We start from the raw sequence: 54,975 nt of genomic DNA, 5'->3' as shown, positions 1-54,975 counted from the left end.
TCTAGAATTCTCACACTCAAGCGGTATCATCACCAGGAAGGCTTGTAAACCGCATTGCTGCCCAATCACAGTGTCTTTGCATCTGTAACGAGTTTCTAGGTGTCGGGTGAGGCGGCCATCCGGGGACCGGAGATAACCACTGCCGTAGTAACTGAGTGTGTAGACTCTGGAATTAAATGGGGACTCGCTTCAGATCTCCGCTCTGCTATTTACTGTCTCCGTTTTAAGCCTCTATTAAATTACTAATAGTACTCACTTGTGAGAATTAGATAATACAGATGTGACTGTATTTGTGGATGTCAAAAAACAATAACATAGAATGAAGGCAAACAAGCGAAGAGAAACAGTATTTTCAATAAAATCGTACTCTTTAAAGAAAATCAGTTAGAGAAAGCAAGCTACCCCAATAGAAAAAATGGAAATGTATGAAGGGCATGAACTAGCTAGCATTAAGTCAAAGACTAGAAACGACCAAAAAACATGAAAAGTTCTTCAACATGACTAATAATTAAAGAAATGCAAATGAAACTACCAAACAGTATTGTTTGCCTGTTCAATTAGCCGGAAGGTTTTATGAAATGAAAATCATTCATGCTGAAAGGTTGTGGGGCAATAGGCACTGATGTATACACTTCTGATGTATTTTTTGGTGAGATTTTTATAAATTAGTATGGTCTTTTAAGAGAATAATCTATCAAAAAGCCTTATAGCTTGCATATGCTATCTTTTTTAAAAATTTTTTTTATTTATGTATTTAACAGAGAGACAGTGAGAGAGGAAAAACAAGCAGGGGGAGTGGAAGAGGAAGAAGCAGACTTCCCACCAAGCAGGGATCCCAATTCAGGACTGGATCCCAGGACCCTGAGATCATGACCTGAGCCAATAGCAGTCATTTATTGACTGAGCCACCCAGGCGCCCCTTGTATATGCTCTTTAAACCTAGCAATTCACTTTTAGAATTTAGCTGAAAAAAACATAATAAATATGTTTATAATAGCAAAGAATATAGAAAGGTGTCCAATGATAGATTTATAGTATATTCACATTATAAAGTTCTATATGGTTAAAAAGAATACATGTAGATGTGTGTAATGAATACTTAAGGATGTAGGAAAATAATACTCTGTTGTAAAATTTTTAAAAGCAAGTTGGTCAAAAAACAGTATGTCCACTATGAGCCCATTTTTTATTGCAAAAAAAAATGCCTCATAGACACATGTACACGAATGAGAAGCTCAACTTGAACACGTGCTTCCTTTTTATACACCCTTCCTAAAGACTGCCCTTCCAAACTTTGATTTCTGTGGCACTAATCACTGCAATCAACAATGGGATAGTAGCCAGAATTGTTTCCTGCAGCTGTAGTATAATTGTTAGAATTCCACTATCACCAACACAGTAATGGTGATATTATTAAAAATGGAAGGCAGGGAAACAATGAAGAACTCATCATGGAAATTATCCATGCCTAATCATTTTCAAGGCATTCATTTAATTGCCATCTAATGGCAATGGAACTTTTTGAGACTCTAAATTTGAGACTCTAAACTCTAAATTTCACTGTAGTTTAGAAGTCCTCCAAGCAGGGAAGAATGCATATTGTTTTCACTAGTTCTGCAGTAGGCAAACTGTCAAGGGTCAGAAAGTATCTCCAGTTTTCAGGTCATACAATCTGTTGCAACTGCTCACCAATGAGTGTGAACTGTGTTCCAATAAAACTCTATTTACGGACACTGGAATTTGAATTTTATATAACTTTGATATGTTATGAAACATTTTTCTTTTGGTTTTTAAAAATCATTTAAAACTGTAAAAACTAGGGCACCTGGGTGGCTCAGTCAGTTAGGCATTCGACTCTTGGTTTTGGCTCTGGTCAGGATCTCAAGGTCGTGGGATCAAACCCAAAGTCAGGCTTCACGCTCTGTGCAGTCTGCTTGGGATTCTCTCTCTCCCTCTCCCTCTGCCCTTCCCCCAGCTTGCACACTCTCCTTCTCACTAAATGAATAAAAAATCTTTAAAAACAAACAAAACTGTGAAAACCATCCTTAGCTTGCAGGCCATACAAATCAGGCAGCTGGTTAGTTTGCAGATCCACCGGGCAGTTTATTGAGGGAGGCACAGGTCCTTTGTTGGTAGATGACCTAACAAAATAGATGTTTTTTTGAATGAATAGAAATCACCATGATGCCTCAGATGTAAAAATCATGTAGAACACCCCCAAAGGAACATTTACAATGTACTTCTCACATACTCCTTTCATAAATATACTTAATGTTTTGTAACGTTTATATTTTCATTTATTTTCTAACAGCTTTGGCATTTTTATGAAACAAAATGAATTTCCCAAAATAGAGCTTTAATTTATAAAAATGTACTGACAAGGGTTTAGCCTATAACAGTTTATTTAGCTTATGATTATTTCCTGAGAACCAGTCAAGTCCAGGGTCAGAGAAGGCCTTGCACATGGGGTGACCCTGGGAGGGTGGACAAAAAACCCTAAGCTCATTAACATGAAATTTTATCCTCACAGGTAGAGTTTCTGGTGATTAAAGTACTTTTGGCTTATTTTCTAAATTGCTTATATGAACATACATATCCCTCAATGGCTCTCCATGCATGTAGGATGAAAGCTAAGATTTTCAGCATGATATTAAAGGTTCCCCATGATCTGGCTCCAACTTCTCAAGTACCTCCTATATAGCATCAGTGCTGAACTGACTTACATCTCTCCTATTCGTGTTTTGTCTTCCAGGAAAAAGGGATGATAGGTTTTTATGTTAATTATAGCATTATCTGGGGCACCTCAGGTCATGACCCCAGGGTTCTGGGATTGAGCCCCGCATCGGGCTCCCTGCTCAGCAGAGAGCCTGCCTCTCCCTCTGCCTGCTGCTTCCTGTTTATGCATACCTCCTCTCTCTCTGTGTCAAATAAATAAAAAATAAATTATAGGATTGTGGAAGTATCAAACATGTTAACGTGTACACTCTGGAAACAAAGTGGTACCATCCACAGTGCTGGCAACAACACCTCTGTACTACTTAGCTATTTTCTTGTAATCAATTTTTTTTAAAGATTTTATTTATTTATTTGACACAGACAGAGATCACAAGTAGGCAGAGAGGCAGGCAGAGAGAGGGGGGAAGCAGGCTCCCTGCTGAGCAGAGAGCACAATGTGGGGCTCGATCCCAGGACCTGAGATCATGACCTGAGCCGAAGGCAGAGGCTTAACCCACTCCTGGCGCCCCTTGTAATTAATTTTATCTGCCTTATCTCTCCTTCTAAATAGACTAGAAGCTCCTAGAGGGCAGATAATCATTCTGTCATCAACTCCACAGCACAACTCCTTGTCCAAGGTGGGGGCAGGAGGTGCTTGGTTGCTGCACTGAAGCAACTAAACAGAGTGTTTATGTAGGAGTATTGACAATACTGACTCCATCTTTAGCCCTCCATCTTGTTCATGTTTGCTCTATGACCTCTCTCTGTTCCAGGCCCCTTGAAGATTAATATACATACCTTAGAAATGTCCACCAAGGCTAGGATGTGTGGAGGCTTGCTTTGGCCTCCCACGCATCTGTTAGAGGTAAGAGTCTTAACCCTTCCCGATGCATGGATGGTGCCACAATTATCTAATTAAAAGTTCGCTGTCAGTTAGGTGCATGCAAACCCTTTGATCTCACTATAGTGTCCTCCTACCCATGCATCTCCTTGCTCCATAAAATCTGTAGACCAAGGTCTGGACTTTATGGAGAGTAGCTGTGCAGGTGCCTGGCCGTCGTCCACCCGATCCCCCATCAGCAAGTTACCCTGAATAAAACTCTGTGTAAATTGGATGGAATCACCTGCTTTGTTCTCCAGTCTCTAAGTACCTTCTCGGTTTGGGGGTTAATTTACTGTCCCTCCCCCACCTTCTAACAGTTGGTAAATAGCAAAAAACCTAAAAAAATAAAAGTAAATATGAGGACATTAACAATCAGGTAGGGAGGAAATGAAAGAACTTGTAGTTACTACTTACTTTTCTTTACCATGTTTTAGAAGAAGTGACAGACACAGGTAAGTTCACTATAGTGTTAGAAGAAGTGACAGACACAGATGAAGTTCACTATAAATTTTAATCCAGGATAAAAAATGTTCCCTAAAGACACAATTGAACATCTTGTATTATAAAATAAAATATAATGATCAAATTCAATTTTGTAAATACTTCTATGGCACAAAGAGATTTCCCTCAGATCCAGCCTTGTAATTGTTTTGTCTGCTTTCTGAAAACCACACCATATTAGCAAATTGTATAAAGAATACAAGTAAAGCTTGTTAAAATGATTGTCACAGATGTACTGTTTCCTAATACAAAGAACATGGAGTTCATTTACTCACTGAGTTCATTTTATTCAATAGTAAATTCCCTTATGTAGAATGAATTATAATATGACACGCTTGTCATGAAATAATCAGTGAACTCATCAATACTTAGGACATGGACAAACTTCTATTTTAATTACATCAACATAGTTATTTCTTAAGTTCTGGCATTATCAATGTAAGAAAAAAGCACTTTTTCTTGAGGCAGAGCAAATTAACAGCACTGATTTGAAGTATGGCAAATCTAATAGTTATCAGCATTGCTTTCAGAATTCTGAGGCATTTGAGTGAAACAACTATAGCCATAAATAAAAAGGGTTATTGTCCTTTTTTCAGAAGAGTACAAGTTCTGAGAGTTTCTTGATATTACAGAGAATAGGAAGAACTAAACTTTCTTCAAATGTTTTAAGGTTGAAATTACAGTTATTTATGTTTTTTGCCTCATTGAATGAAATTTCAAAAGTATTTAACTGACAAAACCTAAAATTTGGCTAGAAATTATGAATTTTTAAAAGATAATCTTCAAAATACAGGCCTTCACATAAAAGGCAAGAAAAAGGCATCAAAAAATTCATTTTTACCTCTTGTTAATACCTAGCAGTTCATGCCTGGCTTTCCAAAGTAACAAATGTGTGAATAATTAAAATAGAAGTTTCTATATTCAAAGGATGAGCCTCTTCCCTTTTTAAAACTGATCAGGCTTTCATGTGCTAAAAATACTGAAAACCACACACATCCAAACACAGTCTCCTTCCAGAGGAACACACATTTCTAAGGTCTCATACCCCTGAAGATACAGGAGATGGGGAATATAGATGTTCCTTTCTCTCCATGTGACACTAACTATTCCTGTATGTCTGTATTTCAGGTTCCCTTCAAGAGATTATCAGAATTTTAAAAAGGGAAGATTTCATCTTATAGTAAAATCAGACACAATGCAGGTAAATACTACCAAGAGAATTACAGACTGATTGGCAAATCACCTAAAACAATGTAGGCTTTTTACTTACAACCCCCTTTTAAAAGCTGTCATTTGACAATAACTTCAATCTGTAAGAGCCGGTAAAAAAAAATAAAATGAGGTGCCATGTTATATTAATTAAGGTATTCCAGGATAAAAGAAAGTAAAAAACCTGAAGATAATTTCAGTGCTATAGACATTTAGAAAGTCACAATTATTAAAACTCTGAATAAAAAGGTATTGAGAACAGGTACATCTCAAAACAATATTTTCCCCACCTTGGAAAAAATAGGCATATTTTAAATAACCTGAAGTATGATTTACAGATCAGATACCATCCCTAAGTTTTTTTTTCCTGCAACGATGTTTTGCTCTAAAGTCTCTCATATTCACGTTATCGATCATTGCTCCTTTATGCTGGAACAAGCCTCTGTTTGTTCATTAATTTTCGGTATATCCCATCTGGTTTTGCAAGCAGTTCCTCATGCTTCCCACATTCTGTAATCTTTCCTTGGTCGAGAACAGCCACCATGTTGGCATTCTTAATGGTGGACAGACGGTGGGCAATGATTAACACTGTTCTTCCCGTCATGAGCCGGTCGAGAGCTTCTTGCACTAGGTGCTCATTTTCAGCATCCAGGGCACTTCCAACCGGAAACGGTGTGAGAAAGCAAAGACGTCAGTCCACGCACACTACGCGCTCACGAGCCCCAGACATTTTCACTGTGATCAGAATTACAATGGCTCCTGTCCATACACGTCTACGATCTATTTTTTATATTCCAAAACTACTACGGCAAGGAAACCTGGGACCCTTGATTTCCACTGACCTGCTGTCACAGAAGTAGAAAGCGCTGGGTATGGCTGCTGCTGAGCATGATGGGGGCTCATCACAAACATGACTGAACTGAAACTAGAACCTTCCACCCTGACTGGGCCTGTCCACTGCCTCCCAGCTGTCACTGTGCAGCCAGACCTGGTCACTTTCACATGGAAGGGGGGAAAATAGCATTTTCAGCTGTATCACTTAGAAGCACAGAATAGTAAGTTTTTGGTATGGGAAGAATTGGACTGTACAATCACACATAGTACTAAGATATGCTCACCTGGTTGCTTCATCGAGGAGAAGAATTTTGGGATTCTGAAAAAAGAAAAGCATTATTTTTAATTGTTAATATGTTTTTCATGTTGTTTTCTTCTGAAAGGGAACACAATTACATTATAAAAACACACATTCTCGGGGCACCTGGGTGGCTCAGGTCATGATCCCAGGGTCCTGGGATCGAGCCCAGCATGGGTCGGGGTGGGGGTGGGGGGCTCTCTGCTCAACAGGGATCCTGCTTCTGCCTCACTCTCTCTGCCTGCCTCTCTGCCTACTTGTGATCTCTGTCTGTCAAATCAATAAAATCTTTAAAAACACACACACACACACACACACACACTCTCTCTCTCTCTCTCTCCTCAAGGTGCTTGGGTGGCTGAGTGGGTTAAGCCTCTGCCTTCGGCTTAGGTCATGATCTCAGGGTCCTGGGATCGAGCCCCGCATCAGGCTCTCTGCTCAGTGGGAAGCCTGCTTCCCCCTCTCTCTCTGCCTGCTGCTCTGCCTCCTTGTGATCTCTCTCTCTTTCTGTCAAATAGATAAATAAATATAAAATCTTTAAAGAAATACACATATACACTCTCAGTAATAAAAAGAAATGAATTACTCATACACAATACAGCATAGATGAACCTTGAAAACATTCTGCAAGAGAAAGAAGCCAGACACAAAGGGCCCCACAGTACAGGACTCCATCTGCAGGAAATGTCCAGAACAGGCACGTTACAGAGACAGAGTAGCGAAGTGTTCACCTGGGGCTGAGGTCAACAGAGAAATAAGAGGAGGCCAGGTGTGACTGGCGAAGAATCGAGTGTCTCTTGTTAGATGTTCTCCACGTTAGATGTTCTAACATCAATCAGGGTGACAGATGCACAACTCGGAACACACTGAAACCCACTGAACCTGCTTTAAATGGGAGCACTGTACAGGATGTAAGTTACATCACAATAAAGCTGCTCTGGGAAAGGAAAGCATAGACTCCTAGGTGTGTGAGATAAGCCCACGCATGGAAGAGTTAGAGGGGATGCTGAGCTACCGTCGTGGGCGTCCCTGGGCTGGACGTTGTTTACAGTGCCATTTTACCCCACTGGCCAGTCACCCAGCAGTGTGAGGTGGGATCTAAAGGAGTGAGACAGAGTCTAGACATTCAAGGTCCTGCTTGTAGTTTAGTTAGGAGCATCACATAAGACTGAGAAGACGTAAGAGTCAGGTGATGTCTCGAACACATTAAATTCTAGCTGTGCCTACGCAAGAAATGAAAACAGACGTCCCCACAGACACCTGTCGCTACTTACTCACAGAAGCACTGTTCACAACAGTCCCAGCCTGGAAATTTTCACCCATCCAAGTGCTCACCACTGGTGAATGGATAATCGAGTCGTGCTTTGCCCCCACAACGGGAGACATAGGACAGACATGAACAGACCTCAAACACATGATACTCATGGGGCGGTTAAGCCTCCAGCTCTTGATTTCAGCTCAGGTCATGATCTCAAGGTCGTGAGATTGTGCCCTGCAGCAGGCTCCACACTGGGAGTGAAGCCTACTTAAGATTCTCTCTCTCCCACTCCCTCTGCCCCTCCCCCTTGAAAAAACAAACAAACATTATACTAGTAAAATAGGCAAGATGCAAAGGCCACTTCTTGTCAGACTGCATTTATCTGAGATGTCCAGAAAGGCAAATCAGGACAGAGGGAAAGTACATTGGCAGCAGCCTGGGACTAGAGGTGGGAGGGGGAAGGACTGCAGGTGGGTACCAGGGATCTATCTGGGGTGACAGAAATGTTCCAAAACTGGACTCTGTGACAGTTGAGCAACTGTACACTAACTAAAAATCACTGAAGGGTACACTTAAAACTGGTGAATTTTATGGTATGCTTCAGTAACAGTTTCTTTCTTTCTTTTTTTTTTTTAACATCACCTATAAATCTGAGGAGGGTAGTTATGTAACAAAGCAGAAGGCTATCATGTCCTTAAAAACCACAATGGCTGGGGTCTTCAACTAAAATGGCCTTCCTCTCCTCTTGGGAGTCTTGTGGAAGTATTTCCAGTCTATACTAAGTCTAGCAATTGACTATAGATTATACATGAATCATACTTGCATTGTTTTAATATTTCTATAGAATCACTGCTTTGCTTGTTAGACCACATACTTCTTCACAGAGGTCCATGTGTTAAACTTCTCTCCCTCCAACAACCCTACCACAGTACTGGGCCCCTAACACCCAAGAAATATTTGTTAAATTTGAACAACATATACCGAGTGGAACTCCCAACTCATCTTTCACGGGAACTACCAACCATATACCTACCTTCCCCCTCCAAAACAAAAGGAAGAAGCATAGTAAATTACAAATTATAAGGTCCCTAATTAAAAATGATAATAAAAAAAATTCTGGCCAAGTGGCTTCAAGCTTACCTTAAGCAGAGCACGGGCAATCGCAATCCGTTGTTTCTGCCCACCTGACAATGACAATATATATATTTTTTAAACTTGAAAGACTTAACAAAAAATTCCTGGTGATAGGTTTTTCTGATAAGCTAAGTGGCGATTTGAAGGCAGCGTCTTCCGGTTAGTCACAGCTGAGATGGACAGTATTATAAAAGCCTATTTTTAAAAATTTATTATCTCCTCATCAACCTCAAAAGTAATAACAACAATTATCACATTTATTGAGGAATTCCTATGTACCAGGCTGAAAGCACTACAATGTTATCTCACTCAACCATAAAAAAGAGTCCTATGAAGTACATTCCCTTTTCACACATGAAGAACCAAGGGCACAAAATAACCCGTCCTGGGTGTCACAGTTGGTAAGTGGCAGAGTCAAAGTCTGCGTAAGCCACTCTGATCCACCCTCTTAGAATTCAAATTCTACTAAAAACAAGGGAAGAAACTGGGGGGGGGGGGCAGGAGTGGGTAAATGCAGATGGGACAGAGGCAGGCAGAACATCTCTGAGAATTCCTTTCCTCATCTTCGCCTCACACCACCCTCTCTCCTTTCCTCCAGGGAACGGGACCCTCAAGTTACAACTATAACTTACAAATAGTACTCGGGACTCCTCCCGACTTACTTCATTTTAGAAAACTCACTACATTTTTGGTGATGGAAACAGTCCTTTCTGGTTGATTTTATTGGATGAAATACTTATTAATAGTAACTGCTGGACATTACATGACTTCATCTAAAAGAAGCTCATAAATGATGAACCGAGATCCAATTACATCTGAAATGTGTGGTGCGCCTAAAAGCTGTCCTCAAATAGGCAGCCCCGTGCTCACAAGGGAACCAGGGAAATCCCTTTATTTTTGTGAACCTCTGAAGTTGGCGAGGGTGTCGGAGTGCTGTGAGGTGGGCTGACTGAGCAGTCAGCGGAGGGTTTGGGGTCAGCTCTGAGAAATCCTCAGTGCCAACTGGTGCACTGGGCATCTGTCACTAGTTGTCCTTTCTTCCACCCAGAAAGTGACTAACCAAAGGTTGAAACCTTTGGTTATTTCACTCTGAAATGGGAGTTTGAGAGGCCTGGTAGAGGGAAGACCATGCGGAACCTGTTCCAAGGGAGGAGGTGACATGCTTGTTGGACAAAGTGAGGTAGCTCTCGGCCCGACCCCCTGAGACTCAATAATGTCACCACAAGCAGCTGAAACTGGTTTTCTACCCAAGGACGTGTTTGAGAGATGCCAGAGCAGTGCATTTGTACAAAGCAGTGTGTGATTCTACTGCTGCAATCTTGCAAATCTATCCAAAACATTTCTTCATCCACTGCCTATTGTTTAAAAAAATCATCCACAATAAAAACATGCCTGTATTAAATTTTCTGTGGTCTAACGTGAAACAAAAAGTTTTGTCCAACCTGGCAACCTTCATTCTGACACAGAGGCATCTGTCCTCTGCTCAGACACTCCAGTGACAGAGAGCTCATCGCATGGAAGGGAGCACATGGCAATAATTGTAACGAAGAAATTATCTGGGCTTACCCCCAGATTTCTTTCCCTTTAAGTCTACTCATTGGTCTTACTTCTGTATTCTAAAGCAAACAGAATACAAGTTTTTTCTTTCCTTCCTAAAAATACGGTACCCAGAATGCACTGCGCTGCGATGTGTTCTAAGGTCCCAGGGAAGAGAGACTGAGCCTTGGCCATGAGTCCTGCCTGCTGTGCCAAGGGCCAGGTCCCGACCACTACCTATTTGTATGTAAACCTAAGAGTGGTTTCCGCATTCTTAAAGGGTTGTTTAAAAAAAATCAACAAAGGACATGTAACAGAAACCACCTCATAATATCTCAAATATTTACTCTCTGGCCCTTTACAGGAGAGTCTGGGGACCCCTGGTTTAACATGTAAAGCACAGCGTGGGGAACAGAGAGCTCTTTGGTTTCAGTTCTGCTCCGGCTCACAGCCCCTGCCCCCCTGAACACATCAGCCTGCCACCTGTACCTCTCTTAATTTTGGCCATTTTCAAGGATCTCAAGTTGAAAGGACCTTTTTTTCCTCAGATGAGAGAAAATCTCATCTTATACTCAGTGGGACACTCCGTGGGAACTTGGGAACACCTTTGAGGTAGAAAGTGAAGGAAACTGGGGAGCTGTCAGCATATAAAAGAGATTTTTAGAAAGTAGAAAAGCTAATCTCTTAAACTCTGAGGACAAAAGCCTAATTAGAAATTAATAGTGCTGTATGAAATACGGCAGAGTTCGCTGGAGCAGAGAGTTTTGGGGGCCAAACAGTAACAAAAGGGTACCTGAAAGGAGAACACCCTTTTCTCCGACCACAGTGTTGAATCCCTGGGGGAAGTCTCGGATGAAAGCACCTGCGTTAGCTACATCAGCCACTCTCTCTATCTGCTCGGCCGTCACTGAGGAGGGGTCGTCTGCACCGTAAGCAATGTTCTCAGCAATAGAGCAAGAAAACAAAATTGGTTCCTGTAAATTGGAAACAAAGCATATTTGCTGCAAATTTCAAAACAGACTTCAAACATATCTAGGAAATGCAGTGAAGCTTAATGTAGTCCTTACCTTGAAAAACTATTAAATTGCTCTCAAGGAATACACAGCCAGCTGCTGAATAACACAAATGTTAGGGGTGCTGACCCCCATGCTGTCGAAAATCTGAGTATAATTTTGAACTCTCCCAAAACTTAACCACTAATAGCCTACTGTTGACTGGAAGCCTTACTGATAACATAAACAGTGGATTAACACATATCTTGTGTGTTACACACACATTCTATATGGTATTCCTGCAATAAAGTAAGCTAGAGAAAAGAAGACATTATTAAGAAATCCTAAGGAAGGGCGCCTGGGTGGCTCAGTGGGTCAAAGCCTCTGCCTTCGGCTCAGGTCATGATCCCAGGGTCCTGGGATCGAGCCCCGCATCGGGCTCTCTGCTCTGCAGGGAGCCTGCTTCCCCCCCTCTCTCTGCCTGCCTCTCTGCCTACTTGTGATCTCTGTCTGTCAAATAAATAAATAAAATCTTCAAAAAAAAAATCCTAAGGAAGAGAAAATACATTCATAGTACTGTACTATAAAAAAAAAACATGCATAAGGGGTCCCATGTAGTTCAAATCCATGTTGTTGAAGTGTCAACTTTACACTCTTTGTTTAAAGATTTTTTATTTATTTATTTGAGACAGATAGAGCAAGAGAGTGTGCACATGCACACAAGCGCAGGAGTGGGGCAGGGAGCAAGGAGCAGAGGGACAAGGAGAGGGATAAGCAGACTCCACACTGAGCCCGGAGCCTGACAGGCTCAATCCCAATACTGGAGCTGGAACCAAGAGTCAGACGCCAACCAACGGGGCCAGCCAGGAGTCCAGCTGCATACTATTTTGATTCTACTTCCTCGTTCTCCATAAATCCACCCAGCTGACTTCTAAAAAATTCATGTTCTTCCATGAACAGGATTGATTTCATCGAGATACTGCAGGAAATGAGATCCCATGGCAGGTGCCTGGCGGCCAGCAGATACTTCATAAATGTAAGCTCCTGCCCTTGGGAATTGTGAGGTACGGAAGACGCCGGCTCCATCTGTATTTTCCAGCTGCGGGCTTCCCACTAAGGATCGAGGGGGGAATCCCCATCTCTATTCGTTACTTTTTGAAATATACACAAACCAGGTGGGAACAGGACATTTTAACAGAACCCTGTGGAATGGTCCTAAAACAGCAAATAAGCCTCCAGCTTCTTTTCTCCATCCCTAAACAATACACCCTGCTGCTATCCTTATACTGCCGAGCCACCCCATCACTGCCCGTCCTGCTCCGTAGCCGGTGGAGTGGGGTGAGGGGAAGTTCATTAGAGGGAGAGGCTCAGAAATGAGGGAAGCCTCAGGTCTGCCTGTGGTGCACATAGCCTGATAATAAAGTATCAGCAGCTGTGTCAGAACTTCCCTGCACCAAATGGTCTCATGAAAACAGCCTCATTAAAGTGACCATATCACAGACATTCTGCCTTGAAACCAGCAACCTCTCTGCAAGGAGACCCTGGCTCTCGCCATCATCTTTGCTTGCTTATCGCTGAAACCCATCATGTAAAACAGCAGACACTGCCAGTGACGAGAATAGGGATTATGGAAGAGTCCGTAAAAGCTAGAAAGTTCTAGGGACGCCTGGGTGGCTCAGTTCGTTGAGCGGCTGCCTTCGGCTCAGGTCATGATCCTAGCATCCTGGGATCGAGTCCCACATTGGGCTCCTTGTTCTGTAGGGAGCCTGCTTCTCCCTCTGCCACTCTGTCTGCCTGTGCGCTCAGGCTCTCTCTCTCTCTCTCTCTCTCTGACAAAAAAAATAAATAAATAAAATCTTTAAAAAAAAAAAAAAAAAGCAAGCTAGAAAGTTCTATCACTTCCACCCATCCTCTCTGAACCACCTGCATTACAAGGCTATACTAGTCCCCGGCTTTGGATAAAAAGTCGGTTTCAACTGGTTCAAGTCTTTAAGGTGGTCAAGATAAAGCACTATTTACAAACCTAAAAAACATGCCAGGGCAGATTAGTTTAGCATATCTGGAGAAAATCGATTCCTCCTTCTCTTTTGAGAGGTTGAAGTCTAAAGAAAACATAAATAATAAAAGCAAACTTAAAAGACAGTGTAACAAAAATGGAACCTCTCTTCTTACCTGACTCACTGTCCCAATCTTGGATCTCAGCCAGACTGGATTTAGCTGACGGATATCATGGCCATCGAGACTGATAGTTCCTTGGAGAGAGGAGAGGAAAGTCATGGAGTGTCACGGGGCCAACGACTAATGTAAACACTGAAAGGATCTGGTGGAAAAATTCCACATTCAGTTCTTTTAAAGATGAAAAGTATGTTCAAAATCTCCAAACAGAATCTAAAATCAACATATTTCATGGAATTTCCCTGTCTACTGTCTCCCTGCAGTGGTTAGCTGACTAGGCCATTGCTAGTTCATCCATCCAACTCGCCTCACAGCAGTGACTAACTTCCTCTGGACTGATTCAGGGCTCCCCCAGAAGATTCTAACTCTGGAGCTTCCTGACCACGTCGGTATCAGCAACCACTTTGAAGGTCTGGTTTTGTGGTGACATTTTGAAGAGGTGTCCTGGAAACTCAACCCTGGCAGTGATTTTTTTTTTTTTAAGCTCTTTTATTACTCCTTAAAATAGTCCTTCCTACACAAATATGGTCAGAGGAGAATCATCCATAACCACAAATCTGATATCAGAGCAGAGCTTTTCAATAATCAGATGTGACTCTGTGACCCTAGCTAACAGAATTAATTCTACACCACAGAAGGAACTCAATAATGTTTGGGGACGGCAATGATGGTGACTAAAACACACTCTTTGTCTGTGGTGTGGAATTACACCAGCCAGCTGTAAACTTTCACAAACTAGCAAAAACCTGAGGTCTTTGACTTAAATAGTACAAGTATTCTATAGACTATGCAAGGCTGGAATTTACAAGTCGTTTCTCTTCTCCTTGACCTGTTCACCATGATAAAGAAACTAGGGGCTTCATATTTCTGACTTGTTTGCATTCACCTGACTAGGGTTTTTCTAAATTCAGAATTTTATAGCAAGGAGAGTGAATCAAAACAGGGATTCCAGAGGCAACAGTACAGTTAACACCTATTTTAACACAGATGGTGATTCCGTGGGTCGCGATCTGCGAGTCGAATACTTATCTGGCACATGACCATGGTCTTAACCAAATGGCACCGATACAAAGATCATAAGACAGATTAATTTTAAACGAGTGATATAATTTTTACTAAGAGCTGTCTTCTTGCTGAGAAACATCACTGTTTTCTCAGTTCCAAATCAAACCCACTAATACGGACTATCTACTCCAGGCTCAGCTACGAAGAAGGATACAAACTTTATGTGCAGTGAGGGATGTTGGACATTTCACAATATACACTCACTGAATCATGCTGCATACCTGGAACTAATAACGTTATACACCAATTATGTTGTAATTAACAAAGGATATAAAGAAATAAAAGAACATGTTCTCTGCTCTAAAGATGATATAATCCAGTTAAAAATAAAAACCAGAATAAGAAAAATCCATTACGAAAATCCGTACTACCTTAAAATAGTTTCCATAATGCAGTCACACAGAAGGGACCCCCGGGTGCCAAGTCACCTGTCAGCATGCTAGCCACAGGGCAGTTTGCGGGTAGATGCAGCCTGAAGGCTTCCAGAGAAGCTCTACAAGCTGAACGGCCAGCACAGAGTGGTACTTAATCCTCGGTGCTGCTCAGCCCCATGGGGGGTACCTTGTTGGAGCTGTGGAGCAGCCTTGCCCATCCTCTCCCAGGAGGGAATACCAGCATGGGAGACGAGGAGGTAGAATTCAGGAAGTCACTCAGGACTTGAGGAGGTCAGACACGAACCATACACACTGCCTGCCAGGCCTTTTGCGACTTCTTAAAAGGGACACTTTATGTAAGGGACTTCTTTCCTGGGAACCAGTCCTCTGGGATTTCACAACTCTCGCACTACAGGTCTTTGCACAATTTCGTCCTCCCCCAGAACACGGGAGTACAAGGGCTCTGGAGGATCCTGCCACCTAGCATAGGATGAAGCACTCACCAGAAACGGGGTCATACAACCTCAGCAGAAGGGACACCACTGTTGATTTGCCAGAACCACTTGGGCCAACCAGCGCCGTGACCGATGCTGATGGGATGGAGAGGCTGAAATCCTGGAATATGGGCACCTCCGGGCGAGCTGGATAGCTGAAGTGCACATTCCTAAACTCCAAAGTGCCCTGGAAGCTCTCCTGGTTTAAAACGACCCCTTCTGCAATGGGATGGAATGAGAGTCACTTCACAGGAAGATCAGACCACAGCAGATCTCCGTCCTCCCACTGGTCAGACCACACACAGATGGCGCCAGCGGCAGTAGGAGGCCTTGAGCCTGCTCTGCACCCACTCCGTACAAGGCACGATGTGCATGCGCTCGTCTGATTCTCACAGCCTTGAGCGGCACAGATGACAGGACACTGCCCCTCCGAGACAAGCACCTGCCCAAGCTGACTGGTGGTGGAGCGAGCTTTCACCTGGGGTGCAGTCTGGTTTCAAAGCCCATTGCCTTTCCTCTGTGCCACTGCCTCTGGTGCTCCCCAGGTCCAGAGTTCATCTTATCTACTCTAAATATTCAAGACAAGGATGGTAAATGGGTAGGCCTTGCACAAGAGCTGCAGAGCCTGGTACCACCTTGCTAATGACTTGGGAAAAGCTGTTCAGCCCCTTTCAGCTGCATTTATTTCCTCCAGCCCGTCACACTGGAGAATACCGGGATTTCAACTCATGATCTGGGGCTAAGCAACAATGTCCTGGAAGTCCGTGATGAGGAACAGTTATGGCTCCGGGCCACACAGCCCTCCCAGAATGAGCTTCCAAGAAAGCAGCTGATATAGGAGATTGCTCTAGTCAATTAACACCAGCATCTCCTAGCCCACTACCCAAAGCCAAGAAATTCAGAGGCTTTTATATGTGTGGTCTGTCTTCCTTTCCCCCCATCCTCCCCACTGCCCAAACATCAGAATCACTACAGAAGAACAATCTGTTGGACTGGCCAGGGCCTTTCCTATTTGCAACCCTGGGTGGCACTCGCTTCCTTCCTGCTGTTGGTGGTAATGAATCACCTGCAGGGACAGCACACCACGTGGTCAGCCCCCATGCTTCTAGGGCCATCCTCTGCCCAGCTGCAGTGCCCACCACCTTCCTTCCTCTCTCACTGCCTGCCCCTCTGATCACCCTTCTCTGCTGTGTGGCAGGGATGATATCCTTCCCATGCTTATCCTCTGCAGGCAGAGCACGGCGGTGTTATAACTGTCCAAAGCCACATTCATTTAATCCCAACAAAGAACAAACTGATGAGAGACCCACCATTAAAAGGCAGCTCAGGCTCTCTCTCAAGAAGCTCCCAGAGGCGTCCCCCAGCACCCAGCCCTTTCATCAGCTCCGAGTAGAAAGAGCTCAGACCTGAGGACAAGAAGCAAACATATCTATCACCAATGCCAGGAAATGACCATCTGCTACCCCCAGCCCTTTGCAAATAGTAATAATATGTTGCTTTTAATATAAAATCTGTAAGCTTTCAAAAAAGGATTTGAGGCAACTACCATATTCAAATTCCCTGTGTCATACCCTTGTTTGCCCTCAGCTTCTCTAATTTCACATAAAGACTAAATGTTGAATTGGGAATTTACAAATGCAGATAGCCATAGTAATCAACCACTGAATTAAAATCACAATATCACAGAGAAAATCTACCTCGTCAAAAAACATACAATGTAAATAAAATATAACACTTACTTAAAAGGAATATAAAACATCTAAATATTCATTTTAAATTCCTATCCACAAAATCAAATCCCCCCTTTCAGTCACTCAACAAATAGAAATTTTACTAGGCTAAAAACTGAAAATTTGGAAATGTTAAATATTCCAACGATCTCTTTAAGGTCACCTTTGAACTATGAATTAATTAAGACTTAAAGCAAACAAACTCCAAGTACACTAAGCCATGTAAACTGCAAGAATGTACATTTGTAACACTTTTCCTCAATAAGGATGCTGCAAAAATGGTATTCGAATATTCTTACTAAGGTACTTTTGTGCATATACTTGTGGAAACTTGTGCAAAATACAGTGGATTAAATTCTTCAGGTTAAATTAAAAATGCACTGGGCATAAACAAAACCAAATAAACAGAGTCAACTAATCTTTGACAAGTGAGCAAAGGTAGTTCAATAAAGAAAGGACAATCTTTAACAAATGGTGCTGGAACTACTGGACATTCACATGCAAAAAAAAAAAAGAATCTAGACACAGACCTCACACCCTTCACAAAAATTACTCAAAGTGGACCATAGACTTAAATGTAAAAAACAAAAACAAACTATAAAACTCTTAGAAGATAAGATAGGAGAAATCCTGAATGACTGTGGATTTGGTGATGACTTTGTAGATACCACACCAACACATGATCAATGAAAGAAAAACTGATAAATTAGACTTCATGAAAAGCAAAACCTTGAGCTCTCCAACAAAAATGAGAAGACAAGCCACAGAGTGGGAGAAATATTTGTCTAAAATGTACCTGCTAAAGGATGGATATCCACAATATAAGAACTCTTAAAACTCAACAAAGAAAAACCACCCAGTTAAAAAATGGGCAGAAGATCTGAACCCAAAGACCTCACTAAAGAAGAAATACAGATAATAAAAAAGCGTATGTAAACATAAAGATGCTCAACATCATATGTCATCAAGGAAATGCAAATAAAACAACAGGGAGATACTCCACACACCTAATAGCATGATGAAAACCCAAGCTGCCGACGTGGTGAGGACGTGGAGGGAGCATCAGGAACCCTCACTCAGGATTGGCGGGAACACATCACAGGACAGCCACTCTGGAAGGCGGTTTGGCAGTTTCTTACACTAGACATACTCTTGCCGTATGATCCAGCAACCTCACTCCTCTGTGTTTATCCAGAGAAGGTGAAAACTTATGTCCACATGAAAATCTGCCCATCGATATTTAAAGCATCTGTACTTACAATTGCCAAAACTTGGACGTAACCAAGATGCCCTTCAATATGTGGATGGACAGATATACTGTGGTCCATGTGACAATGAAATATTAGTCAGTGCTAAAAAGAAATGAGCTTTTGAGCCCTGAAATTGGCACGGAGGAACACTCGGTGCGCTGTACTAATGAAAGATGCCAATCTGAGCTATGTGACATTCTGGAAAAGGCAAAACTATGGAGACAGTAAAAAGATCCGTTGTGAAGGGTCAGGGGATGGGAGGAAGAGGCAGAGCACAGAGGATTTTTAGGACAATGGAAGTATTCTGTGCAAAAAAGAAGGGAAGGAAGGAGTTGAAGGTAGTTCAACACAGTAGAGTTTAGACTCTGGAAACTAAAAACAACAAAACAAAATGGCCCTGGATAAACAGTTTGTGGTCTCTCCACACAATGGAGTGTTAGGGTCATGGAAATTAATGAAGCACCAAGCCATGCTACAATGAGGGTGAACTCTGAAAACATTCTGCTCCGTGACAGGAGCCAAACGTACAAGGCCACATAGTATGGGATTCCATTTGTACGAACTCAAGCAAACACATGAAGACCCAAAGCAAACTGTGGTTGCTAGAGGTTGAGGGAGGGAGAGATGAGGAAACAGGCTGCTTAAGGAATGCGGGGTTTTCTTTTGAGATGACAAATATTTTTGGGAGCTAAGGTGAGGTGGGAGTTGCACAGTGCTGTGAATGTACAAAATACCATGGACCCGTAACTTTAAAATGTGTTGTTAAAATGAGTCAGAAACAAGGTATCAGGGTTCGGTAAGAAGATGTATGAGCATTCGCTGGTGCAAAACAAGCCCGCTTTTCAAACAGCACTTCTGACCCTCTATCGGCAAAGAATGCAATAAGAATTTTCATTTTTCAGTATGTGGTTCTAAGCAGAAAACAACATCTAAAAATTCTTATTTATTTAATAAATAAAATTTAATTTCTTGTTTGCAGATTCATTATGCAATTATTCTGAACAGTGAGTGTCACCAAAACATTTAAAATCAAACTCAACTTCTTGAATGAGGTTCCTGTAGCCTTCCGTACCTGTCTGGGCTGTAACCGCGGGGAGACCTTGAGCTAAGAGACCCCGCCACATCTACCTGTACCTCTTCTCCCCGCTTCACCCCCACATGGCAGGTGTCATGCAAGATGGTGACCAGAGATGTGGGACAGCCTGCGGCTCCAAAAGCAAGTCACCCCTAAACCTCGAGCACAAAGCCTCAGCAGCAGCTTCTACTACAGGGGAGGTAACTGACTCCTGGCAGACGGGAACCATGTGTCCAACCTACTTCTGTGCAAGACACAGCTGTGAACTTGTCAGGACAAAAAGTAAGGCAGTGAACACACCAAAACAGACGCGGTTTCTATCAGGCCACGTAGTTTGGAGAAAAGAGGGTGGGAGGAGCAGAGGGACTGAGAAAGATCAAGTCAGCTCGTGGCAGAAAACACGAAGACGAGAGGAGGCCAGGGGGGAAGCAGACTGTGGTCAGAAAGGCCACAGGGAGGGGATGTGGTGGTGGATCGATCCACTCCAAGGCAGACCAGACCTGAAAGAACATGCCCGCCCAGGTGTGAGACCCTCCAGCCCAGCAGGCTCAACCCAGGGGTAGAGAGAAGGGCAACACCACATCACCAGGTCCTCCTGAGCTGACCCTCTCACCACCCCAAGCCACTCAGCACCCTGAACGGTCCTAATCAGGTTTTTCTTCAAGAGCAGCCAGCAGAACTGAAATGCTGTTCTCCGGGATCTCCGAAAATCTCGGTCCAGAAAACATCGTCACTTGCCAGCAGACAATAAAAATCTCAGGTTGAGGTGACACTGTGGGATACCAGACTTCCGATGACCAGACCTCGAGCTATTTATCTAACCTTTCCATCTCAGCCTTCAAAGACAGGAAACAAAGAGCAGGAAATCACTTGGCCCTTGTTGGCTGGGCCTGTCAGAGAAGTACAGAAAAGAAAACCTCGCAGACTTCACACAGATTTGCCTCTGTGGACCTTGCTTCCCTTGAGGTGGGAATGGACAACAAAAGCTGAACTCAGAAATTCCTGACAAAAGCAAGCAACTCTGTTTCATGCACTTTCTAATTTACACTTTTTGACTGTTCAGCAATTTTGAACGGGGTGAACTTCATACCAAACTACCACTTCCACAGGACTGCGGGTTTGTGGACACACCTGCTCAGCACTGTCCTTTCTCTCCCCACCTTCTAGGGCCAAAGCAAACATACAGTCTTAATACTCGAGTTGGAATACACGGCTCCAGTGTGACCCTGAGCTCGGTACACTGTAAGAGGCCTCAGTTTCCCTGCCAAGGAACTGCCCACCTACATGGAATCACAGTGATCTTTCTTCTTTCAAAGTCAAGTTGGACTAATGTTCTAGGAAATGTTTTTTCAGTTGGAACTTAACTGATGAGAGGTGATGTAATGGTAAAGTTAAATTTTTATTTCAGAAACAATAACCTGACTTTTAATCTGTAATTCCCAAACCTATTTAGATTATATACCTCCAATGCTCACTCCAACCCAGAAAGCATACAGTAGGAAGGATGAGAGTTCACCCACGGTCATCTGGGCACTTCCCATCAGCAGCCCTCCTTTGTAGAGGACAGAAAGCACGATCAGGTTCCCAGAGAGCCCTGTCTGTCAAATGAAGAAAACAGAGACGTCAAGTGGGAACCAGAGACCTAAATTCCACAAGGATTAAAACGGCCTATAATTTCCTTTTTGCATTTAACTATTGCAACAAGATTTTTCCAAAGAGTAAGTCTTAATCTGAATTTCTGAAATATTGCAGTGTTGAAGGAAACAATCTCATCAACATGAAAACCTAGAACCTAGGACACCCATCTGATTCCTGTTTTACTCACTCTATTCAGTTTGCAAAGGAAAAAACACCATGAAGAACTCCCTCCATAAGGAGGAGACAAGTACACAGCTAATATGTGTGTTTACCTATTCTAATGTGACACCCCAAGCAAAGCTGGATAACAGACAGAGTCCCATCTGTCTTATCTGCCTTGAATGTTGTCAGGTGTGTGGTCTCTGGTCAATGCCGCCTTATCTGGGCCTCTCCTTCCTCCGTGTCCCTAAATCGTGACCATTACTGAATCACCTGAAGTTCTTCCCAATTTGAACACGCTATGGATTTCCCCTCATGGTGACTCTGGTTATTCCGCAGTGGGTCTCAAACTGCCTGCATCAGAAGGACCCAGAGGCCTGTCTCAAGCAGACTGCCGGCCCCCAACCCAGAGCCTCTGGTTCCTAGGTCTGGAGAGAAGCTAAGAATCTGCATGTCCAGTCAGTTCCCAGGTGAAGCAGATGCAGGAGGCCTGGACCACACTGGGAAGCCTGATCCCACACTGTCTGGGCCTCGTCATTCACTGCCTTTTGTTCCATGTAGCGGTTTTCCTCTTCTTCCACAGAAATAGTTTATGAAGGCTCACACCTAGTTTTGAAGTGGAAGAGAATGATTTTCTATCCATGACGAAGTCACAGAATAAAACCGTCTTTCAGTCATAATGTCCACCCTTTGCACTCTTTTCAAAATGATCTACTTACTGCTCCAAAGAAGAAAGCCCGAGCAAATGCTTCTTTCCTTGCTAACTGCATCACGTGGTCCATTTTGCCAGCATATTTCTCTATTTCAGTCATTTCTTTCCCAAAAGCTCGAACAGTTCTTATATTTCCAATACGTTCCTCAGCTAGCTGGGAGAATAATAAACACATTTCAAGGAGAGGAAAGTCACATTTCAAGATTTCTACAGGCAAGTTAAAGTAGGACCCTCATTTTTAAGACACTATCAGTAGAAAGCTGTTTAGGATACATGACTAAGTCAAAAACAGGTTACAAAGCAGAGTATATGAGCAACCCCATTTTTGCAAACAAATATTTATCTCTACATACCAATACCGTATATATGTAAACAGACAAACAGGAGGACTAACAGACACTGTAATATATTTTTATGCTGAGAAAAAAGATAAAAAGGATAGATTCTAAAATGTTAATAACATTCATTCTGAGAGATAGGGTTGTATGTGTTCTTTTCCCTCTTTATATTTTCAGGTTTTCAGTTACAAGCACACACAGTGTTTGTAACATGAAAATGTAAATTATTTTTAATTTTTAAAAAATACAATATTGGGGGCACCTGGGTGGCTCGGTGGGTTAAGGCCTTTGCCTTCGGCTCGGGTCGTGATCTCAGGGTTCTGGGATCGAACCCCGCATCAGGCTCTCTGTTGGGCAGGGAGCCTGCTTCCCTCTCTCTCTCTCTCTGCCTGCCTCTCTGCCCACTTGTGATCTTTGTCTGTCAAATAAATAAAATCTTTAAAAAAAAAAATACAATATTGGATACCATTGCAAGGCTTCACTTGTTAATTAGAAGGATAGAGTGTCATGCAGAAACTATTTTCAAAATATAATTAGCTTTTCCATCCTACAAAAACTGGTAAATGGTAAAGACCTAAGGAGCTCACACAGTGTTCAGTCACATGGGATCCACTCCAAAGTATGGGTGGTACTAGAGTTTAGAAGGCAGAGTATTTGACGTTTCTAGGATCTTGAGGGCTAACTGAAGAAAAGTAAGTAGGTTTTTGAAAATCCTAAGTACATCTCCGAGGGCGTGCCCTCTAGTACCCCGCCAGTTCTTCTGGCGGAGATCACACAGGGGAGCAGCCTTTACCTGAGTGGCTTGTGCCAGGGAATCCTGCGTAAGTTTGGTTAGTTTCCGTAGATAACGTCCGTAAATCACAGCAAGGATGGATACTGGAGGCCCCACACTCAAAACAAAAGTGGCCAGACTAGGTGAGACAAAAAACTGTCAAAAACAAAAGCCAAAGTTGTTTATTACACAGAGTAGCAAGACATTCTCATTACCTACATAAGAGAGAGAGAGAGAGAGAGAGAGAGAGAGAGTGTTTAAATTAATAGGCAGGTTTGAAGGCTGAAGGTGCTGTCTCAAAATTGTACATCCTGTTTGGGTGGAACTTTTCGGACATTTTCAATCTTCACAAAACTCCATGAAAATGCAGAATGCCACACAGGGGTAAGAAGGCAAAGCTGCTGAAGAAAGGACGGAAATATGTGACCCCCCAGTGCTGTACCATGGCCAATACGATGCTGTTGCACAGTAGACCACGCTGTTCAACCACAGAGGAGGGGCAGGCAGGCCAGGAGTCAAGGAAGGAGGCCCACACTGCTGGTGCTGACCAGGCCCCACCAGGAATTCTATATTTGAGCTTGGATCCCCTTGAAGGCACTGAACGACCGAGCGACATGCCTCGCTGAAATGACCAAGATGGCCAAGACACACAAAAACCCACATGGAATGAGAGACGGAAGAGGACTCCCCACAGGGATTACAGCTAACAAGTGCAAGGAGAGCTGGAGCTGTTTCCACGGCTCAGAGGATCAACGTCTCAGCAGGGTGGATGTGGACTCGACAGAAGGAGTTTCTAACAGTTGGAGCTGCTCAGGGAGGAAGTAATCAACTTCCATAGAAGTAACACAGTGGATCCTATCAACCCTGCAATTCGGTGACTAGATTTTAAATGGCACTAGCATCTTTTCAACAAGTTGTTAAAATCTGCCAAATCTCATTTGCATGGAAAATAGAATAATCAGCATAAGTCTTTGTTAAAAAGCTGAGGAAAGGGGATGCCTGGGTAGCTCAGTCTTTAGCCGTCTGCCTTCGGCTCAGGTTATGATCCCAGGGTCCTGGGATGGATCCCTGCATCGGGCTCCCTGCTCAGTGAGGAGCCTACTTCTCTCTCTCCCATTCCCCCTACTTGTGTTCCCTCTCTCACTATGTCTCTGTCAAATTAATAAATAAATTTAAAAATCTTAAAAAAAAAAAGCTGAGGAAAAGTTGCACACTGAAATGCACAGTAACAGATGGACCAACCGATCATTCATTCATTTACTTGTTTGACAGCTCATTAACCCAATGCCTACATGTAGCACACGCCATTCTAGGCACCTGTTAGATAACTGACCCATGCAGAGTTTTGTCCAAGGGGAGAACCAGAGAGCTAATGGGTAAAAGAGGGACAGAGAGGACTATTTCAGGTGTAATAGGGTCTTGGACGAGCAAGTGCACAAAGGCCCTGAAGCAGGAATTAGCTTGGGACCTTCAGTTTGTGGAATGACCACCCACCCCGGCCCCGAGCAAGCAAGTCATACAGTCCAGCAGGGCCCCAGGATAATGGCTGCCAGCAGGACACATGCAGGGGGAGTGACGTGATCATGGCAGGCCTAATGGTTCTGGGGCCTGACAAGGCAGCTCAAAAAAACCATCCACATGGGGTGTCCTCTGTGGTGGGGCAGGAACTACACAAGAACCCCTGGGGGGACTGTCTCAGAAGCACCCCCCTCTCTGTGCTCTGGTTCCATGCTTGGTAGGAACTTTCTGAAGGTGCCCTGTCACTAAAAAGGGGGTGTTGGAATAGCAGGAACACACATATTAATGCAGGAAGGAAGATCCCATAATGAAAACTATTCAACCTACAGTATGGTATAGACACTATTAGGTTCTTGTGAGCAGGCAGATCCTAAGTCATCTCCAGGGAGCTTGTGAGAAATGAAGAATCCCTTTGTTCCGCCAGGGCTACAGACCAGGTTCCAGGTGACGCCACCTCATGAGGCCCTGTATAGGCTGAATGTCTGTGTCCCCCCAAAATTCATATGTGGAAGCCTTGATCCCAGTGTGGCTGTATTTGGAGATGGTACGCCTAAGAAGGTAATTAAGGTGAAATGAGGTCAAGCGTGGGGCCTTTTCAGGATCAGTGTCCTTAAAAGAAGAGATGCCAAAGAAGCTACCCTTTCCACCCAAACACCAAGGAAAGGCCATGTGAGCACATGTCAAGGTGGCAGCCACCTAACAGGCCAAGAGAAGAGGCCTCACAATGAACCAGCCTTGCCAGTACCTTGACCTTGGACTCCAGCCTCTAGAACTGTAAGAAATAAATCTGTCAGGGGACGCCTGGGTGGCTTACTTTGTTAAGCAGCTGCTTTCGGCTCAGGTCGCGACCCCAGTATCCTGGGATCGAGTCCCACGTCTGGCTCCTGACTCAGCGGAGAGCCTGCTTCTCCCTCCCACTCTGCCTGCTGCTCTCCCTGCTTGTACTCTCCCTCTCTGTTAAGTGAATAAATAAAACCTTAAAAAAAAAAAAAGAAAGAAAGAAGAAATAAATCTGTCAGTTAAGCCCCAGCTCTGTGGTACTTTGTTAGGGCAGCCTGAGCAGACTAAGGCCGCTTCTGATTAGCCATGAGACTTACACTGAACTGTCTGAAACGGTTACAGAGGTTCCCCACTCTTCCCGAGCCCCAGAATTTTCAATATTTAGGAATGCTGCTTTCTTGCGGGACAGGTCCTCTTCCAGAGCTTGGCTTCTCTCTTGGCTGGGAAAACACAGGATTTCAAAGCAGCTTTCCATTCCATAATCTGACCTTACCCAAAGCTCAGCCTGCAACACTTCCTTCTGGTCTAGATTGATCGCTACGTGGAAGCAAAGAGGACATAAGTCCATGCTATTCCACTTGGGAGATGGGGTGAATTAGTCCTCGTTCTTAGGCTCTGGGACTGCACTGCTTAAAATGACAGCATCACAGGGCTACTGAGCACTTCTGATGGAGCTAGTGTGACTGAGAAACTGAATTCTTAAGTTTGTTTAGTTCTTTTGTTTTTTGTTTTTTTAAATTTGACAGACAGATCACAAGTAGGCAGAGAGGCAGGCAGAGAGAGAGGAGGAGGAGGCAGGCTCCCTGCTGAGCAGAGAGCCCAATGTGGGGCTTGATCCCAGGACCCTGAGATCATGACCTGAGCCGAAGGCAGAGGCTTTAACCACTGAGCCACCCAGGTGCCCCATTAAGTTTGTTTAGTTTTAATTAAAGTTTAAATTTAAGGGGCACCTGGGTGGCTCAGTGGGTTAAAGCCTCTGCCTTCAGCTCAGATTATGATCCCAGAGTCCTGGGATCAAGCTCCACATTGGGCTCTCTGCTCAGCATGGAGCCTGCTTCCTCCTCTCTCTCTGTCTGCCTCTCTGCCTAGTTGTGATCTCGGTCAAATAAATAAATAAAAATCTTTTTAAAATAAATAAATAAATAAAAATTTTTAAAAAGGAATATTCTATTTCTGTTCAATTACTGGTAAAGTTTTACGTACATCTGGAAAACCTGGTACATCAATCTGCTTTTTCAATGGCAAATTCTATAAATCTAAATGCAGATGTAGTATCTCCAATGCAAATTTGGTATCTGGCTTGAGATGCTCCATAAGTATAAGAGACACATTGAATATTCAAATCTTAACATGAAAAAAATAATACTAAATATCAGATTAATAATTTTTATAGAAATTACATGTTGAACTGATACTTTGTTTATGTTGGGTTAAGTAAAATATATTATTGAAGTTTATCTCACCTCATCTTTCTTTTTGCTTTTTAAAATGCGGCTATTAGAAAATTTACAATTACCTGTGTAGCTTGCATGACATTTCTACTGGCCAGCAGCACAGGTCTGAAGAGAAACATTGTTTTCAAGGGAGGCAAACAGACAGGACAGTGCTCAAGCCACCCAGTTAAGGCAGGAAAGAGGTTGTGGGGTAGAGAGAGCTCACCTCAGGGCCATACAGATCTACTTCTGTGCACAGAAGGATGGAATTCACCCTCCTCCTTACATGAAGAAGAGAGGAAATGATCCCTTGGTCTTGTCAAGATAACACTGTCTTTTCTGGGGGCAGGGAGAGAATGTCCCTCACAATCTTCCCTCTAACCCACTGCCTGGCACCCAAAGGATTCCTTCCACCTGTTGCTTTTCTCTGCAACATTCTTTCACACATTTTTAGAAAACCCAGGCAATCATGTAATCTCTTCTAAAGGTAACGGTCCACTCCCAGATCAGGGCAGGCCTGGAGAAACGAAGGCTGCAGGAGGCCACACAGGAAGGCCACCTCCACATCCCTGATGCCTTGTGCCAGCCCTCTTGGCTAAGTGGCTCACAGGGTGATGAGAAGAGCTCAATTTGAGCTCCCCTCATGACTGAGAGGCCTGGCACAGGCCAAAGCCCTGACTGGAAGGTACCACACGGGCCGGCCAACATACCATCATGCCAATGCCAACAGAAGCCTGGGCCCCCGCCCTGAGCCCATCTGAGAGGTTTTCGGTCACCGAACGCCCAAGGAGCGCGGTGTCTGAGGAAAGGCGGTTAATCAATTCTCCAGTGCGAGTCTTGTCAAAGAAAGCAACCTCTTGCCGCAGAACAGAGGAGAATAAGGAGGTTCTCAACCTATTCACAATGCGCTGACCTGCAAAAGCAAACAGGAAGGGCATCAGCTGGGGTGCAGCCCCCTCACAGGCAGCAGCCTGGCCCTGAGGCCCTCTTCTGGGCACCGCAGTCTCTGAGGCATGTCTGGGGCCCTGCATCCCCCCAGTGGGAAGGGACTCACCCGAGCCCTGGCATCCAGGCAGGTGTGCACTGGTCACAAGCACTGATTTCTCTCTTAGTAACCCCACACAGACTGTGGATGTGGAGGATAAAATACGGTATCTCCGAGAGATGTTTAAAAAGAGTGTTCACCAATAAGCTGCAGCACATTAACTTCGCCCACACTAATTTTGCTCCTTGTTGGCAATCCTTTCCTCTACTGAACTTTCAAAGAGTGAGCATGGGTTAATTATTTGCAGAGTATTTTATTAGCTAGATGATGAGAAGCGACTTAGAGTCGGGCATCCCGGGCTTTATGATTATGATGGCTGTCGCCCACCTGTTAGCAGCCAACCTCGTCATGGAAGTGCTGTAAAAACTCATCGCCCCCATGCCTGCTGAAGGGCAGCACAAACACGGAGCAGATGAGGTTTGCACAGGCCCCTGAAGGAGGCGCAGAACCCCAGCCTCCTGACCAGGGGCCACGTTTGCAAACCTCCCAGAACACAGGCTACCTCCCTTATTTTGCTTCATGCACATGGAGAGTCAAGAAGAGAGTGTGTGACCTAAAACAATTCGTAGCTCCGACTGGCTGCACACCGGGCTCCGTCCCCACTGAACGCGCTGGGAGGGAGAGAGGACCACATGGCTCAGGGCCCAGGAAGCTCGAGCCCTGGTAACCCCACGTGACCACACTAGAGTCCTCTGGAAGGCCTCACTCGTGCAGGATGAGGGCTGTTTTACCTGAAGTCTGCATGAGGTAGACACGAACAGCATTGGCAGCAGCACCACACAGGAACACGCCGCTGAGCACCAGGCAGAGGTGGGTCAGGCTATGGCTGGAGTCCACAGTGGGGTCTGTGTAAATGACATCGATGATCTTCCCCAGGAAGAAGGGAGCGGACATGGTGATGACACTGGACACAGCCAGAAACCCAACTGCAGCTGGAAAAACACAAGCAGCTCTCAGGTCCGTGGGCGCTTCAGCAAGGAGCAGGGGGCCGACCTCACTATGCTTCTCTCCCAGAGCCGCTGTTCAGAGCACGTGCTACTCTTGGGAGCTGGGAGTTTCCTTCCTTTTGTTCCTGGACCCTTGACTAAAGGCAAGAATCCAGCAGGTTCTAGGGATGGGACGAGCAGGGCAACTGTAGGGAGGGATGGATCATACCCAGGTTCCCAGACTAAATGACTTTTGCTTTATGCAGGTCTGTCTGATCGTGTCTTCCTTGCCAGGAATAACCAAGAACTAACTATGAAAATCTGAAGATCCGTTCTGACCTCCCTCCCAGCCTCTTGATCTGGGTGTTCAGCTTAGGTGACATTTTTCCTGCATTCCTGCTATACTTTGTCATTCTCTGGCATCTAACTGTGTCTTTGCTTGAAGATCAAACAATGCTGGCAAAGCTCTTGATTACATATACTATTTCTGAAGGCTATACAAAGTTTTGAAATAGTACACTGTAACTGGCATCCATGACACACATGATATGATCCTTAATCTTATTGCTTTGGAGAGTAAACTCCAGAATACCAGCATGATATGAAAACAGATAATAACACAATTGTTCACACATATAAAAAACAGGGAAATAGAGTCTTAACAGAAAGGAAAATATTAAGAAACCCAACCAGGAACAACACATACCCCAGGCAAGTAAGTGCATTCATGACAAGAGGAATGCAAATTTATCCTACAAAGATATACCAGTTTTCATCTATCAGATGGCAAGGATGCGTTGGTGAAGCTGTGGTTGAAGCATTTACACTGTTAGTGGTTGTGCGAAGTGGTCCAACTGCCACGGAGAATGATGATGTCATTCTGGTTAAAATGTGAATGTACACTCCCTTTGACCCAGCAATCCCACCCTTAAGACTGTAACGTATACACATACTCCCATATGTGTGTGCAAAACACGTACATTCGAGGATGTTCATTACAGCATTACTTATACCAGCAAAAGACTCAAAGTACACGAACAACTGCCAGTGGGGAACAAGTTAATTAAGGAGCATTGATTTTAAGCATATTACACGGTCATTCAGAAGAATGAGACAACTCTCCAGGTATCGACATCACCAAGATATACCTGTTAGGGAAAACAGCCTAAAACACAAATGTTAACATTTGCTCACTGGCTCTTAAGTTCATATACACACAGCACATCTCTGAGAGAGTAGTAAGAAACAGGTAACAGTAGTTCCTTCTTAAGACTGGGGTTGGGGCAGGCGCCTGGGTGGCTCAGTCATTAAGCCTCTGGCTTCGGCTAGGGTCATGATCCCAGGGTCCTGGGATCAAGCCCTGCATTGGGCTCCCTGCTCGGCCTGAAGCCTGCTTCTCCCTCTCCCACTCCCCCTGCTTGTGCTCCCTCTGTGTGTGTGTCTCTCTCTCTGTCAAATAAATAAATAAATCTTTTTTCCCCTAAAGATTTAATTTATTTATTTGATAGAGAGAGAGAGATCACAAGTAGGCAGAGAGGCAGGCGGGTGGCGAGGGCGGGGGCAGGAAGCAGGCTCCCCGCTGAGCAGAGAGCCGGATGCGGGGCTTGATACCAGGACATTGAGATCATGACCTGAGCGGAAGGCAGTGGCTTAACCCACTGAGCCACCCAAGTGCCCCTAAATAAATAAATCTTTTTTAAAAAGATAAAGACTGGGCTTGGGGGCACCTGGGTGGCTCAGTCAGTTAAGCATCTGACTCTCAGGTCACAACCGCAGGTTGGTGAGATCGAGCTCCACATCAGGATTGGCACTCAGAGAGGAGTCTACTTTGTCCTTCTCTCCCTCTGCTTCTCTCCTGCTCCTTAAAATAAATAAATAAAATATTAAAAAAAGAAAAAGATTGGGGTGTTTGGGGCAGGGTACATGCCACTGCATCCCTTTTGAGTTTGGTCCTACCAGGAACTCAGCTAGTGCCACCACCACCAGATTCAATGGTGAGGCTCCTAGATGAATACGACGTGGACTGAGCCCTGGGAGATGGGAGCGCTCACACCCTGCAAACAGCAGTTGCTTCTCTTTGTGTTTTGCCTAATGCTAACACCGAAGTTAAAGATACTGCTTTTATGTGACCTTAATAAAAAAGAGTGTAGACTGTATTATTTACAATACTAAGATATGGAAGCAATACAAGTGTCCACCCACAGATGACTGGATGATCTGGTATACACACACACACACACACACACACACACACACACTGGACTATTAGCTATAAGAAAGAAGGCAAGCTTGCCATTTGCTCTAAGATAGATGGACCTCTAGAGGGTATTTTGCTAAAAGAGATAAGTCAAAGAAAGACAAATACCATGTGATTTCACTTATATGTAGAATATAAAAAACAAAACAAATGAATAAACAAAACATTTTAGACTCTTAAATACAAGAACTGAGAGTTGCCAGAAGGAAAGTGGGAGGGAGAAATTGAGAAAGTGAGAAATTGAGAAAGGATTAAGACGTCAGATCTTCTAAGTCACAGAGACCAAAGTTCAGCACAGGGAGCATAGCAAATACTACATTACTAATGTTGTTTGGTGACAGATGGTGACTACCCTTATCACGGCGAGCACGGAGTAACAGAATTAGTCAGTCAATATATTATACACCTGAAATTAATATAACATTGTACACCAACTATACTTCAAGTAAAAAATAGTTTTTATACTTAAAAAGAGTACAGAGCAAACTCAGTGTCAACAGTTTTAATTGGCAGAGCTCTAGGAGAAAACAAGTCTTTTAAGTAAGGAACATTTCACACAATCACTCTCTTCCTTCCTCGAGGCCTTCTGACATCTTCTAGAGAAGACCTACTCTGACAACCTTATTTAAAATAAAGTTACCCAGGGTGCCTGGGTGGCTTAGTCGTTAAGTGGCTGCCTTCCGCTCAGGTCATGATCCCAGGATCCTGGGATCAAGCCCTGCAGGGGGCATGGGGAACCTGCTTCTCCCTCTCCCTCTGCTGCTCCCCCTGCTTGTGTTCTCTCACCCTCTCTGTCAAATAAATAAATAAAATCTTTAAAAATAAAATAAAATACAGATACCCAAAACTGGCTGTCCCCACTCCCTCTTCATTTTTCTCCTAGGCCACCCCCCACCACAACTCTGGCATTCTAAATGTTTCACGTATTTATTATCTATCTGTCCATTTGGACATAAACAATTTTTAAGAATTTACTTTTAAGTAAACTCTACACCCATTGCAGGGCTGAAACTCACAATCCCAAGATCAAGAGTCACACGTTCTTCTGACTGAGCCAGCCAGGTGCCCCAGGACATAAAAGATTTTTGTCTGCTTTGTTCACTGCTATATCCCCACCCGACATAGAGCAGAAGTTCAATAAATATTAAATGAATGAATGAACAAATAAATTGAACTTTGGCAAAGAAGGCACAAAAGTGTATCAGACCAAAGTTCCTCAGTTGCCTAAATAGAAACATTAAGATCTGGTGCCTCAGAAAAACCGGATGAAAATGACTCTGCAGAGAGCCAGAAAGTCCCTGTGCCTGTCTTAAAATTCCATAACCACAATTTAACTTAATAATATGAACCTGGCCGGGGGCCATTTCACTTTGCTATAAGACCTGGGGTCTTGTTTCAAAATGCCATGCTCCTAAGGACAGGGCCCAGAGGGACTGAAAGCCACAGGTACGCACAACGTCTAACCTGGGATTTTGCTTGACACAACTGTGGTGAACAGGCAGGCTCCAGGAGGAGGTGTCCTGGGGAATAAGGGATCGAGCTGAGAAGGCTTTCTGCTTCATCTTTCATCAGTCGCTACTCTGTCCAGTCTGTTCTTCCACTCTGGCAAATGCTTCCAAGAGTATAATGTATGTGAAGTCCACTTCTCCCTCCCTCCCCCAGGGCTCTAATTCAGGCTTTGATTCCAAATCAGAATCTGTAGCCTGTAAATGAAATGCCCTATGATTTTGATTCTGAACACTAATTCTTACACAGTAATAATAATGATTACAGAGGAAGGAATTTAGTTGAATCCAAACTCATTCCAGGATATCCCCTTTTGCCTTTTAATTTTAAAAAAATTATCCATTTATTTTATTGCCATATGTGTCCTTTTGCTACACACTGAATGTAGACAAAAGTAAAAGACTTTTCTCAGCTTTTGTTTAGATGGATTCTTGTTAATGGAGGTTTTACTACATACCACTGTCTTAGACATTAATGAATGTCTAACTATCAATTCAGATCCCTCCCTAAACTGGACATACTGACTATACTACAACCCTTCTGAAATCCCTCTCCAACTTTTCTCTGTGGTTAAGCCTCTTCCTTGTTCCTACCCTTGTCTGATGGGACCCCAGCAACTGTCATGTACCTCTTGACAGATCTCTTCAGGTATCTTTCTGCTATCCTCATTTTCCTGAACCATGGCCTTCAAAAAGTAAAAGGAAAAACTCTTCAAAAGAAGGGGGAAAGAAACCTTAAAATGCAGAGTTAGCTCATGAAAAAACAGAGGCCTGGGATGCGTGGAAAAAGCTGTACAGCATGGCCAGCTCCTGCAAGACATGGTACCCATCTTTTAACGAGTCATCTGACCACTAGGCAGGGTCCAGGACTGTAGATGAAACACAGAAATGAGTCCCTGCCACTGTCTGAAGCATGTGGTAGGCACTATCTCCTTGAATCCTCCCCAAACCCCTTTTATCCACAGTATTTCAAAGGAAACTCAAGCACAGAGAGGTAAGGGAGCTTGCCCAAGGTCACCCAGTTCATGTAATGCAGAACCACACACTGAGATAAAGCCTTCAACTCACCACATTCGAAGCAGAGAAAGGGGAACAAGCATGGGGGTTGGGGCAGGCCAGGAAGCAGAATGGCTATGGGACAGAGTTGGGACAGGGACCTCATAGTACAAAGGAAGAAATACTGAGAAATGAAGTAGAAAGGTAGTGGGTTCTAGATCACAGCATGGAATAGGTAATTTGCAGAATGGCAGGCTAAGAGGGCACTACACTGGGTAGTGCTACAGTCAGCTCTGCATTTCATTCATTTATTTACTTAAAGATTTTATTTGTCAGAGAAAGAGCGCACAAGCAGGGGGAGCAGCAGGCGGAAGGGGAAGCAGACTTGCTGCTGAACAAGGAGCGTGGGACAGGACTCAATCCCAGGACTCCTGGATCACGACCTGAGCTGAAGGCAGACACAACCGGCTGAGCCATCTAGGTGACCCCAGCTTTGCGTCTTAAATGATCCACTCTGGCTGCAGGCTGGAGGCCAGCTTGGCTGCCTGACAGAGAATCCTCAGAACCTGCTATTCCACTGCCCCAAGCAAGAGGGACTGGTGGGAACTGGGATAGGGGTCGAGAGGACAGGGAGGGTGACAAGGACTAGAGATATTTTTAAGAACTAGGTGCTACAGGACCTGGGGATTGCCTTGATTTGGGGAGCATGATAGGAGAACAGGTTCTAAATTGGACCTCGCTCTGCCATCTAGCTGTTTGAACTCCAGTGAGTCATTTAACCTCTCTGTGCCTCAGTTCCTTCATCTATAAAATGGCAATAAAGTTATACCTCCTTCACAGAAACATTAAGAGGAATAAATTAGCACATATATTTGAGGCATCTGATACGGAGCCCAACATCTAGCAAACAATAATTAGCTACTATCTTCATTACTGTTAGCTTCCCAAGGCACCAAGAATGTCTCCAGCTTTGGCAAAGGGGTTCACACAGCAGCCCACTCTCGGGGAGAAGTGACAGAGCAGAAAAGGCAGCTTTGGGGAGAAAGGCAACTTTGGTTTTTGGACATGTTGAGTGCTCAAGCATCTATGACACTCTCCGTGGATGCAAGGTGGGTATTATGGGGCACAAAGGAGGAGAGGATATTGCAGGTTAGAGGGTGAGGGGAAGAAACCTGGCATGTCAGCTGGATGGGAAAGGAAGTGAAGGCGTCAGGAGCCGGCAGGCTAGCAGGAAACAGAGTTTAGGAAACTGCTCAGGCTCATGGAGCAATCTGCAGAACAAAGATCTTCCAGACGGCCAGCATGTGTAAAGATTGAGCATCTGGGCCGTATCTGCAACTGTGGGAGGAATGCCTTGGACTCCAACACTCGGTGTTCAGTGGACAGAAGACAGTGGTCACCTACGTACTTTCAAATCTGCTGCCACATTAAAAGAGTAAGAGTGGGTAAGATTAATTTCAACAGTGTATTGGATCCAATATACCCAAAATATCGATCAACCTGTAATCAACATAAAAATAATGAACCCTACTTCTCTTTATACCGAGTTCTTTTAAAATATGATAGGCATGGATCTGCTTCAATCAGTTCTAACACATTTTATAGCACAGTAACAGAATGTTCACGTTTTCTCTGAAATATGGTATTTCCAGGGCAAACAAACGTCCTCAGCTTTCTAGAGCAGTCTGTTTTGGAGGCTCGGCCCCCTGTGCTGGCAGCACAGTCCTTGGTACAGCGTCTGTCCTGACTTGAGCCTGAGGAAATAGCCACTCTAAGCACTGCTCACCCTCTCTTTGCTTTCTGCATTCAGTGGTTTCGTCACTCTGTTCTTTCTGGTCCCTTCATAAAAGAAATACAACAAAAAAATTCAGCAAAATCCTGGTGGCCATCGGGTTCTAAGAACAGTCCTAATCTCAAACCACACAAGCCCTTATCAGTATTTTAAATGAGAGGCACCCTCCCCCGTTCTCCACAGAGGCTCAACTGAACAGCGCGGGTGGAGGGGTGGAGGTGTACCTTGTTTGCACCGTGTAACCGGGAATCTGCCTGGGAAGTGTAGGGAATGCAATCTGCCTCTATGTACCTGCAGGTTGGCATTGTCATTATAACCTCACAGTACTCCAACGACCCACAGCTCACTCCTGGTATCAATTTATGCAGTGTTCCCTGCCCCTAATTCAGTGGGATGGCTCAAGCCCTCCACAGCCTCCCTCTATCTGCCAGATGCAGCAAGGGGCTCAGACAAATTACTTCTTATCCCAGCAGTCCACCCACAGGGGCTCCCCTGTGAGCTCCTGTATCTTTTAAGACTCCTCTGGCCACGGTGATAAGAGACAAGGGAGAGCAACTATGTGGGCAGCTATAGGAAGAGGCTGCGAATTCCTATACCAAGTGAGCCTCGGGGACAGGGAGCACGGGGCCGGTGAGAGGACTGCAGTGCCTTTGGGAGGAGGGTGGGAATAATGCTAAAACTCTTCTCCACACACATCTGGAAACATTTCAAATGGTAGACCCTGATTTTAAAATTTCTGATATAAATTACTTCAGATCAAAGTTTTCTGGTCCCGGACTTCAGGCAGCATACTCAGCAAATTGCTAAAGACAGATGAAAATACTGTTTATCAAATGTATAACTGAATCGTTGAGAAAGGATTTTTTCATTTGTTTTCCTAAAAATTGGCAAATTAACACTTGAATTGCTTGACTTCAGCTCGGCTTTTTTTGGTTTCTTGGCGCGCACGCACGCGCACACACACACACACAGCTCTTTATCCAAATTTCAAAGAGATGTGCCAACATCTGAGGCTGCTCTTAATGATGGTAAGTTACAAATTAAAGATGGCGCCCCACTTCCTTTTAACCCCACAAACACCAACACCCAGATTGGCTTCAATATATCACATATAATGGCTTTTAAGGACTTCATACGTCCTAGTAAGGGTTTTTCATCAGATTTCCAGGTAAGATACAATATGTATGTATTATCTGTTTAAAAAAATTAGTGTATCAACCTCGGCCTTTCTCAAATGAAATGTTCACAATTACTTAATGAGGCAGGATCAAAATCGCTCTTCTCAAAATAAAAGGAGGTACAACACTTGCTTTATTTAAAACTGTCTTCTCAACATACTAGCATGGTAGGACATGTTGGAATGGAAAGAAGGTACAGGGATGATGGTTATGAGAGAGGTAGGGCTGGGCTACCCATAGTGCTGAGCACGTGTGGGCAGCAGCAAAGCCTGATACCTAAAATACCTTCTCAGCACCTGATAGCTCAGGAATAAAACAAAAATGGCTTTCCTGGGGGCGCCAGGGTGGCTCAGTGGCTTAAGTGCCTACCTCCAGCTCAGGTCACGATCTCAGGGTCCTGGGATCAAGCCCTGCTTCGCTTTGAGGTCTCTGCTCAGCAGGGAGCCTGCTTCCTCCCCCCCCCCCCCCCCCCCCCCCCCCCCGCCCGTCTGCCTCTCTGCCTACTTGTGATCGCTCTCTCAAATAAATAAAATCTTTAAAAACAAAACAAAACTGGCTTTCCTTGCGCTCACTTTGAGTTGCATATAGGAATGGCAGACATACTCTGTAGCACTCAGGGTCTCCAAATTTCGGCCTCAATCTGGGCCTGGTGGGACCATTATTTACTCCCTCAACTCAGGTACTCTGAGCCCCTGCTCTGTGCTGCACACATGCTAAGAACTAGACAGAATTAGACACAGAGCCTGTCTTAAGCAGCTCACAGTCCAGTGAGATCACCTAGTCTCAAAATTTTCTTTTAATAAAGTAAAAGATCTTTATTTCCATCAAAATCTACATATGGCCAACCGAGCAATGAAATAAATTCTCTTTAGACCTCTGTGATACCAAGAATCACCCTAAGCTTCAAAGGTCAGTCAGAGGTAAAAGATTCCTACTCTATCTACCCTACAACACAAATGACTCTAGTGAACTCTTTCAAAAGCAATGGATTTGCAGCAAAGCATGTGGGATTCTCACCTGTTTCAAGGGCTGCATCTAACAACCTCATAGGCCCTCTTCCCAAGCCCTCATCATGGTTGCACTTTTATCTCTAGTCATAGGATTATTTCACTTATGTTTCTTCCCCCACTAAGCTGGAAGCCCTAATGGGAACAGGAACCATGTTTCTTTCTGCTTGCCATGTAATCCCATGGCCTACCATACATTGAGTGCGCTCAATAAATATTAATTAAAGAAATGAAGATTTAGGGGACTCTCAAAAACTTTTAGATCTTAAAAGGCCCTTACATGTAAACATTTCCCCTATTATGGTTAAATGAGGAACTACTGAAAACCGTTCTAAAAACATTTGTTTTGATTTCTTAAGATTTTGTTTTATTTATTTATTTATTTATTTATTTATTTGACAGAGAGAGAGAGAGAGATCCCAAGTAGGCAGAGGGGCCCTCAGAGAGAGGGCAGGGAGCAGGCTCCCTGCTGAGCAGACAGCAGGATGCAGGCTGGATCCCAGGACCCTGAGATCATGACCTGAGCCAAAGGCAGCGGCTTAACCCTCTGAGCCACCCAGGCGCCCCTCATTTTGATTTCTTTTAAAAATTACTCAATTATGATTTAGTTGGGTTATGATCTACAGTTTCTCATATTTTCTGGAGTACACAGACTGCTCATCATGCCAGTGTTTGGTTTTCTTTGAAGAGGTAGTAACTTCCTGCTTACCACTCAGGGAGGCAAAAAGCACTTGAAACAAACTGAAAAGTTTCCATTGTTTCACTTCACATAGCAAAAAATTTTTGACTGTTTAACAAACTTGTCTAAAGCAAATAATGTTATTTATTTTTAAATTCAATTTAGTTAACATACAGTGTATTATGAGCTTCAGCGGTAGAATAAAGTGATTCATCAGTTGCACACAGTTCCCAGGGCTCATTACATCCAGTGTCCTCCTCCCTAATGCCCATCACACAGTTGCCCAATCCCCCGTCCACCTCCTCTCCCACAACCTGTTTGTTCCCTGTAGTTAAGAGTCTCTAACAGTTTGCCTCCCTTTCTCTTTTTCTTATTGTGTTTTCCTTCCCTTCCCCTACGTTCATTTGTTCTGTTCCTTAAAATCCACATGAGTGAAATCATACGGTATTTGTCTTTAGCTCATTTCGCTTAGCCTAATACATACTGTTTATAAGAAGTGGTGTAACTGCATAATACAAAACAGGTATATTTTTGGCTAGAATAAATTTTCAAATGTAAGGGGGGGGGCAGCTCACTCTGAGAACTCTGGCAATGCCCAAGCAGACCGGCCCCCAAGACTCCAGTAATGAGATCCTGTTGCCTTTCTGTGTGTGTCATGCCAAGAAAACAAACATAAAGGACAACTGAGAACAGATTCTCAGCCAACCTGAAAGGTTCGACAACGCTACCGAGAGGTGAGCGCTCCGTCCAGCACTTCTTGGTAAAGATCCCCACAGAAGGGCCAGCCCGTCCCTCCCCACTGTGTCGCAAGGGGCCCGGGGTCTCCCTGCCGCCCCCACTGTGTCCCGGGACACGCGCTCTGTAAGGTGCGCGGACGGCCGAGGGGAGCGGACGGAGAAAGCCCTACCTGCCAGCCTGCCGCGCTCCGAATACGCCAGCCCCAAGAGCTTCTGGGCCTCCGAGCGCCTGGCCGCGGCCGGGCGCAGCCGCGAGTCGTCTCCGGGAGGCGCCGCGGCCGCAGGCAACGCCGAACCGGGCTGCCGGGCCTCGCCCCCGCCCCGGGCTGCGACTGCCGGTCCGCCCCGGAGCCCCGCGCGCCGGAGCCGGGGAGCGTCGGGCCCCGCAAGGGCCCCGCACCTGCTGACGGCGGGGGGCCGCGCCCACTGCCCCAGGAGCCGCGCAAGGCCTGCTCCACCGCCGGGGCCGCGGGGACCCCCGCCCGGGCAGCCGCTAGTCCAGCGACGCGGGCCTCGCGCGGCGCCGGCATCCCGGAGGAGCCCCGGCCCCGCGCCCCAAGGCCGCGCCGGCCACAGGCCCGTCAGCGGAGGTCGGGGCCCCGGGCCGCCGGCGCCCAGCGTCCACGTGTGGGCGGCCGGGCTTCGCCACCTGAGCAGCCGCAGCGGCCAAGCGAGTGGGCCCTGCATGGCCGCGTCCGAGCCGCGCGCCTCAGCCCGCCCGGCCCGGCGCGTCCCGAGTCCGAGGGCCCTCCCGGCCCGGCCGAGCGGAGGGCGTGAACGAGGCGCCGCCCGCCGACCCGCCCGCTGTCACCCGCCGTCACCCGTCTCATCCGGCCCGCGGCCGCCGAGCATGCCCGGGGACGCGTCCGCCCCAGACCCATCCCCTCCGCCGCCCTCCGCCCGCACAGGTCCCCGCCCCCTCAGGCCGGCGACGCGGGCCCGGCACCACCCCCTCCAAGGAGCCCCCGCCCGCCTCGGACGCTTTCTCCGCAGCGCCCCCACCGGACTGGTGAGCACCGGGCGCGCAGCCGGTTCCACCAAGGCCCGGGCTGAAGAAAGCCCCGGGGGCCGCTGCGCCTGCGCACTATCGCGCGGGGAGCTTTTTCGCGCTTTTCAGCGGCCTCCTGTAAAAACCGGGAAGCGCGCGAGCCGTTTCTTACGCCGGAGCCCTCGGGGGAGCGCACAGACGAGATCACACGATGACCGGCAAAAGGATGGGGCTTCCGGGCCGCTGGCCGGCCGGCTTGGGGCGGGTCCGCGGTCTCGGCGACCCAGACGACGGCTGGTCTTGTCACCCTGTGTCCCACTCCAGAGCACCGGACTGAGACGCGGAACACTGAGAGGACATCGCTGCGGGTCGGCGCGGTTGCGGGAGGCGTTTGGGGGACGCCGTAGGCGAGCAGTGACCCGGCTAACTTTGAGCGGAGGAAGAGGTCATTGCCTAACGCGAGTCGAAGTGCAAAAGCAGACGCAGTCGAGGCACTCTGCTGTTCAGAGCAAGACCGATCCAAACGCCTTGTAGCCTTTCAGTACACGTGCAAGGAAAGCCAGAGGAGAGGATCCTAGCCCACGGGACGCGGGGAGGCTCCATGCTGCGGCCTCCCCACGCTGAGGACCGGGAGGGGAGCAGCCCGGTTCTCTCACGTGGAAGAGTCGTGGTTGAACAAGGTGGATAGGTTTTTGTTGACTCGTCATTTTACAGGGCCGATACTAGGGTAAGGCTAGTGAGGGACACTTGGCTCAATTGCAAAATTTGTGGATGGGGGGGGGATCACATTTCAATAGTCAATTATTTTAATGCAATATTTTTAGTCAAAATTAATTTTTTAAAAAATCAAAATTAATGCAAAAAAAATCCATGATAAGCAATACATCAAAGCTTCAAATTTATCAAAACTTCACATTTCAAATGCATTTGTGCACTTGCACCATTCAGCCTCTCTCTTCCCTTCTTAATCCCACCCCTGAAAGCCTTATTTACAGAAATAGGCGGTTAGCAGCTGGCCTACTTTACCATTTTTTTTAAATTTTGCGTTAAAACGTTATATATCTTGGTTACTGAGACTTCTTGGTCTTCTATTAAGCTTCACTCCCAGGAGAGTGACTCACTCACTTCACCCTACTTGGGGCTGTGTAGGCAAGGAGTGTAGGACTTTTGACACGAAGTACTGATAGTAGTGTCGAATTAAATAACTTGTGCTTCAAATGCGCTGATGAGCAGGAAGTAAGCAGGAAGCATGCCATCCTCTAAACTCCACCTCTTAGACCAAGGGGAGCATGGAGGTGTTGCCCCCACCACCACCAATCCAAGTTAACCACGACTTAGGTTAGCCTCTCATTGGTGTCTAAATTGTAGAATGCAGGGTATAGATTGAAATTGACTCCACTGATTTATGACTGGGCATGTTCCTTTTTGGAAAGATTTTATTAGGCGACTTCTAAAAAGGGAGGAGATAGTGCTTCATACCCACTTAAGCCCCAGCTGAAGCAATGTCAAAAAATGACATTCTCTCAGTTGGAAGGTGACAATTCTTTTTTTAATTTGACAGAGAGATCACAAGTAGGCAGAGAGGCAGGCAGAATCAGGCTCCCTGCTGAACAGAGAGCCCAACATGGGGCTTGATCCTAGGACCCTGAAAATATGACCTGAGCTGAAGGCAGAGGCTTAACCCACTGAGCCACCCAGACAGATCAGAAAGTGACAATTTTAAGTCAAATCTAACCTTCCTCCTACTTTATTTTTCCCATTTCCCAGAACACAGTTGCTGCTCCAAAGGGCTGGGAAAGGCAGGACCATTGTTTGCTTTCTGCCTCCCCCAGAGTGATGTCCACTAGACTTATTCGGCAAGCACTCTCTGGGGCCTGGAGTCTACAGAAAAATAACTCCAAGTGTAGTTGATTAAAAAAACAAAACAATTATTGGTCTTTTGCTTTTCTAAAGATCAGGCAGGTAATAGGAAATCAATCAACCTTGACAAAATGTCATGCTAAAAATAAAAATCCTTCCCAGCCATTATATCATATACAAGGCAAGAATTATTTCTGTAGACTCTAAAGAAAAGGTCAATGGCTCCTAAATATATATATATATATATATATATATATATATATATATAACAGGAGAATGGAGTAGGGAATCAATATTGGCAGAATAATCACTAGGGCGATTTACATAGTTACCACACCAAAAAGAAAGCTATTCTAAATATATGTGCGTGCGTATGTATAAATTCAATATACATTCATATGAGAAGGTTGTCGTAATGCAAAGCAATAAGCATCTATGTTTTGCACATGTATATGTGTTAAATACATGTTATCACTTTGTATTACTATGACCTATTCCCATTTAAAAATAAAAATAACTTCTCTTTGCCTTTTTAGAAGTTCTTTGGCCACTGAAAAAGGGAAGAAATACTCTGATAAAAACACTTAGATAAGTGATAAAAACACTTAGATGCAAATGGATTAATAATATAAAATACTACAGAAAAGCAAGAAAAGGGGGTGTATGAATTCTGAGACAACAAACAGAAGTCCGTATCCTGCCCACTGACAGCCAGAAAGGGCTCTCGGTGGAGGTGTGATTGAACCAAGCAGTCAAATCTGGCCTTTAGTGAACAGACTCTTAACTGGCTTAGTGGTCAACAGGTGTTGAATTCAAAAAGGATGTCTTTGAACAGAAACTTGAGAGCAGTTGGGATTACTCCAAGAACATTTCCATCTGTGGGCTCTTGTATGTCTCAGAGTGTGCTTCCTGGTGTGAAGCCTGTGATCTGATGAGGGTGGGGGGTGAGGGTGGGGTTGTCATTTGACCGTTCTTAGTACATTCCCTTTTTCTCGGTAACTCAGGGGTAGCAGGGCAACGGCTGAAAGTACAGCATGCGGATCAGTAAAGCAGGAACCAGGAAGGCGGCGGGGGAGGGGGGGGGCTCTACATGGGGCCAAATTTGTAAATTCCTCTGGAGCCCAGATTGAAGTTTTTGCTAACTCATCTTCACTGTGCTCTTAGGGTGAAGGCTGAGGCTATAACTTAATCTCACCAATAGGACCCAGGCAGGCCCAATGCAGTGTTTGTAGGTTCCCGCATCTTTGGCTTTTACATTCTCTCTCACCTTCTCCCCAAAGGTGGTTATGGGTTGAATTGTGTCCCTCCAAAAAAGATAATGTTGAAATCCTAACCCCTAGTATCTCAGATTGGGACCTTACTTGGAAACAGAGTGGTCGCAGTTATGGTTAATTAAGGTAAGAGGAAGCTCTATGGTGGTAGGAGTATGGTATCTTGTTGAGAAGGTGGCCATATGAAGACAGGCACAAAGGGAAAAGTGCCATATGATGACCAAGGCAAAATTGGGAGTTATACAGCTGCAAGCCAAGGAATGTCAAAGATTGCCTGCTAATCCCCAGAAGCTGCCAAGAGGAAGATTTCCCTATGGGTTTCAGAGGGAGTCTGGCTCTGCCAACACCCTGATTTCAGCCTCCAGAACCATGAGACAAACAATTTCTGCTCTTCTAAGCCACACAGTTTGTGGTATTTTACTAAGGCAGCTCGAGGAAAGTACTACAAAAGCCTAACATTAGTGTCTTAAATCGTACTACCATAGATGCCCGGTATTTGCCCATTTAATTCATGTTTAGTCAAGTAAGCAACTGAGTTATTCAAGCTACTCTAAGCAGTCAGTTTGCAGGTCTTATCTCCTACAACGCCTAACTTTGTTTTACCAGGATTATGTTTCACAGCTGTCCAGATTTCAGGCTACAGAGAAGCTTGCATGATCTCATGAAATGTAGCTCGGGACTATTACACAAAGGTAACATACATGAAATCAGACAGTGAGCCTGATTCTATGATTTTTATAATATTTAGGTACAATGTTTTCTCTTATGTTAACCATCTGAGGTTGGACCCAGACAGAGAGAAACATTTTAGCATATTTTGAGTAGGAGGTGAAAGACCCAGAAGTTACGAGAGGACACAGATACCAATACCCTAGTCATTCACTTCTGTCTAGAGAAAACTACTGCTCCTTGTGTATCCTCTAAAGATATTCTGGTAATAGAGGGGTGTATGTGTGTGTGAGTATATGTATCTATTTTTTTATTTTTAAATATTTTATTTATTTATTTGACAGAGATCACAAGTAGGCAGAGAGGCAGGCAGAGAGAGAGAGAGAGAGAGGAAGGGAAGCAGGCTCCCCGCTGAGCAGAGAGCCAGATGCGGGGGTCGATCCCAGGACCTTGGGATCATGACCTGAGCCAAAGGCAGAGGCTTTAACCCACTGAGCCACCCAGGCGCCCCTATATTTTTATTTTTTACACAAATATAGCATACTAGACATGCAGCCCTGAACCTTGCTTTTTTCATTGTACATTTTAAGATTTGGTTCCCAACTGGCACATCATCCTTTCTAAAGGCCGAATGGCCTTCCATTGCCTGGATATACCCCAATTTATTTAACTAATGTCCTAATAGTAGGCTTTTGCTATTATAAACAATACTGCAGTGAATATCTTTGTAAGCATTTAGCATTCCACACATGTAAGAGTTTGTCTGTAGTTTAAATTCCCAGAAGTGACACACCTAGTAGAATAACTAAAATTATTGACTAAAAATTAAGAAAACAATAAAAGCCTCCTTTTAAAGGAGGCTTTTATTCTTTCCTCCCTTTAAAAAGGGAGGAAAATTTTAAAATTTTTCAAAAAAATTTTTTATTTGTAATTTTTTCCTAATTTTTACAAACCCTTGTGTTGACAGCCTCTTTCAAGAAAAAATTTTTTTTTTTTGAGAGAGAGAAAGTGAGAAACAGATCACGAGTAGAGGGGGAGGAGCAAAGGAAGAGGGAAATGCAGACTCCCTGCTCAGCAGGGAGCCCGATGCAGGGCTGGATCCCAGGACCCCAGGATTGTGACCTGAGCTGAAGGTAGATGCTCAACCCATTGAGCCACGCAGGCGCCCCTCTCTTTCTAATGTTTAAAGAACAAATAATTCCCGTGGAAAATAAACTACCCCAAAGCATAAATAAAGATAGATTTCTTCATCTATTTTGTGAAATTCATGAGCCCTAATATTTAAACCTAACAAAGATAGCCACTAAAAGCAAAACACAAAAGAAATCAGTATACAAGTCCTTAATAAGACAACAGCAAAGCATATCCAACAGAACACATTATCACTAAACTAACATGATAAGAACAGAACTGTCACATTACACAATTAGTGCCCTAAGAAAGAGCATCCAGATCAAGCCATCAGCCAATGTCATACTCATTATTGAACCACTAGAAAAATAAGACAAGACGCCAGTCATCACTGCCACTGTTAAACATGGTGCCGGAGGTACTAGCTGATGGAAGAGATAAAAATGAATGAGGTATAGTTATCAACAGGAGAAAGATAAATTTGCATGCAAATTACATTCTTATTTACCTAAAAAGCAGAGTTCAGTGAAAAAATAATGAAGCAATAAGAATTCTATGAGTTTGTTGAATCCAAAATTGACAAAAATAAGTTTTCTTATGAATGAAGGTAGAGAATACACTGCCCCAAAATGGCATTAATAATTATAATAAAAATGTAAAACACCTAGGGGTGCCTGGGTGGCTCAGTTGGTTAAGCAGCTGATTCTTAATCTCAGCCTAGGTTGTGATTTCAGGGTCATGAGTTCAAGCCCTGTGTTCACCTGCACCCTGGGTGTGGAGCCAATTTAAAAAAAAAAAGTAAACACCTAGTAATCAACTTGAAAGGAATGTACAAGACAAATGTGAATAAGATAATAATAAAGCTGTACTGAGGTAGAAATAAGAAGACTCAAATAAAAAGAAGAGATATTTTCCTGGATGTGTAGACCAACTAAAAATACATGATATGTGCTAGGTCCTGTGTTAAGCAACTTATACACATAATCATACAATATTCTGAGGGGTTTTTCTCTTTTCTTTTCTTTTTTTTTTTTTTAAAGATTTTATTTATTTTATTTGACAGAGATCACAAGTAGGCAGAGAGGCAGGCAGAGAGAGAGAGAGAGAGGAGGAAGCAGGCTCCCCACTGAGCAGAGAGCCCAATGTGGGACTTGATCCCAGGACCCTGAGATCATGACCTGAGCCGAAGGCAGCGGCTTAACCCACTGAGCCACCCAGGCGCCCCTTTTCTCTTTTCTTTTTAAACAACTGAAAAAGGGATACCTGGGTGGCTCAGTTGATTAAGCCGCTGCCTTCAACTCAGGTCATGATCCCAGGGTCCTGGGATCGAGTCCTGTACCAGGCTCCTTGGTCAGTGGGGAGCCAGCTTCTCTCTCGCCTCTGCCTGCCTCTCTGCCTACTTGTGCTCACTCTCTCTCTCTCTCTCTGACAAATAAATAAAATCTTTAAATTATAATTATTAAAAAAAAAAAACAACTGAAGAAGTTGTGTCCCACAGAGGTGAAGCAATTTGCCCCAAGCCACACAAATAGTAGATGGCAGAGCGGGATTTGATTCTGGAAGTTTCCAAAGCAGATGCCTAATGGCCAAGTCGGTTTTCCCACATTAATTTATAGATTCAAAATAATTCCACTTAAGCCCTTGAAAAAAAATTTTTAAACTGCTGAAATGAATCTAGGATATAAAAAAATAAAGAAACCAAGGAAAACTGTTGTTGATCATAGCCAACTAAATATGGAGACTCTCATACCTGTGCCCCAAAACTATATGGACTAACAACAACAACAACAACAAAAAAAAACAAATAAAGCCACACAAACCTCATACCTATAATGTAGTTACAAAGCTCATATTGCCAGTGCATAGAAAAATAAACACCAATCTTTACCAGAGTTCTCTGTCCGGCTCTGTCACCAGGCTTTGAACAGAACTGGGACAGGAAGACTTCAGAAAACCTGTGAAAACAGAAGAGGGGAGCAAGGGGGTCTAAAATTGACCTAAAATCATGAGAGGGAAGGAAAACTTAAAGATGAAAATATGGGAGAGAGGGGAAGGGTTCTAGTGGATCAAAACACTCCACAAGGAAAGAACTTTAAAATGAGCAGGACTTAAGGTAACTGTCTCAAAAAAGGAAAAGGGAAAGTGGGAAGATATTTTCAAAAGAAGGAAGGGGGATGCCGCCTGGGTGGTTCAGTTGGTTAGGTATCTACCTTGGGCTCAGGTCATGATCTCGGGTCCTAGGATCAAACCTGACATGGGGTTCTCTGCTCAGTGGGGAGCCTGCTTCTCTCTCCTCCTCACTCTCTCCTGTGCTCACTCTCACTCACTCTCTCTCTCTCTCAAATAAGTAAATAAATAAAAATATTAATAAAAAATAAAGGAAGGAAGGGGTCCTCTTTGGAGACTTGGTGGTACAGAGAAGAAGAAAGAGGGGGAAATTTAGAGTCTGAAAATTGGAAGTAAGAACCCAAATCAGTGATCACAATCCCATCCTCCTCCCTTCACAGAGACAGCCATTAGATAGATTGCCTTTTACTGCCCTGACAAAGGAGAGCATCCTCAAATTAGCCATTTTGTGAAATACCCTCAACTGCCAACTGTGCTGATAGATTGCATAGAATTCATCAACACAAAACTATAGGAAACAGAAAAGGAAGATAAAAGCATTTCAGGTGATAAAAATTCTTCCCCCCAAGTAACAGAAACCAGAAGAAAATTGTGATACCATACACAGAATTAAACTAAACATTTTCAGTCAAGCATTTGGGATATGAAAAGCACATTGAATCAGAATGAATTAGGCAAGATTGAAATAGGCAAAGGATGCCCCAAATTGCCAAGAATGAAATAGGCAAAATAAGGAAGAGAAGAAATGAGTTGATTGAATTCAAGAAAGAAATGGACAAAAATAAAAAATCATCTCCAAATTGAAGACTACATGGCTAAGTGCCCAAGGGAAAATAGTCTCAAATAAAAAATTAAATAAGCAGCATTGAAAAGAGGCAGGAAAACAATAAAAAAAAGGAGAATAAATGGCTAAAATGGAAGTGGGTAAAGAAGTTTCAAAATTCTTATAAAGAAGAAGCAAGTCAAAACAATAGACCAGAACTAATAAATCCATAAACTGGGGCACCTGGTAGCTTAGTCAGTTAAGTGTCTGACTCTTCATATCAGCTCAGGTCTTCATCTCATGGTCATGAGTTCAAGCCTCATATTGGGCTCCACACTGGGATTGGATTCTACTTAAAAAAAAAAAAAAAAAAAGTAACAACCTATAATCTAAGAAAACATCTCCAAAAAAGAAACAATCTGGGGGCACCTGGGTGGCTCAGTGAGTTAAAGCCTCTGCCTTCGGCTCAGGTTATGATCTCAGGGTCCTGGGATCGAGCCCCACATCGGGCTTTCTGCTCAGCAGGGAGCCTGCTTCCTCCTCTCTCTGTGCCTGCCTCTCTGACTACTTGTGATCTCTCTGTCTCTGTCAAGTAAATAAATACAAATCTTTAAAAAAAAAAAAAAAAGCGGTCGGGTCAGACACTTGTCTGGTGCTTTGTTAAAAAAAAAAAAGAAAAGAAAAGAAACAATCTGAATCTGCTATTTAAAGAGCCCACACCTGCTTGAGAAAATTGACACACAAAGATGGATTCTGAGACATATGATAGAGAAATGGTTAAACTTTAAAGATAAATTCTCCAAGACTCCAAGTAAAAGGACCAACTGTCTGCAAGGCCTAGAGAATTAGATAGCTTCCAAACTTCAGACTTTTCAAAGTTCACATGCAAAGTGGGGCAACTATGGAGCAGCCCCTTTTTTAAAATTTGTTTTATTTTTTTATTAACATATAATGTATTATTAGCCCCAGGGGTGCAAGTCTGTGAATCGCCAGGTTTACACACTTCACAGCACTCACCATAGTACCTATCCTCCCCAATGCCCATAACCCAACCACCCTCTCCCTATCCCCCTCCAGCCCCCGGCAACCCTCCATTTATTTTATGAGAATAAGAGTCTCTTATGGTTTGTCTCCCTCCCAATCCCACCTTGTTTCATTTATTCCTTTTCTACCCCCAACCCCCCCACATTGCCTCTCAATTTCCTCATATCAGGGAGATCATATGATAATTGTCTTTCTCTTGACTGACTTATTTTGCTCAGCATAATACCCTCAAGTTCCACCCACATCATCGCAAATGGCAAGATTTCATTTCTTCTGATGGCTCGGAGCAGTCCTTTTTGAAAAGAAAAGTAGCTTTAGGAAAGAAAGCATGAACGAAAGATTTTATAAGTAGCTAAGCTGTCTGTGTTGGCTTCCTAGGGTTATCATAATGAATTACCAGAAACTTGGTGGCTTAAAACAAATGGACATTTATTCGTTCAGCGTTCTGGAGGCTAGAAATCTAAAATTGAGGTGTTGGCAGCATTGGTTTCTTCTGGTGGCTCTGAGGGATCATCTGTTCTATGCCTGTCTCTTAGCTGCTGGTGGCTGCTAGCAATTCTGGCATTCCTTGCCTAGAGGCTGTGTAACTCCGATCTTTATCTTTTTCTTCATAAGGCATTCCCTTATGTGCCTCTGTATTTGAAATTTCACTTTCTTTCCTCCATAATGGCACCAGTCATTGAATTTATGGCCTATCCGAAATCCAGAATAGTATCATCCCAAGCTCTTTAATTATAACTGCAAAGACTCCCTTTACAACTAAATTGATATTCACAGGTCCCTGAGGTTAGGACTTGAGCATCTCTTTTTGTGGAACACTATTCAACTCACTACGTTGTCCTTTAGGTATTACAAATATAGAAAAAAATTTTTGAACTTGGAAGAGCTTGGGAAATATGGAACTTATGAGCCTCTCTTGAAGAGTCTATGAGAGGATAACCTTCAACTAAAAGATGATTGTGAAATCTTTAGCTAAAGGGCTGATGGTGAGCATGTAATATAATTAATTTAAATCTAAGATCAAGTGGGTGTCTGGCTGGCTCAGCCTCTTGATCTTTGGGTTGTGAGTTCAAGCCCCATGTTGGGCATGGAGCCTACCTTAAAAATAAATGAATAAATAAATAAATAAATCTAAGATAAAAACAAAGTTGGGAAAAAGGATAAAATAGTAATATATATATGTATATATATGATATATTCTAAGTAAAAATTTAAGCAACTAAAATAGAAGAAGGAAAGGAGAAAGCAAAAGCAAAACGAACTCACTGTCTAGACAACAGATGGGAATCAGCAGATATGAATACAAATGGACAAATCAGGAAAGTGAAAGGCAGCTACCATTAGAAAACAGAGAATTCCAAAAGGAAGCTCTAGAATAATAATACAAGGTTTCCTAAATATCAAGAGAATATTTAAAAATAATAGAGCAAAGTAAACACATCATGTAGAGAAGCATATCAACTAATTATACACAAAACAATTTTTTTTAAGATTTTTTTTTTAAATCTATTTGACAGAGATCACAAGTAGGCAGAGAGGCAAGCGGGGGATGGGTGGGAGAGGGGGAAACAGGCTCCCCGCTGAGCAGGGATCCCGATGTGGGGCTCTATCCCAGGACTGTGAGATCATGACCTGAGCCGAAGGAAGAGGCTTAACCCACTGAGCCACCCAGGCGCCCCTAAACAAAGCAATCTTAATGCAAAAGGAATAAGTAACTGTGAATGGATTTAGTTAATCTGTGAAATAGAAAGTTTTCCAATCTGTCTAATAAAACAAGATCAACTGTATTCTGTATATAAAAGAATGTCAGAAAGCAAACAGATGGAAAGATAGAAAGAAAAGCAAGTTCTGTGATCTTGAGAGCAGAGAAAGTAGAATGCAAGTCAAAAAAAGCACTATATGAAGAAGCATATATATATGTTTATTTGCATTCATATTATATATATATGTATTTTTATATACATATATAATTTTTTTAGAGTAAGGAGAGAGGAGGCTGAGGGAGAGGGAAAGAGAGAGTCTGAAGCAGGCTCCATGTCCAACAGGGAGCCCAATGTAGGGCTTGATCTCACAACCCTGAGACCATGACCTGAGCTGAAATCAAGAGTCAGACTCAACTGAATGAGCCACCTAGGCGCCCCAGGAAGCACATATTTACTTTTTAAGATTTTATTTATTTATTTGGGAGACAGAGAGAGAGAAAGCAGGGGAGAGTGTGAGAGAATCTGAAGCTGACTCCATGCAGAGCACAGAGCCCAATACAGGGTTCAGTCCCATGATCATGAGGTCATGACCTGAGCTGAAACCAGGAGTTGGATGCCTAATTGACTGACCCACCCTGGTGCCCCAAGATGCACATATTTTAAATATTTTATTTAAATGAAGATTTATTTATTTATTTATGTGACAGAGAGAGACATGGCAAGAGAGGGAACACAAGCAGGGTGAGTGGGAGAGGGAGAAGCAGGCTTCCCACAGAGCAGGGAGCCCGACGTGGTATCAGGACCTGAACTGAAGGCAGATGCTTAATAACTGAGCCACCCAGGCACCCCAAGAAGCACATATTTTAAAATAAAAGTCAGAGTTAGCAATGATGTTATAACAATAGCCACTCTTAGAAGGCAAAATGAACTGGAAATGCAAGAGAAAAAAAAATACTAACAATAGCACACTTGCATATACCAATATTAGTAGAAGAAAGGTCAAGATGGACAAAAATTAAATAAGGATATGGAAAATCTAACCAACAGAATCAATGAGGTAGATGGTATCGATATATATTGAACTTCACATCCTAACAGCAGTCTTTCTCAAGTACCTGTGCAGTAATCACGAAATATGATTGCATATGATGTCACAAAAAAGCACAAGTTCCATAAAACAGAATCATTACAAACCACACTCTATGATTATCATGTGATAAAATTCAGAATTAATAAAATCAGATGATAAAAGGAAGCTTTCATCAGTAATTTTTTAAAAAGCTCTTTTCATTAAAAAACAGGGAAATTATAAAGAAAAATTACAGAGTCTAATTAATTAATTAACTAATTAAACACTAATTAATTAATTAAACACTGTGTATCTGGGGTGCCTGGGTGGCTCAGTTGATTAAGCATCTGCCTTTGGCTCAGGTCATGATCTCAGGGTCCTGGGCTGGAGCCCCGCATCGGGCTCCCTGCTGAGCTTCTCCCTCTCCCTCTGCTGCTGCCCTTGCTAGTACTCTCTCATGTGCTTTCTCTCTGTCAAATAAATAAGTAAATCTTAAAACAATAAAAAGAAAAAACACTCCATATCGGAATCTATAGAACTTATTTTAAAGCAGCTATCAGAAGAAAATCAATGGCCTTAAACCTGTATTAATATAAGTAAAGCAATAAAAAGTAGTGAATAAAATATTCAACTCAGAAGCTAGGAAAAGAATCAAAAGACAAACAAACAAACAAAAAACCCCCAAAACAAAAAAACAACACACACACACACACAAAAGGAAATAGTAAAAAATAAAAGCAGGTATCAATGAGATGGAGGATAGATAAATAAGTAGATATAATTAACTTAAAATACTGTTTTTTTAAAAGCAATAAAGTATTCAAACAACTAATCTAATTGAGAAAAAAAGAAGAAAGCCACCAAATATACAATATAAGAAATGACAAAGGGGAAATAACTATTGAGAAAAATATTTGTAAAATTATGGGACTATTTTGTGGACCACTATGCACATACATTTTTTTATGCACATAAATTTGAAAACACTGATGAAATTGATAATTTTATAGGAAACTGCACTTCACTAGAATTTTCTGGAGATAGACAAACAGTACAATTCCATAGAAGAAATAGGGAAAATTATCAAGGAAATTGTCCACAAAAAAAGCAGCAGGTTTGGACACCTAGGTGGCTCAGTCTGTTAAGTGTCTGACTTTGGTTGAGGTCATGACCCCAGGGTCCTAGGATTGAGTCCTGCATCAGGCTCCCTGCTTAGTGGAGAGTCTGCTTCTCCATCTCCCGGGGTCCCTCCCCAACTCATGCTCTCTCTCTCTTTAAAAATAAATAAATAAAATCTTAAAAAAAAAAAAAAAAAGGCAGAAGGTTCATATGGTTCCACAGAGAAATTCTGCCAAAACTTTAAAGACCAAGTAGTCACAATTTCTCAAATTTTTTCATAGCATAGAAAATGGAGAAAAACTTTTGAGTTTTTTTTTGTAACACCAGTATAAGGTTGATACTTAATGCTGTTACAAATAATACAAAAACAACTACTGGCCAAAGCAATTCAGGATTATCAAGGCTAAGATATTATATTAGTTTGCTAGGACTGCCAAAAGAAATACCACAGAAGGGACGCCTGGGTGGCTCAGTTGGTTAAGCAGCTGCCTTCGGCTCAGGTCATGATCCCGGCGTCCTGGGATCGAGTCCCACATCAGGCTCCTTCCTCAGCAGGGAGCCTCTGCCTGACATTCTGTCTGCCTGTGCTTGCTCTCTCCCTCTCTCTCTCTGATAAATAAATAAAATCTTAAAAAAAAAAAAAAGAAATACCACAGACAATGGGGTTTAAACACCAGAAATTGATTTTCTCACAGTTCTGGAGGTTAGACATCCAAGATTAATGTGTTGGCCACTCCCCCTGCTTGTGCACTTTCTCTCTCTGACAAACAAATAAAATCTTTAAAAAGAAAGAAAAAAAGAAAGCTGTATTTTGTAAAATGCTTTTCCTATGTCTATTTAGCGTATCATATGGTTCTTGTTCTTTTATTAATGTGGTGTATCACATTGATTGATTCACTGATGTTGAACCACACTTGCAACCCAGGAATAAATCCCACTTGGTTATGGTGAATAATTCTTTTAATGTACTGTTGGATCCTATGAGCTAGTGTCTTGGTGAGAATTTTTGCATCCATGTTCATCAGGGATATTAGTCTGTAATTCTTTTTGGTGGGGTCTTTGGTTTTGGGATCAAGGTGATGCTGGCCTCATATAATGAGTTTGGAAGTTTTCTTCCATTTCTACTTTTGAGAACAGTTACAGAAGAATAGTTATTGATTCTTCTTTAAATGTTTGGTAGAACATTTAAGGTAGAACTTTAAGGTAGGACTTTCCCCTGAGAAGCCATCTGGCATGGACTCTTATTCATTGGGAGACTATTTATTTATTTGAGAGAGAGACAGAGCGAGCACAAATGGGGGGAGAAGCAGAGGAAGGGAGAGAAGCAGACATCCTGCTTAGCAGGGAGCTTGACATGGAGCTCAATCCCAGGACCCTGAGATATGATATGAGCTGAAGTCAGAGACCCAGGCACCCCTCATTGGTAGATTTTTGATTACTATTTCAATTTCTTTGCTGGTTATGGGTCTGTTCAGGTTTTCTATTTCTTCCTATATCAGTTTGGTAGTTTATATGTTTCTAGGAATGCATCCATTTCTTCCAGATTGCCTAATTTGTTGGCATATAATTGCTCATAATATTCTCTTATGATTGTATTTCTTCAGTATTAGTTGTGATCTCTCCTCTTTCATTCATGACTTTATTCATTTGGGTCCTTCCTGTTTTCTTTTTGATAAGTCTGGCTAGGGGTTTATTAATCTTATTAATGCTTTCAAAGAAAGAGCTCCTAGTTTCATTGATGTATTCTACTGTTGTTTTTTTTTTTTAATTTCTATATCATTGATTTCTTCCCTAATCTTTATTCTTTCTTCTCCTGCCAGATTAGGCTTTATTTGTTGTTCTTTTTCCAGATCCTTTAGGTAGAAGCTTAGGTTGTGTATTTCAGACTTTTCTTGTTTGTAGTATAAGGCCTATATCGCTATGTACTTCCCACTTGGGACTGCCTTTGCTGCAACCCAAAGGTTTTGAACTGTTGTGTTTTCATTTTCACTTGCTACCATGTATTTTAGAGAATTCTTTAATTTCCTGGTTGAACCATCCATTCTTCAGTAGGATTTTTTTTTTTTAAAGATTTTATTTATTTATTTGATAGAGATCACAAGCAGGCAGACAGGCAGGCAGAGAGAGAGAGAGAGGAGGAAGCAGGCTCCCTGCTGAGCAGAGAGCCCGATGCGGGACTCGATCCCAGGACCCTGGGATCATGACCTGAGCCGAAGGCAGCGGCTTAACCCACTGG

General features: G+C 43.5%; 1 protein-coding gene across 1 annotated transcript; it reads right to left on the bottom strand.

The window, feature by feature from the left end:
* Positions 1 to 4,090: 4,090 nt before the first annotated feature.
* On the bottom strand, positions 4,091 to 39,880 carry ABCB10 (ATP binding cassette subfamily B member 10). The gene is made up of 13 exons (XM_059397264.1): positions 39,166 to 39,880; positions 28,650 to 28,850; positions 27,584 to 27,786; positions 23,164 to 23,298; positions 22,040 to 22,186; positions 20,986 to 21,121; positions 16,779 to 16,874; positions 15,478 to 15,687; positions 13,533 to 13,612; positions 11,162 to 11,342; positions 8,839 to 8,882; positions 6,427 to 6,461; positions 4,091 to 5,964 (listed from the first exon to the last, which is right to left on the bottom strand). Exons 1-13 carry the CDS (start codon positions 39,680 to 39,682, stop codon positions 5,733 to 5,735), a joined length of 2,217 nt encoding a protein of 738 aa, XP_059253247.1. The 5' UTR covers positions 39,683 to 39,880; the 3' UTR covers positions 4,091 to 5,732.
* Positions 39,881 to 54,975: the final 15,095 nt, after the last annotated feature.

Source organism: Mustela nigripes, chromosome 4, assembly GCF_022355385.1.
Source record: "Mustela nigripes isolate SB6536 chromosome 4, MUSNIG.SB6536, whole genome shotgun sequence".
Classification (NCBI taxonomy): Eukaryota; Metazoa; Chordata; class Mammalia; order Carnivora; family Mustelidae; genus Mustela; species Mustela nigripes.
The sequence above is the reverse complement of the archived record's forward strand: the minus strand, read 5'-3'. Positions and strand labels throughout refer to the sequence as shown.

Coding starts and splice junctions, on each gene's coding strand:
- ABCB10 (XM_059397264.1), bottom strand. CDS start 39,682: ATGCAGGGCCCACTCGCTTGGCCGCTGCGGCTGCTCAGGTGGCGAAGC. Junction 27,787..28,649: donor CTACCTCATGCAGACTTCAG/GTAAAACAGCCC, acceptor TTGCTTTTGCAG/GTCAGCGCATTGTGAATAGG. Junction 22,187..23,163: donor CCCTGGCACAAGCCACTCAG/GTAAAGGCTGCT, acceptor TTATTCTCCCAG/CTAGCTGAGGAACGTATTGG.